The sequence below is a fragment of the Tachysurus fulvidraco genome, chromosome 1 (genome assembly GCF_022655615.1).
Source record: "Tachysurus fulvidraco isolate hzauxx_2018 chromosome 1, HZAU_PFXX_2.0, whole genome shotgun sequence".
NCBI lineage: Eukaryota > Metazoa > Chordata > Actinopteri > Siluriformes > Bagridae > Tachysurus > Tachysurus fulvidraco.
This window is the reverse complement of record NC_062518.1, coordinates 23620055-23692143: the sequence shown is the minus strand read 5'-3', so window position 1 is coordinate 23692143 and position 72089 is coordinate 23620055. Positions and strand designations below refer to the sequence as shown.

Here is a 72089-nt window from a genome sequence, read left to right as displayed (position 1 = left end):
TTCTTTGGTATTCTGTGGAAAGTAGTGAATTACAAGCTGAATGTAAATCTTGGCCTTGCAAAGTCTGCACCACAGATTCAATATCACATTGTGAGAGGGGCGTTTTTGACTTGAGTATTTCCCTGATCATCTTCTGTGTGTACTGATGACAGATTTAATTTAATCCACTGAATTCCTCCACAATCATCTGAATGGTTGACGATGGCACCAGGTATTTGGCTTGTAGCTGCATATAAAACAGGCAGAGATTTTTCATGTACAATAACTTTGTGTTACATTTCGTCAGTGAGTCTGTGAATTCACTTTCATCAACCTCATCCTCAGTAACATCAAAAAATGCTGAAGAAGGTTGCTCAGATAAAGTATCCATAATCTGTAACTGTGCAAATGTAGAAGTCCTGTGCTTTCGTGAAACATGGGCAGTGAAACTTGATCTTAAACTGAATTTTTTGTCACATGACACGACAAAACACCACCTCTCCCTTGGATAAATGTGACCTGAAATGTGAAAGGACATTGTTCATGTCTGTAAATTGTTAGTCTGTATTGTTGCAAACAAACGTGCCTGTCGAATCATTAAAATGAGTAGGTGGTCTTTTGTGATGGCGATAAACATGAGCTTTGAGAGCATTGTATTTTGAGAATTTACATTTGCATTCTGGGAAGCAACATGGAAATTGAGCATTTGCTTCATGTCTGTGTAAGATTTGATGATTAACATATCCCTTAACTGTCTTCAGAGAGCAACCACAAAATTTGCATGAATACATCATCATCCATGTGGTTAAAGGTAACACACCTCATAAGATGAAATCCGTTGTCCATGCATATGAGTGTTCTTAAATGATTTAGAAGGTTGCTTACCTTTCACAAACAACAACAACACAATTCTGAAACCTAGTACTTTTTAATGCAACTTGCATCAAAAGCCCTATTCGGACGGGACTAGTTTTACAGGGGGTCGTTAGAGAAATTTCAGTTTCACAGATGTACTTTGATTTTAATCCTGTCCGAATGTGCCATGTCTGTCTTTTTCTCACACGACCTGTGTAAAAAAATTCCAGAGCAAATTACCTACTGTTTTTCAGCAAAATCGGCGCTCCTCTGAGAAATCTAATCCCGTCTGAATGCGAATGTCTGTGATTGCAGAGAATGTTTTTTCCAAAACGCGTTTTCTTGTCTTTGGTCAACGTGAACTACCGTTTTAACCCTAGCGCACCGGCATTCAAGTTTCTGCTTTCTGCACACCAATAATGGATGTAAATGTGTTTGTTACCCTGCGAAGAAATAAAAAAATTAAATCAAGAAGAAGAGCCAAATCACATAAATTGTTAAGACTGGCTACTGTAATATCAGTTTTAGGTATCAGTTTTTCATTTCTATAGTCAATTACATAACCTGACAATTATATAAAAACGTATTTATTCCAGTGGGTTTATAAGAAGTTCTATATAAAACCATATGATGTTAAACATTTTTTATTGATCGGTCATATGACCATACGCAATCCACGCATCCTGTACATGTGGTCTTGTGCAACGCCCACATGTAAAACACGGACACTCCTACCTCCGTAATAAACACAGAGATGTTAGTCCCGTCCGAATCCATACATGAAATGACAGACGTCGGCTGAAATAAATTCTAACTCAAACGTCGTTTGGAAAACTAGTCCCGTCCGAATAGTGCTAAACATTAAGAATAAGATTTAAAAACGTATGTGATTAGCCATTGTAATTGTATTCACCTGTTGCCAATTAACTTTTAAATTATGTTGGATGACACGTTAACAGATTTTTTAAAACACTTACCATTCACCACTCGACATCGAGGTCCATGATTGTTTTGTTGTCATTCTGTTATATATTGCATTCATACAGCAGAATACTAAACGGTCACGTTTACACACAAAGCTACTTAACAAAGTCACTTACGATTTTTGAAAACAAACTGACGCCTGTAATTAATCCAGCGAACCAAACTCCGCTCCGTGTTTTAGCTTATTTGCCATGTCAATGAGCACGTTTCCCGACCAAAACAAAAACACACGGATTTTTTCCTTGAGGCATTTTTACTGTTTTGGAGCCATGATGTGCCACCTGAAGTTAACAGACTGCTGCTTTGTCTCTTGGCTGATGCCGTTGGGCCGAGGGCAATGATTGAGAAGCAGTTTGACCAATGGCGTGCGTGAAGGCAGGACTTAACAAGAAAGGTCAAAACAGTGCAGAAACGCACACCAAAAAATGTCTACCATAGAAAGCAAAAGGGGAAATTTTCTGAGACATTGTGAGGTAATCATACTGGGTAAATATGCTGGCATGTAATATAAAATATAAAATTGTAATCAACAAGTGTTACTGTATTTACGTTGTTTCTGCTGTTGCAGTGCACCCTTGGCCTTGTCAGTGGGTGAGGTCACTTTACTAAACTGTCTGAAGGAGTAAGGTGTCGTGGACCATCATAAAATTTGTAAGTGTATTACATATTTAATGAACAAATATTTTTAGTAAAAAACTATAATATTTTTTATGTAAGAAACGCAAGAACATCTAAAAAGAGTAACATGATCAGACATGATAATGAATATAGATATGTGATGTATGATATATAACCATTTTCTCTCTTATTTTTTAAAGGCATCAGCATGGAGATTGAATTGGAGACCATTGTTCTGTTCGAAGTGTAGTTTGTGGAAGATGCAATGATGAAATTAATTTGAATTGTCAATGTTGTATTTTAAGCATATAAGCAATGTTTAGATGATGGTACTGTAGCACTGTTTAAAGTTTTCAATATTATTGTTATTTACAATGGAAACTACTGTAACAGAAGAAAATAAAGAGGGACAAATACAAATGATTTTCTCTAATGACTTTGTAGCGTCTGGTACAGGTCATTTAGATTTCATGTCCAAGGCACCCTAAACTTTGGCATCTAATCTTCAATCAACCAATGAGCAACCCAGTTTTACACACACACAACTGGCTCCAGAATGACTGGAGCCTACACAAAGACCAGATAACCCCATGCCGCTTCTCTGATTGAACTCATAGGGGCCCTCAACCAGAACACACACAACACAATGAGACATTCCTTTTACTAATAAAACAAGTAGATAAGATACTCTAAGATTCTTATTCTTATAACCCTGTTATAATGTGTTTCTTCTGTTAAGGCTTGCCTGACTTAAAATTATTTGCTCCTTACTTTCCTGACAGGGGTGTATCAGTTACACTTTGATTACTGATCTGTGTATGTAATGTACCGCTGCCTTTATACTGTCATTCCCTTTCATGTTTAGTATCCAAATGACCACAAAATTATTGGTTACTCATTTTTCAAACAATGGTGTAATTTATTTGAGCACAAAGGCGCCATACCGTCTTAATATACCTTGGATAAAACTTTAAAGTCATCTAAAAGTTTGATAGCTAAACCATGCCCACAGACACCTGAAACAAAGAGAGTTTTTCCCTCCGAAATCTCAGGCCATAGTATTGGCCATCTCCCCAAAGATGGGTGGAGTTTGTGACTTTTAAAATGTCACAAAAACCACTAATCCGTGGTCAGACTTTCGGAACAGCTTGGAGACGACTCCATTTTCCGTCAAAGAAGTTCCAGCAAGCTTCACTTCCAAGAACGACAACTATTCTGATCTTCAGGAGAACTTGGAAGAACGTCTGACCCCACCCTAACTGGCTCTTCAGAGATTTCTCTGTTGCATCCGGACTCTTGTGCAGTAAGCCAATGCAAGTAACCGTTTCCTTTACCAACCAATTTAGATGTGTATTTTAAGTATGAACCTTGTATTGTGTCTTGAGGTGAATTTAAGCTTCCGGTGACGATTTCCCAGTTAGGGTGTGATTAATTTTGAAGTTTAAGCTTGCCATTCCTTTTCTTCCTTTCTCTAGTTTCTTCTTTCCAGTCTCTTCCTCCCTTTCCCCAATTTTAATTTCTTTTGTGTTATTTTATTTTCATCTTCGTTTTCTATTTCTTTTGTTTGTTTGTGTAGTTAGTTTTATGTTGTGTTTGTCTCATTCATTAAATGCCATATTTTTGAGCCACAAGTGATTGTCTCTGAGTATCGCTCACAAATTTAAGGCACCTGCAACATCTGGTCTGAACTACATGCTCTATTAAGTTAATCTTAATAAAAGTGAATCTTTCTTGGCCGGGAAGATACCGCCTTCATAGAATTAATAAAGGTTACACGGCCTGTTTGGCGGACGAACAGACCAAATAAGTGTAACGTTAATTCCATTACCGTTAATTTCAACTTAGGTTAAAATATTTAGGAGTCACTATAACACGTTATAATTACTTATAAATATTTACCTTGCTTCGCGAGCCAAAATCGCTACAACTTTTTGTGTGACATATAACACATTTCATGAACTACATATAAAATTATCTGTAAGCCATAATCAAAATGCTATACATGCCTTTCAAAATTATGGTCCATAACAGTTAATTTTTTCAAATAATGGTCAACACATGTTATTTTAAATAACGGTCAACACGTTATTTCAATTTACAGTCAAACTCTGTTAAATAATGATTAAAACATGATTTCGGTTTACAGTCAAAACATGCTTTATGAAGTAATGGTATCAACATGTCATTTATATCTACATTCAAATCATGTTTAGTTAAACAAGTGTTACACCATGTTTTTACATTTACAGTTAAAACATGCTTTATTAAATAAGGGTTTAAACATGTTACGTGAACTTACAGTCAAATTATGCCATTACATTTAATGTTATTTCAGATTACGTTTTAAACATTTTATAGTACTGTATGGTCAATGTTCTTTTTCATGTTGCTGTGTAAACATGTTACTTCAGTTCATGGGTTTTTTTTGCATCTTTTTGCATTTTAAGATGGCTTTATTACTGTTATTGTGACACAGCTGGTTTAAAAGTTGAATTGTGAGACAGGTAGTTGAATTGCAGGTTTTCACCATTTTTCTGCATTTTAAGATGGCTTTTATGACTAGAAAGTTGAATTTCTTGAACTCTTGAAGTTCTTGGCATCTGCTGTACATTGAAAAAATATTTATTTGATAATAAATATGCCATTGGGCTAACGTTGTCTTTACCTCAGAGTTGTTTGTTGGGGGGAGGGGGTTAATTGTACAATGATTGTAAATTCACAGTAAATGGAAGCTTCATCTGCATTTCTTTTACAGTAAGTTATTGGACAATTTTAGCATGACTTCCACAGTATACATTGTAAATTCACAGTAAATTATTGTCAACTTGCACATTACTTTCACAGTACACACTGTAAAAGTACAGGGCCTTGTTGTAATGATGTACAGCAAAAGATTGTAATTCCCCAGTAATTACAATGCATTATTGCAAACGCACAACTGTACTGTAACTTCACAGCTTCAATGACAAAGCAATATCACAGATATAAAATTACAGTTAAATTGCTGTGAGTATATTTCACAGGATATTGCTGTAATCCTTACTGTGAAAGTCATGCAAAATTTATCAAATTATTTATTGTAAATTTACAGCAAAAAATTTTGTCATTTTGCCATTTTGTTTGGCACTAAACCTTGTTGCATGTGCTCATTGTTTTGCAAGTGAGAATGAACTCAAAAGATTTAAGGTAAATATGAACAAACTTTGTACTGTACTGTTTCACATGGACTGTTTGTCCATTTGTTTTAGCATTTCGTCTGTTTAATTGTTTTTCAGGAGTTTAATAAAAGTACTAAAGGAAATTAAAGAACTAAAGGAAAATGTCTGTCAGTGTTTTTTTTATTGAAAACATCAGTTGTAATACATTACAAATTATGTTAGGTAAAGTTTAAAGAATACGGGAATTTTAGGAAAATTTACTGGGAATTTCGAATTAAACCTACTAATAATTATGTTTAGGCTTTTACTTGGCAAATGTTTGTAAATTTAATAGCCTTTTCTGAGTGAAAAAACTTTACAAGCTTTTTTCAAGTAAATCCCACTCCAAATTTTTTATAGTGTATTATTTAGGAGTAAATAATTTACATTAATTAAATAGCACATCTAATGCAGTGGGATATGAAGTAACACTGGTTTTACTGGTGACTCAGTTGTCTGTACAAAGTTACACTACAACAGTGTCACTTCCTGGGTGTGACCTTCTAGAACGTGTAAAGTTCAGCACATACAGCACTATTATACAGAATCATTACAGAGCTGTGTTCAGAAATGGCTCAATTATACAACTTACTGTACATAGTGAGATACACACCACTGATTCTCACTCTAGCTACAGGTCATTCATTGTATTATTTAATATTTATGTTTGTTTTTAAAAGCATATAGTAATTTCCTAATTTACCAGGTTGATATTTGCTTTTGAAAAATTCAGTGTAGATTTATTTCGTTATATTCTTTTTCACTACAGGCAGTTTTGCAGATAAAATTGGACCAAAGGATGAAGATGCCAACATGCAAACCCACTGACACTCCATTAGATACAAGAACAAGCAGAGACTCTACTGAACTTACTATCAGAGGTCTAAAGCTCACAGATTCTGCTCTCTATTATTGTTCAAGTTCAAGTTCTCTTAATTGTCAACTCTTTCACATGTACAGTACATACATAAAAAAATAATTGAAAATGTATTTCTCTCAGTCCCAAGGTGCAAAATATTAGCAATGAAATTTAAATAAAGCAGTGCAAGGCATATGCAGATAAAGTGAAGAATGAGCAGACCAATGCTGCACAAAGTGACTGGTGCATGTTTTCGTATGTTAGTGGGAGGGGGGAGACTGTGCTCTAAGACTTGATGCACAGTGATACAGAGTCAATGAAAGGCTTTACAAAAACTTATAAAACCACAACAAAGATCTTCCATTTACCAACCTGTTATAGGTTAACCACAGACACAATACTTGTGGTAATTTTGTGGTATAAATGAATAAAGAAACAAACAAGCAAACACTCCACAGTGAGTTACAGGTGCACATGACATGAGATTAAGCTTATTGAACTTTTCTTGCCAGTTTTCTCCATGATACACTGTAAACAATAGTCATTTAAAATTTTCTGATTAATTACTTGCTGCATGTTACTATGTAGGACATGAACTAGAGCAATGTCCTTTTATAAACCTCTCAGAACAGATGTGAGTTTGATTATACAGAGACAATTGTACACACTGATAGAAATGAGGCTACACATCTAATATGTTTAAGATAAAGTAACTTACTTTGGGAAAAATACTTTTATGTCTTTTGACAATTTTTCAGTAGCACTAATTCAGCTCTTATATCCAGCAATGAATAAACTGTTAGGGTTTAACAGAAATTAGACAATAGTATGATGTTAAAGGTGACTTTATGATCCAGCTGAAAAGACAGAGCTCTAAACTGAGACATTTTGGCTTGGTCTAGTGGAATGCCTACACTGATTTGTATTTATCAAGAAAACACTTGCCCTTACCTGCAAGAGAATTAATAGAAAATAAGTATATGGACACACTGTTAAACACCTAGAATGAAGCGCTACTGCAGGACTTTATTATTATTATTATTATTATTATTATTATTATTATTATTATTATTATTATTATTATTATTATAATAAATTAAATAAAAAATTTTTCACAAGACAAAGACCAAATCAATAAATGTTATTTTTATTTAGTATTGAATGGATTGTTTGCATTAATATTTTGTTTGTGCTAACTCTGTTAATAAGAATAGTGAATTTAACGTTATTGTCAGGACTCAGCCCGGACTTTGGCCACGTGCATATGTTTACGTTCCTCGTCACGTGTCTGCCCCTCCCTGTCTACACACCTGTTTCCTATTGCTATTACCCTGTGTATTTAACTGTGCCGCGTTACCTTGTGCAGCATGGAATCTACTGTTGTCCTGTCCTGTCTTTAGTCCGTGTCGTGTTTCATGTTTCCTTTGTTATTAAACCCTGTTTATTTTGCTATCCTGCGTTTGGGTCCGCTTCCTTCCCGCGTTCATGACAGAAGATTCCTCTGCACCAGGACCCAGCAGGATAGCTGCAGCTTGGACCGGCCGATTGGGAGTATTTTTTTTTTGTTATTTGAATTTTTTATTTTTTTTTTCCATGGACTTCGCGGGTTTGGTGACATTGGTCTGCATTTTTTCGGTGAGGGACGCCGCTCCACATCCGGTTTCTCCGCAGGGGGCGCCACCTCACTTCCTGGTTGCGGGCCATGTCGCCAGCCCGAGTTTTGTTTTGTTTTTTTCTGTGTCCTGTGACATCGCCCCGCATTTGTCTGGTGGGGGGCGTCGCTTCACATTTGGTTTGCGTGGAGGACGTCACCCCACTTCCTGTCCGTGGGGGGTGTTGCAGGCCCGTATTTCGCCCTTATGGATTTTCTGGTCTGTGGAGGATTGTTTTTTCTTCCCTGCCCTCCCTCCCCGTTCCTGGATCGTGAAAGGTGGGACTGGCTGCGGTGCGTCGGGGGTAGCGCTCGGCCCTCCAGCTCAGCTGTGGACGTCGCTTGGCCCTCTCTGGCTGCGCCGCCGTGTGCCTTGCTCCCCCCACCTGCCTTCGCTGTGGTTTTTGCTCCCCCCACCTGCCTTTGCCGTGGATTTTGCTCCCCCCACCTGCCTTCGCCGTGTGCCTCGCCCCCCTCCTGGACCTTGTCAGGATTCGGCGCTTCGGGAGCCACGCCTCGGGGGGGTACTGTCAGGACTCAGCCCGGACTTTGGCCACGTGCATCTGTTTACGTTCCTCGTCACATGTCTGCCCCACCTTTGTCTGCTCCTCCCTGTCTACACACCTGTTTCCTATTGTTATTACCCTGTGTATTGTGCTGCATTGCCTTGTGCAGCGCAGAATCTACTGTTGTCCTGTCCTGTCCTGTCTTTAGTCCGTGTCGTGTTTCCTTTGTTATTAAACCCTGTTTATTTTGCTATCGTGCGTTTGGGTCCGCTTCCTTCCCGCATTCATGACAGTAGATAAATGCCTCCAGCTCTGACTGACACTGTGCTTCTCCGTTCAAATAAAGCAGACAGCTGATGACGCACTTTGAAAGACTACAACACACAGTAAAAGCAAAGTAAAAAAATTCGCTTTTGGATCAAACTAAATAAGAATTTTTTTTCCATCGACGACATGTCCTGCATTTTAACGTAATTTTTATTTTTTACTTTTAAAAGTAAAAATTACAATACCTATATTTTTATAGGTTTTATACCGCCCCTGGTTCTAGATGTACATAATGCTGGTGTAGTGCATTTTTGTATTTTCTCCTGGTGTGAAAAAGGCATCTTGTCCACCATTTTAATCCTTTCAACAACGCAGAATTCATTTTTAATTGAGGTTTTGTTAAACTATGCATCTAGTGTTATGTATTAATCACAGTTGATATAAAAATCTCTGATGGAGTGGTGACTGAGCCCCTTGGTCACATTTAAGACACTAATTATCTTATAGTTTAATTATCATTATCATAATTATTCATTAGTGTTTAATTGTTCAGTAGTATTTAATAAAATAAAAAAACAAACAAACTGACATTGTCAGTTATCTTTTTTATGTACATTTGAATGAACTAATTGTTTTGGCCATCATTACCAGTGGTGTGAAACATGGTAAATATGTGTTGGAGAGAAAGCTGGCAAAGCAGCTACTGTCAACAAGTAGCTATTATACAGCTTGTTAATACAGTCAGCATCTTTAACATATAGAGCAGAAATCACCTATACTTCCTTTCATTTAATTATATCAGTAGTCACTAAAATATTACTTGAGCTAGACTTTTTCACTGATATCAGAGGTCTTGGAGCACCACACAGCTTTCAATGACCTCTGGCATGAAAGTGTTAACTGTTGGACCCCCAGTTAATCGTGATTATCACAGAGTCATTAATCACTAACATGAAATGGAATTTCTTCCTGTTTTGTTGTGTCCATGTTCAGCATTTAATGTCTGCCACGGTAAACTCGACAGTGAGGGTTAATGCCTCAAATGAAAATAGAAACTCTGATGTTTGTAGTATTCTTTTTTTTAGTATCTTTTTTATAGTGTTTTATAAGTATTTCTGTTTTTTCCTACTCTATAAGAGGAAACATATTCATAGTTTAACAGTCACTGTCAGACACTGTTATAGTCACTGTTATAGTTTGTTTTTTTATAACAAAGAGTTAGTGGCAGAAGAATCCATTTATAGATGTTTATTGAAGAGAAACAACCAGCAAAAACAGTATCCTAATACATTAAATACTTAGCATAGTTAAATGCACGTAAGGAGGGCTCCCTCTGGCGGCTGGTAAGGGAATCGCTGGTGAACTCGTTACTGCTTTACACCTTTTCCTTTTGCTAAATTATCAGTTAACCACAGATACATATAATAATTGTGATAACATGCAGCTGAAAAGAAAACGAAGTATGAAGAGCAAACAACGACTACACGTTAAATACTGTAGTCAATTCATGTACATTTCTACCATCCAAACTATATTTTATCTGATGTTAACAGAACATTTAGTGGCAGTTGTTACTGATTGCATTTGATACAGAATTTGATTATTGATTATTTTGCCGATTTTGGCCACTTCCTTTGTGCTTATATCGTTTATAAGGTAGATGGGGGTTTATATATTTTGTAGTCTGTGATAATTGTAGGAATAATTAAAGATAATGAAAAAATTAATTATTTTAATATAATCATAAGAAAAGAGCAAATAAAACATGTGAATTCATGGCCCTTTAAGAACAGTGCAATTACTTACTGTTGATATAATATACATAGAAAAATAGAATAAAATTAAAAAGTAATCTCTAGTACAGCAGTAGTGGAGCTACACGTGGAGACATAAGAAACACAGCACTGGCATTTATTTCTAAAGTTAGAGGCCTGAACAAAACACTCAGCAGTGGCGGAGCCAGGGATATTTCATAGGGGTGGCCAGGCAGGGGCCAGCACTTACTCTGGGGTGGCACAGAAAATATCATTATGCAAACAAACAACACTCATCTAGCCTTAAAATACTTTTTTAAAAGTATAGGTGCCAAAATTTAATTATTTAAATTCACATTAAATGTATAGTCATAATTCAACCACATGTTTTTTAAAACTATTTGAACAAATAAAACTTATGAAATTCACTTTGAAACCAGAATTCATATCTCCTCAAATCTTTAAACAAATCAAATAACCATCTTTTTGATTTTATAACTCACCTGATAGGATGTGTTGTGCTCACCAGAGGTGGCAAAAGTACACACATCCTTTACTCAAGTAGAAGTACAGATACTCATTTTTTAAAAGACTCCAGTAAAAGTAGAAGTAGTGACTACACTCTTTTACTCAAGTTAAAGTAAAAAGTCGCGGAAAATTACTACCTGTTTAGTGTCAGCGTTCACATTCATCCCAAAGGTGTTCAGTAGGGATGAGATCAGAAAACAACCACATATAGCAGGAAAGGTCAGGTGACCCAATACTTTTGGAAATATAATGTATACCAAGTGTATCACCAAGGCCATATCCCAAACTGTAGGGAGATTCCAGCTCTGTCCTTGAAACTCAAAATTATTGTGATATATAACTACTTCAAATTAATGTTAATTAAATTAAGCACTTCGTGTTTTTTGGGTTGACACCAGGGGCCGTTCTAGGATTTCATCTTTAGGGGGTTTTAGCCCTCAGTGAGAATTTAAAACAAGAAGACTTTTATATTATATATTATATGACAACTCTGGTAATAAGTATAGTGAAATTTCACTGCTTTTGGTTGCCGTCTTTGACAGGACACAGTGACAGGAAATCCAGCTGCACTGTACAAAAACTAACACAGTTTTGTTATATTGAAGTCAATTCTGCTGATTTTTACATGTGCTTTTTATGAAAGTCTCATTTCCTCTCTCAAAATGTTAAAGAAGTTTCTATTCCTTGTAAATGTTGTGTTAAGAGTCATATCATTCCTTGATCCAGTCTTTCACAGTTCATCATGCACACACTCCTTCACTCCTTGGAGCAATTTGTAATTAAATTAGAAGTGCACTAAAGACAAGCTATGACTCCACATATAAAACACTGAACTATATAAAGTATCTAAGACCATTCACTCAGACTAGCAATGAGGTGTTACGACTGTCTAGGGGTCGGTCACAACAGAGTGGGCAAATGAAAGTCTCCATACAGAGATATTATAATTCACAATCTTTTATTCACTAGTTGACAAGGGTTTTAGGCTTCAGACGGTCTCCAAGTCGACACATTGCAGGGTGATCTCCACACTTAGACTTTTTGGTTACTAAAGACTGTTTTAGTTAAACTTAACTGTTAACTCTATAATTACTACAAAAATACTGAGAAAACTCCTCAGACCTAAATGAGAATGACTTCTTTATTGTGGTCAATCAGCCAAACAATTATAATAGAAACTGCCAAATTAAAAGTAACAAAGTTTCCAAATTAAAAGTAACAAATGAAAACCCCCAAAAAGAGCATGTCATGCAAAATCAATCAAGAAAAACAAGAACTCTCGTGACGTCCTTGCAAAAATAAAAACACCTTGACCCGTCGACATGCGCCCGCACGCGCACCTCCACGCACCCATGCGCACACACACCTTCGCCCCCCCAAAGAGAGACCCGAGCCTCAGATATCTTCTCAATATATACCCTGGCACTCCTAGGAGCCCAGGTGCCATATCACCTTATTTACCGGCATTACCCCCTATGTTTTCTAAATACACTGACCCAATTTCCCCTTATTTCCCATTACCTTTCACCCATATGCCCATTTATGGATTTTCCTCCCCTTATTTTTCATGACCTCAGACTAAACACCTGGGCCTTCTTCAGTCTGCACAACAAGTTTATGAGCACCACATGCCCATTTATGGATTTGCCTCCCCTTATTTTTCAGGGCCTAGGTCTGTGGACCACTGTTTTCTTCATTCTACATAACATGTTATTGCTATGGACCAAGGTCTGAGAACCATGGTCTTCTTCATTTTCCATAACAATTTATGAGCTAAGGTCTTGGAACCATGGTCTTTTCCATTCTACATAACAAGTTTGCAGTTGTTATTACAAATGTGCTCAGACTGACTAGGCCTGACAGCCCCGAATCTGGTTACAATAAACATCTTTGGCCTACAACATCGCCTACATATGTCTTATGACAGCAATTGTAATATTTTGCAAGGCCTAATACTTTACTTTGGTTATAGTATTGTAAGGAATAATATTTTAATTATTTCTACTAAGATTTTTTACAACAGGAGCACAAGGCCAAATTAACAAACAGAACAATCTTCCTCAAAACACCACTCTTACTAAAGCAAAATGAAAGAAAAGAAAATACAATTATCACTTCCCTAACTCCCTCTCAAAAAAACAAAATAATACATTTCAAAATAACTGGCATCAATCCCCCTACATACCCTGTCACCATAAGTTGGTATGTTTTGAATAAAAGTGTTTTATGAAATTGGCTGGCTAACAAGTCAAAAACAGAGTCCGTAATCATAGTCAGTATCAGGCATTGGTCAAGCACAAACAAATCTCAGTTGAAAGAATAAACAGAACAAAACAAAACTCACAAGTTCAACACACTCTGAACACAAACTTACAAATGTTCTCTGCTGAAATGAATTTTCTTTATGGTAATTAAGTTTTGTGCTTATTTCATTTTCTTTCTACATTTCACTTTCTCTGTTGAAAGGAATGCCCCCCCACCCCCCCCACCCCCCACTCTGGTCATGCTGACCTGTAATAAGTGTGTTCTTGATTTCTTGTTTTTGTACCCTGTGTTTCTGCAAACATATTGATTTCACTCGTGTGGTTTGTTCTCTCAGTGCTCCGGAGCGCTCCTATTGTTTTGCAGAGGTAAAGAGACGCGGACAAGTGCGAGGAGGAATCTTTCTTACAGTTTGGTGACCCCGACGTGATACTCTCGATCAGGTAAGACATGTCTGACTGACTACCTGGTCGGCAGTATTACTAGGAAGAAGTTATCCTTATTTTTAGCAGGAAAAACTAAGAAGAGTGCACTATATATATACACACTTTCCCAGTTTAAATGTAGATTAAAAACTCACCTCTTTAGTCAGGCGTACACATAATACATCCTATAGTATCATGCACTACTGTAGTACATCAGACCTGCACATTTTTATGAACAGCAGATATGTTAATCCCTTTCCACTGCTTCTCTCTTTGTGCTCATCCCGAGGCATCCAGACATTGTACCAGCTCCCAACGTCCTCTGTGGGACAAAGCCTTTGGACTTCCACTGAGCCGAGGCCGACTCTACGAATCCTGAGACATCTCCAGTTAGACTCTGTGATACTAAGAGATCCGAAGTCCATGATCCTTACACCAATACAACATTTAAATGACTGTATATTACAATCACACCCCCAGTGTCACCCATATGTGGATGGGTTCCTTCTTGAGTCCGGTTCCTCTCAAGGTTTCTTCCTTTACCAATTTAAGGTTGTTTTTCCTTGCCACTGCGGCCTGAGTCACCTCAGACTTGCTCATAGGGGAATAAATACATACACATTGTGAACTATATACATCTAATAATAACCTAGAATTTTTATTCTGTTAATTCTTATTTCTTTTATTATTCGTTATTCCCTTTATCATTATGTTTACCTTCTGCTCTATGTTTATGTTCTGTAAAGCTGCTTTGAGACAATGTCTATTGTAAAAAGCACTATACAAATAAACTTGAATTGAATTGAATTGAAACCTTCCCATGTAGTAAGGAAAATGCTAGAGTAGTGGTACAGAAGCTAACTACTGAAATAATTCCTAAATATGGCATCCCTGTAGGAATTGATTCTGACAAGGGAACTCCATTTACATCTAAAGTCACTCAGCTTCTGTGTAAAGAGTTAAAGATCAATTGGCATTTCCACATTCCTTACCATCCACAGTCATCAGGTATGGTGAAGCGAGCCAATTGCACAATAAAAGACAAAATTCGTAAAGCAATGCACACGTCCGGTTCCAAAAATTGGCTACACGCACTGCCACTCGTCTTAGCAGATATGAGGATGACCGCACAAGTGGCTTTGGATCACCTGTCTCCCTATGAGCTCGTGATGGGGAGACCATTTCCCCAACCTTGGCAAAGAGGCAAACAGGCATTGGGAACGGGGGACCTTGATGTACACCTCAACGAGTACTCTGCAGGGTTAATTCAGAAGCTTAACGAGTATTGGGTGCGGGTAAATTCAAAACAACCCCAAATTCCAATTGGCAATACTCACCCTTTTAAGGTGGGAGATCGTGTCTTGGTCAGAAATTTGGAAAAATTAGGCATACCTTTAGGTGAGACCCCATATAGTGGACCTGCAGAAATAGTCGCTGTGACTCGCACTGCTGTGTTAACTGATCTTTTTCCACAGTGGATCCACGCCTCCCGTTTAAAACCAGGTATGGGTTGGAAAGAGGAATCATAAGTAAAAAGTCTGTCTAAACAGTGTTTGTGTTTCAGAAATTTGAGGCAACAGCTGACGACCTTTTCAGGGGTCCCCTCTTCCCAGCATCCAAATAGAAGGATCGGCTGATCTACAAAGAGGGGGATGTTGGTGAGCTCCAGGTAACGACACATCTCTCAGCAAAAGGCTGACATCATTGAGCGAAACAGCGTGGTGACCCCGCAGACTCTCCTGTGCCGCCTGTTCAGACATCTGCCACGGTGCAAACGGTGCACAAGGAAGCTGTTGGGGACAGAAAGACAACCTCTACTGGAATCAGGAAACATAGCCAGTGACCAGTATGGCTGTTCTACTTCTACTACTGCTCGTCGCGCTTGGGACAGGGATTCCCGTCCAAGCTCATCTGCACGATAATACCTTCTGGCAGTTCGCGAATTGGACGACAAGAAATAGTGTTTGCATTTGTAATTATACTTCATTATTATTCAGTATAAAAGAGGGGATTGCTGAAATGAATTTTCTTTATGGTAATTAATTTTTGTGCTTATTTCATTTTCTTTCTACATTTCACTTTCTCTGTCGAAAGGAATCCCCCCCCCCTCTGGTCATGCTGACCTGTGATAAGTGTGTTCTTGATTTCTTGTTTTTGTACCCTGTGTTTCTGCAAACATAAGCAGGATGGTAAGGCTTGCTGATAACGTTACCTTAATCTTAAGGGAATAGAAAACGAGGAAATCTCTGTCATGTAAAAATGTATTTCTGTGTTATATGTTATGTCATCTTCACCTCTTCTGATTTAATGTTCTTGATTTGAGTCTATCCTGTTCTTTTAGCGCTCTTGACAGGATGAAGAAGACAAGATAGGTTGACCTGCTTGTGAGATTACTCGCAGGACATTCAGTTTCTCTTTGCTCATGTACAGGCTTTCTGACCTTCAATGCTTGGATAAGAGTTGTGAGGAAGCAGCATTCTGGCATATCCCTATCTATGTTGATAGAACTTAGCCCCCGCCTTATCTAATACACCATAGCTTACTGTATTTCATTGCGTATATATTCTGTTCTGTCGCTCAGTTCTTAGAGCAGCTGTTTGGAATAAACCAGATTTGATTTCACTCGTGTGGTTTGTTCTCTCAGTGCTCCAGAGCGCTCCTATTGTTTTGCAGAGGTAAAGAGATGCGGACAAGTGCGAGGAGGAATCTTTCTTACATTCTCTCTCTGATGTGACAATCAACAATAAATGAAATGGATTAACATTTAGAGGATATAGCATACGAATGAGCAATGTTAAAGCACAACTCAAATAAAGTAGTCACAATGGCACGAAAAGGCAAAAAGGGATCCAGGCAGTCCTTTTATCTGGAACAGGTGGAGATGATAACCAATTGGAGCCTTCATCATATTAACTCCTGGAACCACCTTCCTGAAAACTCATAGACTATAAGACTATATTTAAAATAGAATATTAGGGACACAGAGGAAAAAAAAAGAAAAATCACAGACTTCGAGAATGAACTCATAATATTGTAACCTGTTGTTTGAGAGGAGGACAGTTGTTAAAATGACAGCTGTGGGGCATTTTGTGGAATTGTTCTTCAGTATGGTTTCACAAACAAGGACATACTTAATCTTTTGGCACATCAGCATCACATTGTCATAAGTATCTTATGTCATCTTTTCCGCAGAAAGGACCAGCCTTAAATTTATGACTTTCCTTCTTCCTCTATGTGGCCCTAATACTCTGTCATATAAAATGCACATTCCATATAAATATAAAAACACAAAGTGTAACATTGTTCCTTTATTGAATATGGATAAAACAAAGCAGGTAAACCATCAGCTCCTTTTGAATCTGAAGTCACTCAGTGACTCTACAAGATGGAAAGCACAGAATCCAAGCATAGTATACAACAAAAATGATAAATACACATTCAAAAGGTCTGTATATAAAACACACACCGCATGTCTGCACACTGAAATAAATGCAGGACAAATCCATACACATCAACTGAACAGACAAATGAATGGATGCAGTAGCCTCCATGTAAGCTTGCATTACACACAGTATGCAGCACAAACATTATAAGAGGCCAAATCAATTAAAAAAGAAAAATATTGAACACAAAAAAACCCAAATTCCTCTGCCATATTTAACCAAAATATTTAACCAAAATTGAAAGCACACATACTAACTAAAATAATTCAACACATTTCGGTCCCTCATCAGCCGACCACTGTCGTCATCAGGGAAGATTGCCGGATTGTCCCAGTCCATGGCTGGTGGCACTCTGGGGGCCCTCTCCTTCCTCAGGCAGGCCACATTGTGGATGACAGCACAAGCCACAGTAATGTCACATGCCCTCATGAAGTCAGTGAAAGCGTGCCTTCAGGAGGCCATTTCAACAGGTCATTCAAAAGGTCATTTCAACTCTGTGCCTGGTCCTGGCATGGGCATGGTTGTAGGCCTGCTGCGCTTCCTGGGGGTCTGTGAAAGGTGTCAGGAGAAAAGGCTGGCAGCCATACCCACTGTCTCCCAGCAACACACCAGAGAATTCACCTGTCAACACAAAATCTCATCATTACTACTTCATAAACACAGTGATGTTCTTGACACAGCCATGATGTAAAAAGTGGACTGTTTTGGCCCGGTCATGTTTAATCTACATCACACACACACACACACCACACCACACACAAAAAGACACTTTCTTTGTCACACAAGAACATTCAATGGAGTCAGTGAGCAAGCGACCTTGGTTCCTTTGAAAGGTGCTATATAAATTAAAGTGATTATTATTAGCTCATCTATTTATTCAATTCAATTTTATTTTATTTATATAGCGCTTTTCACAATTGTTTCATTGTTTCAAAGCAGCTTTACATTAATAATAGCACAAAGTACTTGTGCTGATTGAATATACATATACCAGTAAATTGTTTCTGAAGCAAACATTGTGTGTAACTAATGTCCATAACTGAATTGAATAAATCCAAGGAGTTATTTTTCAGTACAAAAGACACTATCCATGGCTAACAGTAATCTGCTGCAGCAACTGTAACGTTGCGGGTGTCTGTCAGGCAAACTTGTGGCCACCAGCATGCCTCTTTATAGGGTCAGGGTATATTCTGGCAAATGGTTTCCCTATTGCATTTCGCAATTGGCATAGCAAACTGTAGCATACACCATTTACCAACACGCGATGGGAAACTCGCAAAGCACAATGTTCCTTCTGTTTACCCAGCGAGATACCATAGAAAGGAATTAAAAGTACGAGGCTCCAGATGTAAGAGGGGGGGCAACAGTTACAACATTAACATTCTTGTTGACGACACAAATGATGCTTTAGGACTCACATTTTTGGGCTTAAACAAAGCATCACTAGAGCAACTCTTCGTCGTAATCATACACTAGATTTAATAATATCTCACAGAATAGATGTCACTGATATAGATATCATTCCTCAAAGTGATGACATCACAGACCTTTACCTCATACTGTACACACTACCTGTAGAACAGATTAACTGTGTCTCACCACGTTATCGACTTGGTAGAACTATTATTCCGACCACCAAAGACAGATTCACAAATAACCTGCCTGATCTGTTTCAACTTCTTACTGTACCCTCAAACACAAACGATCTAGATGTAATGACTAACAGCATAGGTGCTATATTCACTAGCACATTAGACACTGTTGCCCCAATCTGATTACAGAAGGTTAGAGATAAAACGCTTGCACCGTGGTATGTCATACTCACACCCTCAAGAGAGAGACCCGTAACCTCAAGCGGAAGTGGAGAAAAACTAAATTAGAGGTTTTTAGAACTGTGTATAAGGACAGTTTGTCCAGCTATAGACAGGCTCTAAAAGCTGCTAGGGCTGAGCACCTGAGCAAACTCATAGAAAATAACCAGAACAATCTTAGGTTTTTATTTAGTGGCTAGATTAACAGAAATCTGAACACACTATTCCATCACAGTTCAGTAGTGAGGATTTTAAGAGATTCTTCACTGATAAAATCGAAAGTATCAGGAATAAAATAGGTGACGCTCAACATATGAGAGCAACTATAGACCCAGTCTCACTTAAGGCTCTAGACACACAACTACAGTGCATTACAAGTACAGGACAGGAAGAGCTAGATAAACTTATTACTACAGCTAAATCAACAACTAGACCCCATTCCAACTAAATTACTGAAAGAAGTGTTACATAAAGCTGGTGAGCCTCTTCTTAATATTATTAACTCCTCGTTATCTTTAGGTTACGTCCCTAAATCTCACAAGTTGGCAGTTATTAGGCCACTCATCAAAAAACCAACTTAGATCCAAATGAACTATCAAATTACAGACCTATTTCACACCTTCTGTTTGTCTAAAATACTTGAAAAGTTTGTCTGTTCAACTGAACTCCTTCTTACAGGAGAACAATAACTTCGAAGAGTTTCAGTCAGGTTTCAAGCCCCATCATTCATCTAACCGAAACTGCAATTGTGAAAGTCACAAATGACTTGCTCTTAGCTTCAGACCAAGACTGTATGTCCCTATTAGTTCTACTTGACCTTAGTGCTGCATTCGACACTATAAATCACAACATTCTTCTAGATCGCTTACAAAATTACACAGGTATTCATGGACAGGCTTTAAGTTGGTTTAGATCCTACCTATCTGACCGATACCATTTTGTAGAATTAAATGGTGAATCCTCCAATTTCCTATCAGTTAATTATGGGGTCCCTCAAGGATCACTTCTAGGACCCCTGCTTTTCTCGATATACATGCTTCCATTAGAGAACATCATTAGAAGACATGGGATTAATTTCCACTGTTATGCTGACGACACAGTTATATATCTCATCAAAACCAGATGAAATATGCAAAGTGTCCAAATTAACTCAATGCCTTAGAGAGATAAAAGACTGGGTGAGCTGTAATTTTCTGTTGTTAAACTCCGATAAGACAGAAATACTACTCATAGGTCCAAAAACCAGTAAACAGAAACTCTCATAACTTAACTTTCATTTAGAGGGATGTACTGTTACTAGTAGCTCGACAGTGAAAGACCTGGGTGTTATATTAGACAGCAACTTGTCTTTTGAAAATCATATCGCCCATACTACAAAAAACATTCTTTCACCTTAGAAATATTGCCAAGCTGAGAAACATCCTGTCTGTATCAGATTCTGAGAAGCTATTTCATGCATTCATGACCTCTAGACTGGCCTACTGTAATGTATTACTGGGTGGTTGTCCTGCATCTTTAATAAATAGGCTTCAGTTAGTCCAAAATGCAGCTGCCAGAGTTCTCACTAGGACAAGAAAGTATGACCATAAAACCCCAATTTTATCATCTCTACACTGGCTACCTGTTAAGTTTAGAATTGATTACAAACTGCTGCTACTTACATACAATAATATGGTACGTAATTAATGGTTTAGCTCCCATGTACACCAATATAACACCAATATAACGGAGTTAAAATATTCTGATGTCTTTATAATTGTATAAATAAAATATTAAATAAATAATGACATTAAATTAAATGTATATATTATGTTAATATTTATATTTAATCTTATAGAAAGGAATGTGCAGGTTTCAGGAAGTGTCAGGCTTAAGTAGTTATATATAAACTCAGAAAAGGAATAAATGAGCTGAAAAATCAAAAATAGTAGGAAATTAGGAGGAGCTATGTAAAATAGATAGGAGGAGACAAAATCTTAAACTTAAAAATAATGGGAAATCGGCTACAGTATGCAAATTATGAGAAGGATAAATAGAGACAGCCTGACTGAGAATTTGCGCACTCGACTGCACCACACCTGTATGATTGGATTGATTGCTGACTTAAATTTTCTTTAATTCTTTTTGGTTTTGCTGTTTGACTAAAAGACTATTGGTTATTGGTTGAAAGTTCGATCCACCCATTGATGTGTCACCTCAGAAAGGGACTCTGAGTTCCGACAGAAGTAATGAGTGAATGGACGGGTTCGAGAGTGAAAGATGATCAGTGGCCCTGCCATTACTGTTTTAATGTGTCTGCAGAATCTCCTGAGCATTAAGTGCACCAGCTGCGGTCATGATTGCTATGGCTTCATCAGGAACAGGCAGTGCATCAAACCATATGCAACCTGAGCAGGATATCGTTCAAGAAATCTCAGCCTACTGTGATTAAAAAAGACCCTATTCAAAAATAATAAGTAAAAATGTAGCGATCACAGCTGTATATATAGGTCCCGGGTGGTGAGCTGTGATTGGTCTGCCCTGCGGACAGACATGGTGTAATTGGTGCTTCCACAGTCTATCATGTCTGAGGCATTTCCTATAGTAAGGTACCTTACTCTGATTTCGGAGAACCGTGGTTACGCAAATAACTTTACATTCATGAGCCTGTTTTTTATGAAGTTCACTGTTGAGCAGCTTCTCTCACAGGCCACTTGTGTGATGGACAATGTTTATAGCAACTTGTGTCCAATCATATGGTAGGCATCATTTAGAAGATTGTACTAAAAGAGGGTGAGATACATATATGACAGTTTTTTACAGGAGGAACAAGTTTTGCTCTCTAGTTCAACATCCATCTGTTTCACTTTCTCTTCCTGTTAAGGTAAAGATTCTACATGCTCAAATTCTAGTGTTTCAGCTCTCTCTTTTGTACCAGTGAGGGAAGTATGGTTCTTTTCCGTGAACCGGTTCTTTCGGAAAGTTCGTTTTAATAAATCAGTTCAAAAATCCAGTTCTCCAGTTCTTTTACGTCCCGGCGTAATGACGTAAATTCCTTCATCCCGCCGCTGCTGGCAGATATTAATACAATCAATAACACATTTGAAAAGTCATTTGTAATCATAACTTTAGTTGAATACGTTTCTTACATTTAAGTTTTGCAACTAAAACACCCAGTACAGGCATTGATGGGCAAATGTGGATGTTTTACGTGTATTAAAGATATAAAGCTAATAAACAAATCCGGCATATAAAAACACAGACTAACCTGCACAATAGTCAATAGTAAAATTAACTGATATATATTGAGTGAACAGTTTAGTTTTTTTTTATAAAAATGTGTAATAGCCTATGACTAGTTACTATGCATATCCCAATAAGTTTCGTTTGTTATTAAATAAACTTATATGTTTGCCAAAATCGCCCCTGAAGTCCTCGCATTACTCGCGCTCATTATCATCAGTTGTCACGTCCAAGGTTCAGTGCTGTGACTCATGTTGTGTAGGCTGCTCTGTAGTTTCACGCATGTGCAGTATCAACAGCTCATCGGTTCTCAGTATGTCGGACGCAACCGAAAGAAACAGTTCTCAGTTCAGTGATTTAAGCATTCGCAGTATCAACAGCTCATCAGTTCGACACGTCCAAAAGAAACTGTTCTCAGTGCAGTATACTAATGATTCAGTGCTTTGATGATTAGCCTATACTTTTCTATTGTGTTATATCAACTTATTTAAAAATGAAATAAGCTGTTCCTGAAAATGTCATGCATTATTGATCAAACAAATAGCCTAAATGTTTAGTTTGACTGTTTTACAAAACACATTGTGTTTCCAAACTTAAAATGTTTTCCTGTAAATTATATTACTGTAATGCTTTCTAAACAATATTATTAAGGCAACAATGTATTTTTACAAATATTTCTGAATGTTAATTCAATCTTTGTTCAATTTATATTCAAATTGAATATGTAGCTTCTTGTATGAGCAGTATAGGCCTATATTTTGTTTGCATTTTTTGTATGCTATTATGCTATTTCTATTTGCACATTTTGTGAATTTTTCTTTACAGTATTACCGTAAATGCTGAAAAATACTTGCAAGTATACATGTTAAGAGGAATATAGAGCAAGCTAGTATCTCTTGGTTAGGCTTTTTAATCTAATAAAGACTCTCCCTGTTGCCAAGGGAGAATGGGTGTAACCTCAGAATTAGATGTATACTGTAGAGATCTTAGGGTACCTTCAGCCCCACCTCTTTTTGACACCTCTCACTCTAAAGTCACAAACAACCAGGTATAAAGAGAAGCCACTTTTGAAGATGACCTCCAAAAATAGGAGCAATAGTTTCAGCAATAGGCTTCATTTTGATAAGGCTGGACCACAGAAAGCAAAGGACAAGACAAAGTCAAATAAGCTTTGTGAGAACACCAATTTGGCCTGTCAGACAAAGCAAAGCGGATGAGAGGTTAGTTAAAATGATCGCATCGATTTACAACCCTTTTCTATTGTGGATGACACTGGATTTAGAAGATACTTGAAGGCACTTGATCCATCATACATTTTACCAAACAGAAAAAACATAAAACACTGATGCACAGCTCTACAGCAAAATTAAGGAAGAGGAAGGTGAAGGTCAACAACGCATCTGCTGTTTGTCTAACCACTGATACCTGGACATCACAGATAACTACCAGCTTTATGGCAGTCACTTGTCATTTTATTGATGAAAATTTTACACTTTCGGACTGCTTCTCTTTTACAGAAAGACATACTGCTGACAACCTGGCAGCTGAACTTAAAAAGATCTGTGAAGAGTGGGAAATCACAGACAATGCCAGCAACATAAAAGCAGCAATTCAGAAAGTACTGGAATGGAAGCACTTGCCATGCTTTGCCCACACTTTGAATCTGATTGTGAGGGAAAGCCTAAAACACATTCAAGAGACCGTGACAAAAATGTTGTTGAATTTGTCTACAGAAGCACTGTTGCAACAGAAAGGTTAAACGCAACACAAAAACAAATGTGACTTGAAGAGCTGAGGCTCAAGCAGGATGTTATGACTAGATGGAACTCCATTATTACATGTTAAAAAGATTTTGGCTGCAGAAAATAGCAATCGTTGCTACAATTGCACTTGTCAACCCTAACCTTCCAACCTTGGCACTTGATGAATGGGACATAATTAAAGATGTGTGTGAGATTTTAAAGCCCTTTGAAGAAGTCACTGTTGAAATTAGTGCTGAAAGGTATGTAAAATTTAATTTAACATAGAACTCCACTGGTGAAATATTGGAAATAAATATGTTTGTGTTACATTTCAACTGACTTTTTTCCTTCTCATAAACAATGATAATGTCACGAACACGTGAAACAGGTTAGATCCAAATGCTGGTTTATTAGGCGATATCCAAAACAGGCAAGGTTCAAGCATCAGGCAAACAACAACATCAAATGAAATCCAAAAACAGTAGTCAATAATCCAGGCGTAGGTCAGGGCAGGTAGCAAACATTCATAAACAGGCAGGGTCAAAACAAGGCAATAGACAGAACAGAACAGAACTAATACACTCAGAATGCAGACAGGGCTAGCAGTACTTCGCACCATCAGAGAGTTCTGAGTGAGCTTAAATAGACCAGGTGATTACAAACAGGAAACAGGTGTGCTGAGTAGGTGGTGCAATAAATTGTGGGAAATGGAGTCCTGATGATAAAGTGCAGCAAATCCTCTGCAGGCAAGCAGAGGGAGCCTTCATGGCTCTCATAACAGATAACTCATTTGATCTCACTGTTCTTTTGTCTTTTTATTAAAACAGATGTGAGACTGCATCCAAGGTTATTTTAGCAAAAAATTGTTCAGAAATTGAGGGGAGCTGTGTCTAAGCATGGACCAGTTATTGCAATGATGGACTCACTGGCTGCGGACATGCAAAAGCTTTTCCACAAGAGAGAGCATTTTCGTCTGCTTTCTGAGGCTACCCTGCTTGACCCCAGATTTAAGGATTTGAACACTGCTGTCTGTAATTTTATATGGAATAATAAAAAACCTAGGATTAAACTCGCTTCCCTTCTCCAGCCAAGGGAGTGTGGGGGTGGCTCATTGCCAACATGCAGCTCTATTATTGGGCTGCTCAGATTAAACAAATGCTTAGATGGTTTCTGAACAATACCAACTCCTTGTGGGTCAGCATGGAATCCTTTGCCTGTGCTCCAAGAATGCTAGCATCTCTCCCATTTATTGATAACTTTAGAGAGGTCCCCCTAGTAGTTGAAAACATTGTCATTTAACACCCTTTTGGATTGGGAAAATGCCAGAAAGTATCTCTGTGTCCCCAAAAGTCTGACTATGCAATCCCCAATCACTTTGAACCCTGATTTCCCTGCCTCGTTAGCCAATGTCGGCCTTCAAACCTGGGCAGAAAAAGGTATTTCTAATTTAGGCAGCTTATTTTCAGGCAGGATACTGAAATCTTTTGATTTACCAAATTCCTAAAACTAATTTTTTCAAATTTCTCCAATCATGTCATTTTATTCAGTCTGAAATAAGAGAGGGGAAAATTCACTGGGAACTCTGATATTGAGAATAGTCTTCTTCTGCCAGGGGTGTTAAAAAAGAAGGTCAGATTTCTTATCTGTACTCTCAGTTATCAGAAACCTCCTCGCCCTTAAATTCTTTGAGAAAGGTCTGGGAAAGTGATATGGGCCAACCATTTACTGATGACGAATGGCTTTCTATACATGAGGAGGTTTTTCATAAATCAACCTCAAGCTCTGTGCATGAGCAAAACTTTAAATTCATATACAGGACATATCTTACCCCAGTGCACCTCCATAAAATGTACCCAAATGTATCTAAGCTGTGTTTTAAATGTAAATCTGAAATAGGAACATCGGTGCATTTATTCTGGGACTGCAAGAACTTTCAACATTTTTGGCATGAGGTACATGATATGGTTCAGAAGATACTGGCCAGAAAGTTCACTATTAACTACATATTTACTTAACTGCAAAACATCACTTGATTTCTCTACTGCTTCACATGCTTTGTTAAATTTCATTTCTTATTTGGAAAAAAAAATGTATACCTATTCTATGGTCATCTCCACAGGTACCAAATCTAGAGATGTGTTTTCCCTTTGGAAAAACTTACGCATGACTTGCAGAACAAATCTGAATCCCTTTGTGGGATTTACTTGAACAAGCGAGACCCCAAACCTGACCTGTTTTGATTTGCCCTTTGCCTTTCCACAGTCACGCTCATATTAAAATGCATTGTTGTTATATTGTTACTAACATGTTTGAATGTATACTGTGTGTGCTGACTGATTGGCTCTGTTGTTGTTGTTTTGTTTGAATTCTAATAAGAAATCAATAAAATTATAATTAGAAAAAAGACTTGACATTCATGACTTGAGACTCGACTCGGACTTGAGATAAATGACCTCGAAATAACGTTTTTTAAAATAAATCTGTTTTTGAACGCACGCAAGAGCGTAATCTAACCAAGTGACTTACAGTACAGTCGTGACGAAACATGGAAGGTGCTACACCAAAAATAATTAAAGTTCGGGTACTGGGATTTTGAGAGAACAGCAGCAGTATGCAAGGCCTGCAAGATGAAGATATCCGATATCAGAGATTCAAGTTCCAGTCCCCTTATTCAGTTTAACCACTATTTTTACATTTGTGATGGACAGGACTCCCTGCAGTTTTGGGCTGTGAACAGGCATACTATCGCCTCTTTGTTCAAGGTAGCAGTAAGAGTTATGGCCATCCCTGCATCAAGTGCACCTTGAACATGTTTTCAGCCATGGTGGTGAGAATGTGACCACAACACTCACAATTGAGTGACAATTCTATCAAATTTAATATTTTGCAAGTGCAATGTAGTGTAAATGGTTGGTCACTGTATATGGAAATGTCAGCTTTTTTGCAATAGCACTTTGGGTGAAAGGCGTATGGATTGTTCAATATATACACGTGTATATATTATATATATATATATATATATATATATACATACATATATATACGTATATATATGTATATATATACGTATATATATATATAAAAACCTCGGAGTTGCAAGCACAGCCACATTCATGGGCGTGCACAAACATTCAATTTAAAGGGATAGTTCACCCAAAAATGAAAATTCTCTCTCTCTCCAATAGTTAATTCACTTCAAGGTTTGTGTGATTCAATAATTTACGTTTTTTGATTGACCTGATTGTTGTTAAAAAAAGAAGGATCTAATTTAAGGATGTGTTCATGTCCCATTAAATGCTTGTTCAAAAAATGCCATTTGGTTGCACAGAAACCATTGTACTTTTTTATATATACACTTTTCTATTGTCTTCTGCCATGTTTGAGGCATATTGAAACTTTTCATGCTTTTATGTTGGCCGTATTTCAGTTACATTTAAATCTTAGGCTTTGTAGTTTTGATTTTTCTTCATTTTTAGATTTTTATTGTATTTACAACTCACCTGTATGTGGACACATTTTAAAAATAAATGCACAATCTTTTTTGTTGCAAATAAAACTCAGTCCATAAATACTGTAGATTTAACTTTGATGATTTAACTAAATGTATATAATAAACAAACATCTGTATGACTTGCCAGGGACTTGCTTGACTGAAGCTACAACTTGCTTGACATAAAGCAGTGACTTGACCCTCACTTGCTTGAGACTTGAAGGATAAGACTTGAGACTTACTTGTGACTTGCACATACTGCGGTAAAGTTGGTTTTATATTCACACATTCGGACTTCCAGGTTCAATAATGTAATGTGTCTGTGTTTTCCCCTTGTTTCTGTCTGCCGTCTCTCCCTGATGTTAATTGTTGACCCCGCCCACCTATCTGTTACCATGGACACTAATTACATTCATTCTCTTCCCCAGGTGTTTTGTCTTAGTCCTTGTCTGTCTCTGTTTTGTGATTGGTTCTCGTTCACCATATATACTCTGTCTGTTCACTTCAATGTTGTTGGTCGTTGTTGGTGTGTGCATGTCCGTGCTCCCGTTTCCTGTTTGTTCCGCGTTGCCTGCCTGTTTGTGTTTTGTGTATTAAAAACCTTAAACTGCGTTTGGATCCTCACCCGCTTTGTCTCACCGTGTCACTTCGTGACAAATAACTTTCTAATTAAATAAAGTGCAATAAAGTAATTTTTGGCTAATTCTATTCAGCGACATGATTCTCAACCTACTACTTTTTTCACAAATCGATCAAAATGGCCAAGTATTTGTTTAAATGGCATACTTACTGGTGAACGTTCACTGAATATCCAATGTAGTGTGGCAAAAAATAAGGACTGTAACTTTAATGGGGTATTTATAATTCAAATCTAAAATGATTCTTAATAAAATAGTTTTTTTTTTAAAGCTACTTGGAAAAAAAATACAAATCATCATTTCATGATTGTGTTTCTTTAAAGTAGCAGGAAAGATATTTAAGAAAGAAAAATGTATTTCATTTAAAGCTATGAACAACTTCATATTTTTTATCTATACATAAAGGAAAAAATATAGCTGCTAATAATAGCAGCTTCCAAAATAACTTTAGGCCCATTAAAAAATATGAACTATGCATAAATCAACCAACTTTGGCTTACTAACCCATTGTTTCACTTTAAACTTGATAAGAATACTCAAAACATTTGAGGAAACTTTGAAAAACACACTAATTTTTTTTCTTAAGTTTGTAGAGCTTTAAAAAAATATTCGATAAGTGGGGTGGGGCTAAGAGCCATGGGAGCCGCCAAGGCTCACTTCAGTGGACCTCAGTTGCACCCCACTCATCAGAATGATAGTACAGCTTTCTTGTATACACATCACATTCAATCAGATCTTTATAGTTAAGTCCTAGTTAGCAGCAGCACACTAGCATGTGCTAAATGTAGTTCACTCTCACTGTACACTTGCATGTAAATAGTCAAACATTCAGTACATGTCTCAAAGTTTCCATCCTCAACCTAACCACATGCTCTACTCTTCACCACAACACTACAAAACCAATATAATAGAAAGCTCTGTAAATCGTAACATAAAATCCTAAATAATGTCTCCCTGTGTTAATCTTGTGCAAAACACACCCAATATATCATTTAATTACAGCATTTATTTTCCTTGTAGTCTGATGCAAATCAAAAAAGACCCCAAAACATGCTTAACTCAATAATCAAATAAAATCAACATTTATTTTATAAATGTTTCAAACCAAATAATCAACATAACTGCCCAAGGCAAATAATAAACAAGAAAAAATACCCTCTTAGGAACATAATGGTACAAACCAATTTCCTGTGACACAGCATAAAGATCACACTGGGACACCAAGTCTCCCTTTGTTTGCTGATACATTAAGTGCAGCCACTAACCCCATGGATCAGAGCACCTTAAACCTCAGGTAGAGCAAGGCACCGAACTCCCCCCAACTGCTCCCTGGGACCTGCAGCATAAATGGCTGCCCACTGCTCCGGGTGTGTGTGCACTTTGGATGGGTTAAATGCAGAGAACAAATTCTGAGTATGGGTCACCATACTTAGCTGTATGTCACGTCACTTTTTTTTTCTCCAAGCACCATGGAGAATAACAGTTCTGCAAAGCTGTAAAGCTACTCAGTGTACATAGAGAATGATAGTGTGAGTGCAATATAAAATGAATGCTACTGTAAATACATCAGGAAAACATGAGAGAATATTAAGTTGGTTCATTCAACAGCATTAAGTATGTTCATTAGGCTGTGTCATCTTATAATGAAAACTAAAGAATCTAAAAAAGGGTATGTTTTAAATGGAATGAGCTTTGACACCGAACCCGAAAAGCGAATACTGTATTACAGTGAAGTTATTGATTTATATTTATGAAAAATCATAAAAAATAAACAAAGATATTTCCCCAAAATAAGTGTTGTAGTATATCAGGACATCAGTGATGAGTGACCTAAGTTTGGTGACTTTTGTATTCGTTTTTCGGGTTTTGCACTTTGCAGACGGTCCCTTGGAATCCCTTGGGTCCCTTGGAATCTGGCTCAGGTGTTCGCACATAGAGACTTGTGTATTTTGTCCACCGCGGAGGAAAGCAGATATTGAGGAAAATTAGGTTGTACATTACTACAGTAGAACAGGTGTTATTTGTGTAATAAAAGCATTTAGCTCAGGAGTTGTTGACTCGGGAAACTCTAATCTGTGAATATGTGGCCAACTTTACTTAAGTACTAGTCTCAACCTCGCCATTTATTAGTTTGTGTCAGGTTGAAAAGGGATAAAATATATGATCAACAAACCCGGCGCATGTGGCAGGGCATACAGGCGATCACAAACTACAAGACAGCTTCACCTGCTTGTGATAGCGACGCCTCCCTCCCAGACGCGTTGAACGAGTTCTACGCTCGGTTCGAAGTACAGAACAACGTTACGCCAAGGAAGACCATGCCTCGTCCCGACGACCAGGTACTCTGTCTATCCACGGCCGACGTGAGGAGATCTCTATGCAGAGTTAACCCACGGAAGGCTGCTGGACCAGACAACATTCCTGGCAGGGTGCTCAGAGAATGTGCGGAACAGCTAGCGGATGTCTTTACGGACATCTTCAACATTTCCCTGAGCAGCGCCGTTGTTCCTACGTGCCTCAAAACTACCACCATCGTTCCTGTCCCAAAGAAGTCTACAGTGTCTTGCCTCAATGACTATCGTCCCGTTGCACTCACACCCATAGTTATGAAGTGCTTCGAGAAGCTCGTCATGAGGCACATCAAGACCCAGCTACCACCCTCACTTGACCCCCTACAGTTCGCGTATCTTCCAAACCGCTCCACAGACGATGCCATTACCACAGCCCTCCACTTAGCCCTCACCCATCTGGACAATAAGGACACTTATGTACGAATGCTGTTCATAGACTTTAGTTCAGCATTCAATACAATCATCCCTCAGCACCTGATTGGGAAGCTGAGCCTGCTGGGACTAAACACCTCAGTCAGTCCGGATCGGGAACAGCATCTCCAGCACCACCACACTGAACACTGGAGCTCCTCAAGGCTGCGTGCTCAGTCCACTGCTGTTCACTCTGCTGACTCACGACTGTGCAGCAATGCACAGATCGAATCATATTATTAAGTTCGCCGATGACACGACCGTGGTGGGTCTCATCAACAAGAACGACGAGTCAGCATACAGGGAGGAGGTGCAACAACTAACTGCCTGGTGTAGAGCCAACAACCTTTCTCTGAATGTGGACAAAACTAAAGAGATGGTTGTGGACTTCAGGAGAGCACAGAGCGACCACTCTCCGCTGAACATCGACGGATCATCTGTAGAGATCGTCAAGAGCACCAAATTTCTGGGTGTTCATCTAGCGGAGAACCTCACCTGGTCACTCAACACCAGCGCCATCACCAAGAAAGCCCAGCAGCGTCTCTACTTCCTCCGAAGGCTGAGAAAGGCACATCTCCCTCCCCCAACCCTGACCATGTTCTACAGAAGGACCATCGAGAGCATCCTGAGCAGCTGCATCACTGTCTGGTTTGGGAACTGTACGATCTCGGATCGCAAAACCCTGCAGCGGATAGTGAGGACAGCGGAGAAGATCATTGGGGTCTCTCTTCCCTCTATCATGGACACTTACACCACACGCTGCGTCCACAAAGGCAACAGCATTGTCGATGACCCCACACACCCCTCACACACACTCTTCACTCTCCTGCCGTCTGGAAAAAGGTACCGAAGCATTCGGGCCCTCACGACCAGACTGCGTAACAGTTTCTTCCCACAAGCCATCAGACTTCTCAATAACTGAACTGTACTATACTGAGCACAACATACACACACATCATCTGTATGGACTGCATAGACCCTCACAAAACACACACACTGAGATATTGTCCAATATGTGCAAAAACAGCAGAAAAGTGTGCAAAACAGTCATCTGCTGTTTTTTTGCACAACTCTATATATAATCCAAAGGACCTGCTGCTAAGAACCTGCTGCTGTTCATTCTTTTACTGCACAAAATATTGTTTGAACATTCAGTATTTACACCGGTCGGTCGGCGCTGTTTCTGTTACTGTTTATTGTCTTTTGTGTATTGCATTTTTTGTATTGTCTTGTAACTTAATGTCTGCACTGTTTTTTGTCCTGCACTGTCTTTTGTCCTGCACTGTCTTGCTTGTCTTGTCCTGCACTGTTTGCACCAGGTTGCACAGTTGCACTTTATGTGGCTAAGACTACTTACATGTCCTTAGCCCTGTCTTTGTTTTATGTAGCACCTTGATCCTGGAGAAACGTTGTCTCATTTCACTGTGTACTGCAACAGCTATATATGGTTGAAATGACAATAAAAAGCTTCTTGACTCTTGACTCTTGAACTCATGGTTTTGAATTAGTTACCTAGCAAATCAGTTATTTTCAGTAAATTAATTCATAAGCTTCTTGGTCCCCATTGCTTTTGCTCTATACTTCTCACCAAAATGAAGACATAGAATGACATCATGTCGTTCTTCCTTAGAAAAGATAAGGTACACAGTGAGAGAGCCAGATGGTTCAGGTAATAGTAATACCAACAAAATATTTTGGTATATAATTGTAGTAATAACAACAAAAAGACATGACAGAGTAAAAATGAGGATGGTAAAATATATAAATACATTCTCATCAGCAAATAAATGAAAACTGAAAAATGCTAAGATAGACAGATGAAGTAATAAGTGCACTTAAAACCATTTGTTTAAATGAAAAGGATATATATATATGTATGTATATATAAAAAAGATGAATTTGCTGATTTCTTTGCAAAAAACCCCACAAAAATTGTAGAAGACAGTAACTGTATGTAATGCAAATATAAAAAATAAAATTGAAATGCAAATACATTGTTGAATGATTATAAACATGGTATTTTGCCTGTTTGCAGTGCAGAAAATGATATGACAACAATAAGGTCTAAATATAACTGGCCCCTCTAACAATACAACTGTCCCCAGCTTGCCCCCCCTTGACCAGTCATTTACACCTTCCTTTATTATTTTGTAGTCTTTTGTAGAAAAGAGCTTACAGTAAAAACAATACACAGCATTGTTTTTGATTGAGTATGAAAGCCAGCTCCTGGGAATTTTTTTGCCATTTGACAGATGTCTCTGTTATAAGAATGAATGGAACCCTCTTCTAGACTTGTCTTTAGGGTAGGAAAAATCCATTCAAACCAGGAATGACCCTCTGTGCACTAACTCAGTCCACATTAAGTCTGTTAAGACTGAGGGACAATCTGCTGGATCATTTGGTGGTGCAGCAACCGTTCTAATAGGGTCTGAGCTGTTTGTATCTGATGCTGGCTGTACATCTCTTCTAGTACTGACTGAAGCTGCCTGTACTTCACCAGGGTCTGTGTTAGTACTTGCTAAAGAAGTGTGTCCTGGGTCTGTGTTTTTTTTTGAGCACAGCACCTAAACACCCACTTAAACTGCCTCCCTCAGATTCCTCTTTATCCATTTTCAAAAATAAAATAATATTTATAATATGACTTGGCTCTTGCAATATTCAACTAGTGAATATGCAATAGCAGATATCAGAAATTACATTTTTGCTAGTGTGAAATGTAATTCCTGATATCAAAAATATGAAATCACACTCTTAATATTTACATTTTAAATATTGAAAACTGAATTCTTGATATCAAAAATCCATTTCATGTGAATGTATAAAATCTAAAATGGCTTGCATAACGTATCAGTGTTTTATAGTATGCATGAGAGCAATACTTGATCCCTGATGGTTATTATTTACTGAGGGATGTGCATTATGCCCATTCCAATGTAAATGCATTGGTTTCCATATTGCATTAACGTTGTTGTAACCATGAGTAAGAGACTATAAACATTGTCATTTAGGAGTGCAATCATGCTACTTTTTGTACTGGTCCCCACACAGATGTTGCTGCTGGAAAGCCTGCGTGTCATTTCATGCACGATTGCACGCGCATATAAACGCATGTTCACGCGCAGCACGGTTATCGAGCTGCCGTTTATAAACACCGTTGTCTTTGGGCGTTTATTCACGCGAATGTTCACGCAATAAATAGTTGTGTGACAGACAGACAGGCCAAAAGATGCACTGGCAGCACTGCACAGCTAATTTAGCTTGTCAAATAGAGACTAGAGACAGAATCACATCAACTTAACTTTACAGTTATTTGCTCTTGCTGACATCAAACTCCAAGAGAACACAAGTTTACCTGAATGCTGTTCTCGCATTTCACCCTCATTTTGTTTCTTTTTTCATGGCTAGATGGATACACAGTTAACATTAACACGCGCTGTAAAATTAGTCAGGGGGAGGCGGGGCCTTGCATCATTTGCAGGGCCCTACGCAAGTGAGCGTATAGGGCCGATCGGCTCTGGTTGATACCACACCAGACTTATCTCCATTTACCATGTGTATCAGCATTTATTTAATCTTATTGTTCAGATTTAATTAAAACAAGTGCTGATTGTAAATATCTAATTTTCATGTCTAAATGTCCATGAATATACACTTACTTTTCAATCTGAGCTACCATAGACATGGTAATGAGTTGGAAAGAGGACACTGAGGCAGATATTGTCCGTAATAACATGGATTCACAAGAGGACAAAGCAGACCTGGGAAGAGAGTGCAACTGATTCTAGTGGTCTAAACACTGCCCCAGAGAAAGAAAAAATCCCAAAGAAAATCCCTGTTGCACGCTCTCTTTTAAATATTATGCCAGGCAAAATACAAATTTCAAGCCTGAAAGAATGTGCAAAATGGTAGAGATACTGGTCAGTCAACATGGACAAATAAAACACAGAGTGGGTGAGAAAAAGGTTTAGGCCGGCAACAAACCTCAAGAGGAGCACTTGCAAGAGCAATTACACGTGGACCTACTGTAGTCATTATTTCTACTCAACACTTAAAACCACACTCAAAAAGAACTTGTGTGGAAATATGTCCAGCTGCCTCAGCAGGAATGTGCTGAATGTAACCTGCTCAGAAATTAGGAAGAACAAGCTACTCCACACTGATGTGTTAATGGAAATACATCTCATGCAAGGAATACTAATAGGATGTGACCGGATTTTTTAAATTACCAGGATACATACAGCATTTTAGCATGGACCCCTTTGGTGTTCATATGTACACCATATGTACACCATATGCAAGCCTGAAAATTCTTGAAAGTGTAATTGTTAAACCCCAAGAAGGCAAGCTTGATGAAACAATGCTACTACAAGTGTGGGTAGCTCACCCTTCATATCGTATTTCAGACGGATCTTTGAAGAAGCCAAGGAACACAATGCAAGTGAGAACTCTTTCTCCAAGGACAACAATCCATACTTTTGTCCAGGTATCAACAACATGCTCTTTGACCACTGTCTTACCATTTTTGTAGAGTGGATTGCTATTAGGACATCTACAGATGTTTCGATTTAAAAAGCCCGCCTCGGAGAGAAGAATGCCGCGAGAACCTCCGGCATTCTGCGAGACCCTATCGAGGGGGGTTGAAATGTTCGGCGCGAGAAATTCAAAAACCTGTAGAGGGCAGTTGTGTTTCATGTAGGCTGACGGGTCGACAATGTGTTATATTCTTTTGCGAGTTACATAAACAGTCACATCTGCCGCAGAGGTGGGCAGTAAAGAGTTACATTTACTCTGTTACATTTACTTGAGTAAGTTTTTGAAAAAATTATACTTCTAGGAGTAGTTTTAAATCACTATACTTTTTACTTTTACTTGAGTAGATTTGTGAAGAAGAAACGGTACTCTTACTCTGCTACATTAGGCTACAATGAGCTTGTTACTTTTCTTTTTACCTCTTTGGTATTCTATGCATCAATTTTAATGTTTTATTTTGACAGAGAGAAATTTCTGTTAAGGCTCAACCACATAACTGTGTTTCACCAATCAAACGTAGTCTCGTCACGTTACCATTGTAGCGTTTGGTACCGGTCATTTTAGATTTCATGTCCCCGGCACCCTAAATTTCAACATCTACTCCTCAATCAACCTATGAGCAACCCAGTTTTACACACACACAACTGGCTACAGAATGACTGGAGCCTACACAAAGACCAGATAACCCCATGCGGCTTCTCTGATTGAACTCATACCAGAACACACACACCACAATGAGACATTCCTTTTACTAATAAAACCCGAAGATAAGGTACTCTAAGGTTCTCATTCTTATAACCCTTTTTGTAATGTGTTCTTCTTTTAAGGCTTGCCTGACTTAAACTTATTTGCTCCTTAATTCCCTGACAAGGGTGTATTTTATTCATGCGTCAGAAAACGACATTGTATTTTAAAATCCGTTACACTCTAATTACTGATCATGGCATGTTAATGTATACCTGTTCTAATGCTGTATGCCCCTTTAAGGTCTGATGTCAGAATGTATACGAAGCTATCGTTTTCTTTTTACTTCCCTAATGAAAGTGCATCTTGTTTTATGTTTCATTTTTGTTTCTTTGCCTTTATAAGAACACAATATCGTATTAACATCAGTTACCCTTCGATTACTGATCTGTGTATGTAATGTACCGCTGCCTTTATACCGTCATTACCCTTCATGTTTAGTATCCAAATGACCACAAAATTATCAGTTACTCGTTTTTTAAACAATGGTGTAATTTATTTGAGCACAAAAGGTGCCATACCGTCTTAATACACCCTGGATCAAACTTTAAAGTCATCTAAAAGTTTGATAGCTAAACCACGCCCACAGACTCCTGAAACAAAGGGAGATTTTCCCTCCAAAAATCCTGACCGAAGTATGGGTCATCTCCCCAAAGATGGGTGCAATATCTGGTCTGAACTACATGCTCTATTAAGTTAATTTAATTCAAATTACGGTATAAAGTAAAAGGGAAGTGAATCTTTCTTGGCCGGGAGGATACCGCCTTCATAGAATTAATAAAGGTTACACGGCCTGTTCGCCGGACGAACCGATCAAATAAGTGTAACGTTAATTCCATTACCGTTAATTTCAACTTAGGTTAAAATATTTAGGAGTCACTAAAACACGTTATAGTTACTTATAAATATTTACCTTGCTTCGCGAGCCAAATTCACTACACCATACTCAATCTCAGCGGTGGGACGGGTTATTTACTGTAGCAACACAAACCGTCGGCAATGCAGACAGTGAAGTTTCATCACTGAATGATTTTTTTGGTGAAATAGTTCGTTTTGGCATGTTTTCACAGACGCACACGTTTTACATTGACCGGTGTGCAGTTTTCTGTTCAGCATGCCTGGTATGAAATGTGAGTGTTTCCTTCTGTTGTTCTGTCAATGGAGACACACAGATTATGAGAATTTATGGGCTGCCTCGTTCTAGTTCTGCCTGGTAAAAAAGTATAAAGGTTTGGAAATTTGTGTTACTTGTGCATATTTATTTTTTATTTATTATTATTTATTTTATTTATTAAGTACTTGAATTTACCTCAATTATTTTAATTTAAGCTATTTTTTAATTAATTCATTTGAATTAATTTTATTGATTGGCTGAGCCATAATTTGCCTAAAGATTTTGTATTTTTGTCTGTCTGATTGTTGTCTTGTGTTAAAAAATAAATCAGACGTTTCTCAACAGTTACTCAGTAATTGATTAGTTTTTCACCAGGTACTTTTTACTCTTATTCAAGTAATTATTTGGATATCTACTTTTTACATTTACTTGAGTCATATTATTCTGAAGTAACAGTACTTTTACTTGAGTACAATTTTTGGCTACTCTTCCCATGTCTGCATCTGCGACCATCTCCGCTGTCACGGCTGGCTTTTCGGACATGACAGCTTACAGTATGTCCCGATGACCGGTCTTTGCAATACAATAAGAAAGCAGTATCAATAAAGTAAAAAATGTGATGTGCAGTCAGTGTATGCGCTGTTTAAATGAGTGTTCTCACTGATACGTTTGTGATTTGCGGAGTTTTGAGAAGTTCTATAGCCTTGATATTGTGTCTTATTCAAAAGTGGTTACAGAAAAAACTCAGCACCCCAACCTGAAACCTCCTCCCCTGTCACAATCACATCATAATCAAAATTAATAGTTATTATAAATATAGTATATATTTATAATATATACTATATTTATAATATATAGTATATAAATTATAAATATTATTTTAGTTGGGGCACGGTGGCTTAGTGGGTAGCACGTTTGCCTCACACCTCCAGGGTCGGGGTTCGATTCCCGCCTCCGCCTTGTGTGTGCGGAGTTTGCATGTTCTCCCCGTGCCTCGGGGGTTTCCTCCGGGTACTCCGGTTTCCTCCCCCCGGTCCAAAGACATGCATGGTAGTTTGATTGGCATCTCTGGAAAATTGTCCGTAGTGTGTGATTGCGTGAGTGAATGAGAGTGTGTGTGCCCTGCGATGGGTTGGCACTCCATCCAGGGTGTATCCTGCCTTGATGCCTGATGACGCCTGAGATAGGCACAGGCTCCCCGTGACCCGAGGTAGTTCGGATAAAGCGGTAGAAAATGAATGAATGAATGAATGAATTATTTTAGTTTTCTAAGTCATTATTTATATATTATAAAAATACAATGTTATCTAAATACAATACGTGATGCTCATAATCCCATCAATGATTGCGATAGGTCCTGGTCCAAGTCTGGATATTGCTCCCCAAACATGAACTTTCACAGGATGCTTTGGCTTTGGTTTAAGTACACATCTTCCTGCCTTATGGAATGACATGGTGGCAAAGCGATCCAAGACCACAGTTGTTTCATCCATAAAAATGACATTGTTAAATGTCTCATTCTCTGAAATCCATTTTTGTGCTTGCTCAAGTCGCTTCTCTTTATTTTTATTTCATATCTTACCTCTTTTCAGCATCTTTGCCTCTTTGCATTTCAGAAAATATCTTCACCTAACACTAATAAACACTTGTTTGTAATGTCAAAAACTCAAAATCAAATATTTTGTTTAGTTTATAGAAAGTTAAGCTTACCTCTTTCCACCGTCTTCACATGTGCATCACCAGATGGATCCAGTTTTTTCTTTATTTGCATATCACATGGCTCAGTCATATACTTAAAATATTATGTTATAATTACTTAGTTTTGATGCAATTTTAATAGTAGTTGACGTGACTTACGTTTTTTTCATTATATATAGGCATACACTCATGTAACTTATGTATTTGTTACAGACACTATATATGCTAAGTAGAGGTTGGAAAGTTAAATTTGTTTGTGTTTAGTTTATTTATTTATATAATATGTAATGGTTGTTCAGCCAACGAATCGTTTTTTTACAGTGTACTCTCTTCAAATGTCTTGTAGGCCTGTTGGCTTTTTTATTTATATATTCAAAGGCACATTTTGACCGGGGGTTTCCTCCGGGTACTCCGGTTTCCTCCCCCGGTCCAAAGACATGCATGGTAGGTTGATTGGCATCTCTGGAAAATTGTCCGTAATGTGTGAGTGTGTGTGTGAATGAGAGTGTGTGTGCCCTGTGATGGGTTGGCACTCCGTCCAGGGTGTATCCTGCCTCGATGCCCGATGACGCCTGAGATAGGCACAGGCTCCCCGTGACCCGAGAAGTTCGGATTAACGGTAGAAAATGAATGAAAAAAAAAAACATTTTGACTTGAAGTGCTTTTCAATTAATATTTACCCGATTACATTAATTTGAATTCACTCAATATTCTCTCCATTTGGGATTAGATAAATATAATGCTTAAGATTTATTTAACTGCAATGGGTAGATTTTATTCCAAACATTTTTTTTTAAATTTAATTAAATATTTGCCTCAAAATCAAAAACACAATTATATTGAATACATTTTAATGAAAAAACATTAATTCAAATCTACATGACCACAGAATCATTTTCTACAGTGCAGTCTTTATTTTAGCTGCTTCAGAACATTTAGCCTTAATAGACCACTGACAACCCCCAATATAGTTTTTTCACAGGTGCATGGAATAAGTGAGAATGGACAAATTCGTTTGACGGCCCATTAACAACTCATCAAGCTAGTAGTATAATATAGTATTCAGGTCATAACCAAGTTATGCTCTTTTTAATGTTATGTTTTCTAAATGAAGTACATTCACACTATTTTGTTGGGGGAGTGGTCCTAAACTATAAAATAAGAGAAACCGCTCACTGTAGTTATTCGCCGTTGTTTCAACGAACATGGAGGCAAAGATATTTTACCCCAAGGCTGCTGCAATGAAAGCTACCAATAAACGAAAGGTAAGAAGTTTTTGTATTTGTGTGTCCTAATATTAACCAATTTGGACTTGCTGTATTGTACTTTCGGTTTGTGTTGTACTTGTGTCTTAACCATACCATACATTTCTCCACAGAATTCTGGAAAGGAGAACGAACCTTGCCAATCTTCATCAAAAAAACCCCGACTTGTAAAAAAGAAATCGGTATGCATTTTTTTTTATTGTTACTGTAACGAGTAATGGTATAGCCCACATCTCCATTCGATTAAGTTATTATTTTTTGTTGGTTTACAGGCTGCACTGATCCAACGCCGAAGCCCTGCTGTCAACATCTCTGAACAACAGCTTTCAGCCTTGGCACGAAGGCTTGCGGATTTGGCGGCAAAAGTAGGTTTTTTTTATTTGTGTGTCTTTTAATATTAACCAATTTGGAAGGGTTGTGGATTTGGAGGCAAAAGTTGGTTTGTTGGAGGCAGGTTCGAATGAGAGGTCTCATCCGCCGACCACAGATAAATCTACGGCTACAGACAGTCCAACTGCTGATAAATCTATGGCTACAGACAGTCCAGTTGATGATCTTCCAACTCCGGTGGTACCTCGGACCGAATGTCAACAGGCGACCCAAATCCATCCGTCTGGTCATGGGGAACTTAGTTTCACCAATGAACATTTGGACATCGACAGTTTCGGTTTCCCATCGGCCGTTTCCACACCGTGTATTGACCGCACTCGTCCAGCAGACATACAGTAACGGAGGACTCCGCTTACATAAACCACCAACTGCCGATGCTCTATTCACCTGTTCAAGAATCGTCCAACACATCACAGCAATGTCCCTCAATGTCATCATTTTGTTTGAGGCTGCCTGAAACACCGCTTCAAACAAACGATTCAAATTTTCACTCGCATAATTCTGTTCAATGGTCTCTCACGGGAGTAGTTCTTCAAGATGTGCCTTTCACATCATGTGTCCCTGGAGGTTGAGAAAAAACTATGTGGATGCAGCAGGATCAGACGGTACACCCAGAGCAGATTGTTTTGCTGCTGGTTTATTTAAAAGGTTAATTCCCCTTAACATTTATCATGACTGGGTAGATTCTGTGAACTATGATGGTTCAAAGGGAAAAAACGTTCTGGCCTTGAATGTACGCCAAGCCATTTCCGATGCTGTTGCTAGGAAATTCCACCCCTCCTTGTGTGACTGGAAGCTTGTAAGAGACAGAATTAACGAGCTTCTCCGAAAGAAGCGATTAAGTTTTCCACTTGTTTAAAATGCTGTGAATATCTTTTTGAATGGTGAATGGTAAACGGTTGGGTCAATAAAAAAATGTTTTATAACATTGTAGTTTGTGAATCATTCAGAAAAACTAATTTTATGAAAATACTTGTATTTAAAAATTTTAAAAATGTAATTGATAGAGTTAAATAGACATATACAAATAAATCATCTTTGTACCAATAAATCATTCAATAACAAATTGAATAACATCGTTTAGGCTTGTTAAGTACAAATTTACAGAACATCAATCAATACAGAACACAGCAGTGTCTTGACACTAGATTTACTGCCTTTTTTTATTTTCTTGTGCGTGTCCCGAGGTGTGATTCCACCCTGTTGTGATTTTCACAGTTCTTCAACCCTGCTTTTGGCCACCCCAATCATCTGTGAGACCTGTAAATCTAGTGTAAAAAAAAAAAAGAAGGTGTCATAACTTCCACATACTGCATTTGCCTGAAATTTACCAGAATTTTGAAATTTGCAAATTAATTTTGTCCATTTTCGTTGACCTATGTGTTCGTAAAATAAATACTTTCCTCCTCAAGTCCTCCCAAGTAAATTTGACTCGGCCACACACACAAAACACACACACAATATTGTAATTGTTTTCTAGTAAAAAAATTTTTTTTAATTATTTTCACTCTAGAGGCACAAAAGTTAATGCACAATTACAGGCTGGTATATTTCAAAGCCAGGAGAAACCATTTTGACCATTTTTAATGTATTATAAATTATTTATTATAATTTATAATAATTTATTATAATTTATTATTATAATAAATTATAAATAATAGTAATAACAATAACAATAATAATAATAATAATAATAATAATAATAATAACAATAACTTTCCCGCTTTTAACACAGCAGTGTGTTAATGAAATTAAAATTAGCCAGTATGGAGGCGTTCTATGGCTGCAATGTCAAGTCGCATTTGGCAGGGCTCCTGACATGTTTACCTAATGTAGTGTTTTTCTTAAAGTATTATTTCGAAACTCTACACCAGAAGTTTTAGTACTGGACCCTCTTGCTAAGTCAATTCTCAAAACTATGAAAATGGCGACAAATCTTAGAAAATATAAGTACACGGGACCTGCCGGCGATAGGCAGAACGCCTCCTCGGACCGGCCAGGAGTGAATCGGCTCAACCCTCACCAAATTCCAGCGAAATGGATACGTCTGGTTTGAAGTCTGAAATACTTCTCGCACTGAAGTCTGACATTTTAGAGGTGATTAAATCAGAACTGAAGGATGCCCTTGCAGAAGACTGACTTTTTGAAGAGCGAATTACGAGCGGTGAAATCTGAAATAATAAACAGCACCGCGGCGCTTCGCCTTCTTCTCAAGTAAATTTCTTTACTTGTTCCAATCCCTGCCAATGTTTCTTTCTAAATCATTATTTTCCAACCTGAATAGCCAGCTATCATCATTTATTTGGAATAAAAAGCATCCAAGGATCAACAAAAAGATATTACAACTGCCCTGAAATTTGGGGGGCATGGCACTTCCTAATTTCATGAATTATTAGTGGGCAGCTAATATTAGAGCGTGGTTGCATTAGTTGAGAAGGGACACTTCTCCACTAAGCTGGGTGACTTTAGAGAGGGCCTCAGTTACATCCAGCTCTCCTACAGCATTGCTCTGCTCTCGGTTACCCTTTAAACAATCAATTTTAACACACTCTTCTAACCCAGTAGTCCACACAGTTAAGATTTGGAATCAATTTAGACAGTCTTTTGGTTCCATCGGGTTATTATTTGCTGCCCCCGTGGCGAATAACCACATTTATCCCTTCGGTAACTGATGAAGCTTTTGATAGTTGGGCTTTGAATTGACTACGTTCACTGTATAATCTGTACATTGATAAGTTTGCCTCATTTGAACAACTGGTAGAGAAATTTAATATTAAAAAATCATTTTTTTTTAGATATTTGCAATTGAGAAACTTTATGGCCAATTCTGATTGTTTTCCTCAGTGTCCAGCTCAGTCCCTTATGGATAAGATATTTGATTGTAGGATAGACACTAAACAGGTCCTGAGCAGGATTTACACACTGCTCAGTTCATTCCATGCGACCAATTTGGACATTCTGAAACACAGGTGGGAATCTGACTTGGATGAAGACATATCGGACGTGGTCTGGCAAAAGGTCATACAGAACATTCACTCATCTCCGGTGTGTCTGAGACATGCTGTCACTCAGTTTAAAGTGGTACACCATCTACATTGGTCCAAAGATAAACTGTCCAAGATAAAGTTGGACTTGGATCCTGCATGTGATCGTTGCAAGCAAACACCCGCTACACTTCTTCACATGTTTTGGACTTGTTCAAAACTTCATGGATATTGGCTATCTATTTTTGATGCATTTTCCAAAATATGTGGAAAAACTGTGCACCCATGCCCTTTGACTGCATTAATTGGGGTGATCAAGGTGGATGCCTCTTTTAGCAGGTGCCAGGTGAACATGATCGCCTTTTGCCCTCTGCTAGCTAGCTGAAATTAAATCAAAAAGACTTTGTTTAAAAAAAAAAAATCAAAAATAGCCAGTATTTGTGCACCTGTGAATGTACAAAATGAATGCAATACAGAACGCAATGCAAATAGTGATATTTATAGATATTGTTATGTTATGCCTAACTTGAACTGTGATTTCCTTTATATTTTACATTGCTATTATTTGAGTAAATGTAGGCAACATATAATAATAATAATAATAATAATAATAAGAAGAAGAACGCACTTAAAGAAGAAGAGCAATTAAATGATAAAACAGAGCGTTTAAACTGTTATTAATTAGCCAATAAGCGAAAACAATACAGAAAACGTGTTTTAAGGTGGCGATGCACGAGTGTTGACATGAGATAACCGTGTTGAAATGGTGTTTGTAAACGTTATATATTACGTTATTAGCCTATCTTTACGTTACATACGTTACCATCATGAGATAACAGTGTTGAAATGGTCTTTGTAAACGTTATATATTACATACATGAGCATAACTTTATTAGCATGTTGTACGTGCCTGTGGCCTGGTATGAAATAAGAACCTTGCTGAAATGGTGTTTGTAAACGTTATATATTAAAGTTTTGTGACATGAGATACTATTTAGGTTGGTCAAGCTGGACTTAGCTGTTCAGGCTGGAAAACCAGCTGACCCACCAGCTTGACCAGCTTTGATAGAAAGGCAAAAGTAAAAAGCTGCAATCACAGAAGTGTGAGAAAAGTAGGAACTTTAAGGCAAACGCTTGCATGATGACCTTGTGTAATGGCCGCCTTGCGGTCTCTTCAGGGGTTATTGCACCCACAATTCAATGCATTATTAAAAATACGGATAAAACGCCTGTAAAACAGAAATCACGGAAAATTATTTTATATTTATACGATACCCGTTTTTTTAGTGATTTTTTTTTACTTTTTTTTTTTAGTGAAGTACAAGAACTTCTTTGGTAAGTTTGTTTTATTACTTACATGCTCTATGTCTATGTTGAACAATCCAAAATTAGGTTTTGGGCCAAGCTGTTTAGAGAGACGGCCCATCCACAAATCTGTCTAGTGCAAGTTTCTCTCTGTTTATGTTTTAGGTGTTTGAAGATGGCCCAGAGAGTCTTACAATTCCTAATCTAGAAGCATTAGGTGAGTGTGTCTGAGAACGATGGTTACGATCTGCAAAATCCACACTTACCTTCAACAGTGTCTACAATAACTACCTAGCCTTTTCTTTCTTTGTTATTCAACAAGAGAGAACATACATTAATGAGGAGCAAAGGGAAAACCCTGAAATCCTTTTTTAAGGAAGGAATGACACGTGTTGGCTCACCCATAATAAAAAGAGCAGCTTCAGCTACTGGATTGGACACCAGTGTCATAGAAGTAAGGTTTACTTTAGTGCCACACTAACAAACATGTCAAATAAATATATCATTCTGCTGTACCGTTGGTATAAATTGTATAAAAGTGTTTCGTTAAAATTCAGTTTAAGTGGTGTATTACTCTTTCGTTATTTTTTTATTTTTTTCTCTTTCAGAACTGGATCAGTAATTACAAAAGGTCATTAAATGCTTCATCTGAGCCCTGACCATTGTTACGTCTCGCTATGGGTCTAGAGCAGGGGTCGGCAACCCGCGGCTCCGGAGCCGCAAGTGGCTCTTTCATCCCTCTGCTGCGGCTCCCTATAGATTAGGAAAATAAATATTTAATTTCAATTTTTTATTTGTTAGTTAGTTTTTTAAAAAATGTAATTCTAAATTCTAAGATCATGATGCTCTTGTAGCATTAAAATAAACCGTGTTTAATTTATTTTTTTGGTCGCTCAAAATATACGTCATACGTCATACGCATTTTTGGTTTGCTGCAGCCGGCAAGTTACATTTTTTATTTCATGACAGTCACGCATTTGCAGTCTTTTCTCACGCTCTCCCGCCGCACATCGTATTCTCACGCAGAAAAACTTTTTGACTATCATATATTTAATAAGCCGCAGCGCCCAAAATGTATCAGTCCGCACTGCTGTCTCTGTGGAACCGGACTGGAATCAAGCGCGTCTCAGTTCTTAGTCGAGCCTGACACTTATCAGCCAATCAAAAAAGAGGCTACACAATAGCCAATCAGGAAAGATTTAACACAACATCCAATGAAAAAAAAGCGAGGGGTTGGAGAGGTCATGCTTGCCTGTCTTCAAAACTTGAGAGCCATGGTCATGAATACGAAGGACTCAATTATATATATTAAACATTTTATTTGAAAGTAACCTTCAACCCAGCATCTTTTTTCTTAAGGTTAGTTCAAACTGTTCAAAATATTTTTGTTTGCCTGCAGAAATAAAATTGCGTTTACTCGGTAGCAGTTAATTGATTTCATAAATGCAACACTACAGTTTTTTCTATACTTTCCATGAAGGTAAAAAACGATATATGCAGTGTTATCTTCATTTTAGATGTCAAAAGGGTTTTGTGGCTCCCTGTGGTATTTTTTCTGTGGGAAACGGGTCCAAATGGCTCTGAGTGTTTAAGGTTGCAGACCCCTGGTCTAGAGGATGTGGACGTAACACGTGAAAATTTAGTTATTAAAAAAAAATGCGGGTTAAAGAAAACCTCCATTCTATCAGTGAATTGTGGTGCGTGTTCAAGTAAACAGGCAGAGACAGAAGTCAAGTCTGGTTTTTCTTTTTAGTAAAAATGAGTCGAACAAAAAAAATAAACATTCAATAATTCCATAATCAGTGAACCAAAATTAAGCTCAAAAGTGTGTATTTACAAACTATATACAAACACAAAAGATAATGATAAAGTGAGGGACAAGAGCGGTGCTAAAGCACTCAATAAAACAAACATCAACTAAATCTCAGATACAAATACTTAGCTAACAAAAGAAAACAGGAAAGAAACATCTTCAGCGTAGAACGCCACTAACTACGCTGCCTAATAACAAAAGTACAAGGATTGGCATCCGCTCGTAACCTGGTGTGTCTAAACTGTTTCACTCTGCGTGATGAAATGTAAGTCACGTGACAAACTAACCTGGTCCCAATCACTATGTATCGGAGAAGGACTGGAATAGGCACCGTTAAATTGAGAGTCGAGTCACAGCATAGACATCGATAACTGTATGGAAGAGTTCACAAAGCGAAAACCTTAACACAATAACTAAACACAGAATTAGAAATAAACAAAGGCAAAACAAGAACAGGTGAGCAAACATCCAGGTAAGTCAATGGCACTCTCCCGCGCTTCTGTCACATCCGGGTTTTTATACCTGGCCAGTAACACCGGATTGGCTTCTGGAGTGGTTCGTGAAATGATGACTGGCAGCTGAATTATCCAATCACAGGACCTGCAAGGCGGAACAGTGAATAAAGGAGGAAAGAGAGAGAAAACAATACGGGACGTAACACCCATCAAAGGCCAAAGCTCACATCTGTGAGCTGTCCCCATACAACCTTTTTTGTAGGGACATTCTTAAAAACAAAGGTGAAGGACAACATTAACATATACTTTTAATTGTTATACTAAATGATTTGTTGCTGTACATCAGATTTTCAAGATTGTTGTGTGTATTGAATGAATCATCAGGTCATCTACTTCACACCTTATCTTGTTTTAACAGAGTTGTTACAGAGAAAAGGGTTTCATAACACAAGTGAACCAGTATGTGTACTCACATTATGTGAACCCTACCCACATACGTTTGACTCCAAAGTACGGTTCATTTTGCTAGTGTGATCGCTTCGTACTGTACCAGGGTGCGGTACCCTTAAGCTTTCCTTGGTATGCTTTGCAGAGGTGGTGTTGGGTATGGTTCCTGTCCCTGTAAAAAACTCTGCTATGCGCGGCACAAATACATACAACCATGTGACACTGCATCCGCACAGCATAACAGAGGTGTGTGACATTATGCGTGCTGCCTGGACCGATTTGCTTATGACATTAAAGCAGCTTGTGAGTGATTCACATGTTTACACATACAATAAATCAAAAAGTAATTTGTATATATTCATTTTATGCATATTTGCATGCTATCCGGCGAGGTCTCTGAGCTTGGAATTTGGCCCGAACCCAGAGTATCCCCCTATTTTTTCTTGTGAAAACAAAAAGCCAAGAATGAGGTAATGGGGTGGTGTAGGGATGTTGTGAAAGTTGTCGCAGGATAGAGGTGAGAGACGGCTATACAGTATATACCTGCTTCCTCTTGCACTTATTGGTTGATTCTCTGAATGTGTGCCTCCCAAATTTTGTTAAATAAAACCTCATTTGGGAAGCAGACTGCTCCTAATATGCTTTTAAATCTCTCTCATGGTTATTTAAAGTCATACGCCAAACAATCTGCAAAGCGCGCATGATTTCAAACACACCTAATAAGCCATAAACTCATTATTACGATGAACTCCGTTGTGCATATCTTACAGTTTTCTTCAAAACAATTGCATCTTACTCGGGTATGGATCATAAAGTGTGGATCTTAAAGCTGGGGAGGGGGGAAATTGTACTTTGGCACGGTTCGGTCTGGTTAAGTATAATGTGAGAATGCCCTGAATTTTCTCTAAAACAGAGAAGCTGACTCAATTTTTTCTGTGCATCTTTTTTTTTTTTCAGGCACAATGAAAGATATGGGGAGGTGGTCCACATTAGGGAAAGAGGACAAAGACAAACACTGTCAAGAAGCAGCAGCACTGAGAGCACATGGCAAGGCACAGGACCTTAGCCCTGAGATGAGGGATCACCAAATTAAAATGCTCCTGAAGAAGCTGAAGTTAGAGGTTTGAAAATAAGTGTCATTTGCTAGGAATTAGTGGTATTATAGTATTAGATACAAGGGTGATCAACAGCAATTGTGATGTGAGCAGAACATGTGATAGACAACTAGATTATTTATCTGTAGATTTTTATCATTTCAAATTAATTCATCCCCAAAAAATATTCCATCTGATTTTTGTTTACAAGGCTATCAGCATCAAATATTCTCACATTGAAGAGATTGTCAAAGGCACATACAAACTTCTCAAACTAATTCCTACTGGTTGGGCTAGTCTATTTAGATCAAGGTGGTCAATTGAAACATTAGTAGTCAAATATGGCCATGAGTCAAATATTAGTTGGATATTGGACTCTATGTAAGCACAGCTAATGTATAGATTGTTTCAGCGGCAACAACAAACAGATTGCTTTTGTGGCCCAAACTTCCGGTAAACTTCCACAAAGGATCAATAACAGAGCCCATCTAGAGCAGAGCCACTGTCCTGCAGAGTTTAGCTCCAACCCCAATCAAAAAGACCTGAACAAGCTAATCAAGAGCTTCAGGATCACTTGTAAATTATAAGCAGGTGTGTTGACGCTGGGTTGGAACTAAACTTTGCAGGACAGTGGGCCCTGCAGGAGCAGGGTTGAAGACAAGTAAATTACCTTAGTACAAATCATAGCTAAAGCATATATACTACACTGAGCTAATGTTACTGTGAAAAATGAATGTATACAATTATTTACTATTTTTGTGGTTGTCTTTATGTAAATATTGTAAAGGTGTCCAAGCTTGAGGATTTGGGTATGGAAACAGCTGTTATCTTTTGATCGACATAAGTCCAGCTTAGAGGTGTATGAGCTGAGCAGCAAAGGAGCTGCAGATTTCCTGGACTCAACACAGTGAACAACTTTGCACTGCATTTCAAAGGTAATATTGGTTATATGAAATATCCATATATTCACAGAAATGGACTCAGGTTTGTAATAGTGCAAATATACATAACAGTTTTATAAAATTAATTGTTGTCTGTTACATCTGTAGCCAGCTCCTCAGCCGCAACATCGAGTGCCAGAGTTGAGGTCAATGTGCTGCTGAGAAAAGTGTAAGATCTGTTTAACCAAAAATATAGTAAGCATATGTTCAAACACTTTTTAAGTCTTGACAACCTAATATACATTCATGAATCCATGGCATTATTATCAAATCAATAACTTATGTGTCCATCAACCATACGATTATGACACCTTACCAAAATGACTTTACAGCCTGTACACTGGCTATCAACAGGATGGGAGAGTCACAATTGTCCAACTGTGTTACAATGTGGAACATGTACATGCATGTGTTTGCCCGTGTCTTTCAGAGGAGGCCGGAGGTACTGGAATGCTCCCCTACCAATCCCTGGTGAATCAGGGAATGACAATGAAAGTTGCTCGACTTCCCAACAGCCTTACTTTCAAAAAGCCATCCTATTATGGAAGGAATCAGTTGGAGGCCATTTTGCAAGCTGCTGAGGAGATTTCATTTGAAATCAGTAAGTGAGATTAACAGTGGTTGTGTTTCTCACTTGTGTTTCGGCAGATCATTTGGCTCTATGTAAAGTGGGGAAAATATGTTAACTAAAGAATAATACAGGCCTACATGTGAGTCTGTGTATAGTGCTGCACTCTAAAAATGGCCGGGTTCTTTTTGACCCATAATGGGTAAATATTGTACAGAGCACATGCTGGGTTGAAAAATGACCCAATGTTGGGTTGTTGTTATGCAACCATGGGGTATAATAACCCAGTATTTGGGTCAATATTAACCCACCGGTGTGTTCTGTCCAATATTTACCCAACATGCATTAAAAAAATAACCCAGCCATTTTTAGAGTGTGGGCCAGCCATTGCATTTCTCTCTGTCCCTTCACCCCAACCAGTAGAGGTAAATGGCTGCCCATTCTGAACCATGGTTCTACTTGAGGTTGCCGCCTATTAAAAGGAAGTTGCCACTGCACTTTAAAAAAAAAAAGGTACAAAAGTTGTACCTTTTTCTCACTGGTACACTGCCTTTTAAAAAGGTCCAAAATGTACCATTTAGGTACAGATATGTACCTATGAGGTACCAGTATGTAACTCTGAGGTACCAGCATGTAGCTTGGAGGTACCAGTGTATACCTTTTAGGTACAAAAGTATACTCTTGAAAAGGTACTGCCCCAATGACAACTTTTTCTGTGAAGTATTTTGTTATGAATTGGTGCTATAAAAAAATAAATGTAATTCAACAGACACATACAGAATCTATAACCTGAATCTATGACAGGTTGTAAGGGATGTGGGTCATGTGACAATATTTCTCAGTTGGAGTTTCCTCATTATAGTGCAACACATTTTCTAAAAAGGCACCTCTCCAGAATATCCTATAGCTGTTTAGTTGAATTTGACTAGTGATTGTGAAGGCCCTTGGCAATGGTTGAATTCTATGTATAAAATTCCTGTGAATTATATTCCTTCATTAATACTGCTGTGTGATTTTTTTTTTCCTCCTGTAATGCAGGAAGACCATTTATTTGTTATGCTTATGCTCCTAAGTGTTTTTTTCCCCCTAAACATATCAATCAGATGCAGCACAATGCAATACCACTGACACAGCAGAAGGAATGTCAGAGGCCATGGGCGCAGAAGGTACGCCGAGTTATATATTTATTTAAAGATAAAATAAAAACATTAAACTTAAGGAGCATCGTTTACTAGATATGTAATTTTGGTCATTACACTGCACATTTGACCATTGTACACATTATTGAAATAATGAAATGAAGTCAAAAGATGAAATCTGTGTGTGATATTAAACTATCTTCAAATCAACAGACAAAGCAGATGTTGTCCAGAAGCAGTCAGCAGAAGAAATTTTAGAGGCCATGTGGGAAATGGTATTTCTTTTAAGTCTGCCATTGACATTGGACACAAAGAAAAGCTCATTTGTTTAAAAATTACAATTTATAGATACAATATTTATTCAGGTGACATTTAACATCTTTTATATGGTTAGTATTCTGATAATTTTACACTTTGAATTGGCTGTTGAGATTTAGATGCAAACACTGAATGATACTGTATCTATTTCTAATCTACAATTTACTAATTAACTATTGACAGTATAAATGCTGACAAATTGCATTATGAATTTGTAATTTAGATTTAGAATTTATATTAAGAAAGTTAGTGTTGTGTTTTATGTTCTTTAGGTACAGAGCTGGAAAAACAGTCCTCAGAAACAGCCACTACAGTAGCCATCGTGATGACCTTTACATCCCATTGAGAATAAGCAGCTCTTCCCCAAAGTAGCCCAGGCCAAGTAGACCTGGTTTAGAGGCAGCAATGTAGATCAAAACAGGTAGTTTCAACAGATTACACTACTTTAACAATACCAGATTTTGGAACAGAACCATAGACCACAACAATTTAAAATGGAAACAATCCAGTAGACAGTGACGCATTGTGACAAATCAGTCAAGGAGGCCGGACAACCAGTTACGTATAGCCAAGTGGAGGCATTTCCACCCTAGACTTCTTGTCACCTTCCTCTTACACCTCTCGTAACATCCTCCAAGCCAATCAGAATCAACCTTTTACAAAAGAAGTTATATAACAATTAGCTTCTCTGTCTCTCTCGTAGACAGCTGCAGAATTTAGAAAACACCTGGACGAACAGATGTGGGAGAGAAGGAAACTCAACCAAATGCAAATAAATTTGCAGGAGTTGAGAAATGAAGTCCATTCTCTTAAAAATGAAAATGCACGTCTGAAAGACATCATCAATCGTAAGTATTCCTAATATTTATTAGCAGGGTTATTTCTGGAGATGGATATTGCGGTGGCAGAGAAGTATAAATGTAGAAATTGTGAGGCTGAAACATGTGTTTGGCAAAATAAATGCTATGTTGTTAGCTGGTGTGGTAGGGTGCTCATCTAGCCATTGATGAGATTCAAATTATAATTATATTTGTCTCTTTCTGGAGAAATTCGTAGATGGTTAACAAAAGCCATGGCCTAGAGAACATACAGTTCATGAGAATAAATGACGCTTCTTTGCCTTCAAATGGCTCAAGAAGGCAATTGGATCCAGAAAAAAAACCCTGGGGAATATCTTTCGAAGAGTAAGGGCACGGAGTTGCTGGGTGCCATTTTGATCTAGTGATTGTAATTGTTTTTCTTTAGAAAACCTCTTTCTAGAAATCCCTCAAATGAAGTGACCTCGTCATTATTGCTCAAAAGGTAAGTTCCTCTGATTTTCATTGCTTTTTAAAATTGTTTCTCAAGCAGAGCTGTAAAGACTTGTGATGTTTGGGATGATTGATAGTGTTAATTATTTGATGTATTTGCACTTCAATAAATTAAAGAGAATAACTATTTGTCCTCTATGAACAAGACTGGAAGGACTCCTGTGGAGGATCTTGATTCCTCCTTCTCGACTTTTGGAGAAGTGCAACCGGTGAGTAACCCCCTTACATTTTTATTTATTTATTTAGTTTACTTGTTACTCAAACAGATCTATATGGATTTTTATGATGTTTGGTTGATTACTTTTGCATGTAACTTTAATTTATTGACATGTTTAATGTTTTCCAAGCTCCCCCTGTAAATAAGAATCTATAGTGGCTTGCTGGGATGAATAAAAATTGTTGAAGAGTTTTACTATGTTTCTTTCTTCTCTAAGACTCCAGAGAGGAGACCGAGCCCCGGGGAGACTGAGCCCTTTAAAGAGAGTCCCATGGTGACTGAGTGCTTTCGAGAGACCCCACAGGTGTGTGTGTAACCCTTTTATGCCTCAGATTTTTCTGTACTTATTTTACTTAAGGCTCCAACTGAGCTATAGGGATTTTTATGTTCAGATAGTAGTGGTAATATGTAATTTACTTGCCCCATATGGATAAATTGGTAGAGAGTTGTATTGTTATAGACAATGTTTTTCTTCTCCAACAAGACTGCAGCTGAGGCCTCAGCGAAAACACAGGTGAATAACATATGTAGTAAGGATGGATATAAACCATGTGCTTTGTATTAGCCAATTAGTGTTATAAGTGACAATCATCCTTTCCTCCTGCCCCTCTTCTCTCCTCTGCACCCACTGTCTTTTCTCCTTCCCTACTCTCAATCCAATCTCCTCCTTTCCCCAAACCCTGTACTCCTCTTCTCCTTTAATAACGTTTAGGGCAATGATTAATTTGTTTCATATCTTTATCATTAATCTGCATTTATACATAAAAACATTAACTATTGGGAAGCTAAGCATAAGAATCAATATGAAACATGAAAGTTTCTAAAAAGTCGCCAATAAATTAATATTGTGATGTGAAATTTATTTTTCAGATTGAAGTTATAAAGGGCTCTGGGGTGTTTTGCCAGGCAGAAGTGTGGAAAGCAGCCCGCCTTGCCAACTCTGCTACTGCCATGGCGCCAAATCTGCTGCTGGGCATCTTTGATTTGGAGACTTTGCTGAAAAGCAACCTGAATGGTACAAAACATGTTTATAAACTCTTCTGTCCTTAGAAAAAAAACAAGTCAGTCATATTCTGTGGAATAAATTATGTTTGTGTGCGGGCATACCATCGCTATTTTACTCTGCATTTTTGTATTTCCTTGCACCACAAGAAAACATGATGTGTATATAAAAAATCCCTTGCTTTCTCCACCTTCATTTTACCCCCTTTCCTAATAATTTTGAAATACTTTAATACTTTAAGGTGGGAAGCCAACCAGAGGGGATGGGGAGAAGCTGGTCGCCCTTGACAAAATTAAAAAGGCAGCCATTATTGGTGAGTAAATGTATAATGCGTTGAGAAGCGAAAACACATCTTTTAAGACATTATAAGTTCACCACTTTAACCACAGCCTACTTCAGACATTATAAGTTCACCTATCAATGTTTATTAGGCATCAATAGTAGGGCACCCATTATTGTTACTGTATCTGCTTGGGGCCTATAATACTAATTCATCATTTGCTGACTTCTTGATAGTGCCTTTCCTCTTCTAAAGCCACATTTCTTGTGTATTGCACTGTGAGGTGTTTAGTCCTCTATTTTGTAGAACATATAGGGGTGGTTTCCCAGACAGGGTTATCTTAAACCAGGACTAGGTTTAATTAGGAAATATAAATAGTTTTAACAAGCATGCCTTTCTAAAAACATTACTTGTGTACATTGAGGCAAAACAAAGGGGACTGATGTATTTTAAGATATGTCAGTGCAAGCTGTTTTCAGTTTGGACAGCTCTTACATTTATTTTAGTCTACCCCTACGTGTTGCAAATACCTCATAGCACTAGTTGTTGTCGTCTGAAGTGTTATATAATCATATTCACCCCTCCTTCACCCTTAATCCCCTCTGTTCGGTGTTTGTGCCTTATGTCTATACCGGTAATTGATTTGCTTGATTTTAATGCATATCTTATTGCTCTTTGGGTAAACCTTGCATGGCAGCTCGCCGGTGGAATGTGTGTGAGAATGGGTCAATGGGAGGCCATTGTAAAGTATTTTAGGTACTGTTGAGTGCAGAAAAATGCTATAAAAGTGCAGCCCATTGACAAGTAGATATGTTTACATGTGCAAAGTTTATTACATCAGATTAAATATTTGAGGGTTTGGAAAATCTGAATCAGTTTACATGGAAACAAAGTGTCAAATCATGACGTACATAAACATGCACCAAGCTTTATTCAGAATAGCAGCATTTTGACATCCGCAGAGCGGTCTTAATTTCCCTAAAACAAATGTAGATGTTGTTGTACTTGTGTTTTAAGCAAACCAAAAAAACGCATTAGTGGTTTACTATACTTTTTATTATGATCAGACCTTTATCCAAAATGTGTCCAATCGCAGATGTACTGTAAGCACTTTGGGTTCCTGATGAAGCACTATAGTATAATAATTATAATAATAATAATATTTTTGTCTTCTCTAGATGCTACATTGAAGTGGCTGGCAACCAGCCGAGGGCAGATAGGCACATCTATTAATCCGAAGCTCACAGAGCTGTCAAGAGTAACAAGATAATTTTTTTTTTCCTGTTCACTTTTGGGTCTTATTTTTATTCTTGTACCATTTGATTGTTCTTGAGTAAATACATAATGTACATTTCTACATTTTGGACTTTTATTTATGTTGCCTAGCAGCTATGGATTTTAATTTTACTATTATATAGGTGAACATATAGGTGCATATATGTACCTATATATATATGTACGCACATATATACTGTATGTGTACATATGTACACGTGTAAATATGTGTGTGCATATATGTACATATAATATAGGAAAACGGGCAATTTTTTATATGTCTATATTGAAACATAGGTTATTTCCATGTGGGCTTTTTAAGGAACGGAAAATCTCTGAATAATCCTCCTAACACCGAACCATACATGGTGGGGGCTCCTTGAAATCCCGGGAGTCCATTTCCGGCTTGAGTGACGTAATAATCTATGTAGGATTGTGGGTTAACGTGTCCTCTATCATTTTTACAAATGGAAGGAATGTTTAGCTGGTCTGAAGTGTAGTTTAGCTATAAACTTCCAGTAAGTAAAAGGTGTTTGTTCTGATCCGACTTGACTTTGATCACAATATCTGTAATGTGGTTCTTGATGAGCGGCACATAATGTGGCTTATTGTAAGAAATACTGATGACTCGTTTTCACCCGGTATATGTATGCATCTGAGTTGCGGGGCAAAGCTATCACCGACTCTTTGGTACTCTATAATGTCCCTGTATACATTGTGTAAAATCCGACGTGAATATCAGCAGGGTGCGGTGCTTGAGTCGAGTTGCGTTAGAGCTTTATCCGGGGTCAAGCCGAGAGTATATGCTAATTTTCCGTTGGTTTTGAGGTGTCCATACGTATTTTATTTTTCACAGGGTTATAAACTATAGTCATGCTGAGTTTGGCAGAGATTGACAACCAGTTCTTCAATACTTTTATAATATCCGTAATTTATCTTAAATACCTATTGTGTACTTTAATTCCTTCCCTCCAAGAAACGCAACATGTAGAGTCATCTTCGGACAATGTATCCCAACTGCGAACATATTGAACCTCTGCAAGCGATACTTCCCAGTCTCCTTTCAAATCAATGAGTTTGGCAAATTTAGTCGTGTAGTGAGATTGAGATTTTGTTATTAGGGTAAATGTCCTTCGACGCGTTGCTCAGAAGAGTCACATAGAATCCACACTCGTCCATGGTTATCAATTATATTTAACAGGTATGATAAACCTTTTGAAAAACACTAAGTGCAATGTTTACTACATCTTCAGCAGGAACCCAGGAATTAAATTTATCAGGCCATCCCACCCACTTCACCAGACAGACCTTTTTCCAGTTTTGAATCTTTTCAGACAGGATTTTCTCTATTTTGAACGACTTTTCCTTACCTAATGATTTTTTGTAACTCAGGCTCAAAAAAAGTTCCCTCAATTTTTTCACCATCATAGTCTCATAATTTATATACAGGGGGGGTCTCTAGGGATCTGCTCGGAAATTGAAAAAATATTCATCTGTAAAATTTTGTTCATGTTCATGAGTTTTTCTAGTGGATAAACACATTCTTTATAATAAGGAAGAGGATTAGTGAAGAGTAGAGGCGGACTCAGACTTCAGATCTTTCTCGGAGACAGAATAGACACGGCACGCTTTGAAGTTTCCCATGTGTGACAGTTCGGGCAGCTCCAGAGCTGAGTGAAAGGTCCAGTAATCCACAACATTTTCATACACTTGGTCGCTGCAAATTACTTTGGTTTTGTCTTTAGCTTCACTTACAACAGTTTTGATGTTAGACTCATCCCGCCAGTCGCATATGATAGCTTCAGCGATGCCTAGAATTTTTTCCAGGGATGGGGTGTTTTTTAGTCCACACAATTTCAGAGCCTTTACCAGAGTGTATTTCAGCCAAGGTTTAAACAATTTTTTCAGCAATCTGAAGGCATTCATGTGCAGATAGTAGGCTTCAAGCTCAAACAAACGAGAGTGTTTGAGTTGACTCGGGTGATCTATTGCACATCCGTGACAGTTCTCTCAGATCTTCATCAATAATCCGGTCCAAAAGCTCAGCCATGACACCTCGGGTGACCACTAAATCGGCGGTGGAAAGACAGCCGTCGGTTTCATCATCATTTAAATGCTGAAAAGTCAGATCTATTTCCGAGTGATTCACCGGTATTTTCTTTGTTTTTAGAACTGGAACACGTGTCGTCATCTTTATCCAAAAATAAAAAAGTAACGCAAGAATTCGAGACATTTTCACTCGTCGTTGCTCAAACAGCCGATACATTTTACACAAATGCAACTGTTTTTAAAAACACTTAGTGGTACGTGATGTGGGTGGTACAGATACCAGAAAAAGGCGGAGGGTGGGGTGTCACTCCTCATCAAAGTTTAGTCGTACTCTTACTCAGACATTGAATTCAGCTATTTTTCAGAATAAATATTCGATTTGATTAAAAGTAGCGTTGTAGATTGTGCCAGCTGATTGGATCAAACCTCACTTCGTATTTCTCTTCTTCAGACATGAAGTCACCGAAAATCGCTGTTGAAACATAGTGATCGCTCATCCTTTGAAAGATTTCTTGCTTCAATGCAGTATATTTGGTGAGGAGTTGAACAGTCGCTCCACCATTTATGCTTGTAGACCTCTGGTGGAAAATCCTCTCGAACAATGTAGTCAAAATCCTTACACCATTTATGAAATTTGCTCCATTCACATCGATCAAAAGTTACAACCTCAGTAGCTTTGCTCCAGTGTTTGTGATCAGGTACAGATAGCTTGAAAAGCATTACGTTGTTTATTCAGCATTGAAGTGAAAGCCAGCTGTACATCCGTTTGACATCACCCAATACTGACTGACTTTCACGTTCTAAAATCTCTGCAAAACTTGACTTAGTATATTTTCACATTTTCTTTTGTGCATCAGGACAAACAGCCATAGCTATGCTCAATGAATCACATGTGATGCGCAGAGGGGCGATATGGTATTTGAAGACTAAATTCAAGGGGGGGCGTGTGCTCCTTTTTCTCACGCGCGTTTGCTCAGGGGGCGCGTGCGTCTGTGTGACGTTATAGATAGCACCCATTGACTAACGATCAGTCAGTGACGCTCCTAACACAGCGGAGGTGTCAATCTTGATTTGATAACCATCCGGTCTGACGGGAGGGGGTAACCCTATCGCAAACCAACCCTGGATCAAACACGAGTACCTGTCTCCTATTTAGTCAAACAAACATATGTCATTGTTTTACAGCACTGCTTCATCTGAGGAGTCAAAAAAAACATATGGCCTTGTTTTAATTACTGGTCATCTATCTACAGGAACCAGACACAATGGTGTTAAAACAATATGAAAGACAGGGTGGTGGGAGGGAAAGGGGGCTCTTTAACTACATGGAGTCAAGACATACATCTGCCAGATCAAAAGGTATGACCTTTGACCTTTATTATTTTCATATCAATAATGACTGTCAAATACTGTCATAACAGCTGTCAGGGTAATAAAACTGTCAGCTGATGGAATATGACCATTATATCTCTTACATCGATTATAATTTTGAATGTCATACAGGTCAACTTTGAGCAATATGTCATAATTGCTGCTGTGAATGTCAATGTACACTGGAGGTTTGTGGTAAGTAGAAAATAAATATCATGTTAAATACATATTACACATGAAGACATTCCAATATTGTTTCTGCACATTTTAATTAATTGTATTCTTTGTCTTTTTAGTATGTCCATGCTGTTTCAAAACAAATTTGTGCTTGACCCTCAATGGGGAAATAATGAAAAGGAAGCAGCCACACAGGCCTGTAAAAAATTTGGGTACATTAGCTCTCTTCAAACAACCTGTAACTTCTCTCTGTCAAAACACTCTGTTGGTATATTTGGGAGTTTGCAGAAGAACACCAAAATCACAGTTTACTCTTTAAATTTAAATAGCCATTGTTAACCTCAGCACATTGACACAAAAAAAAAAAAAAAAAAGAAAATCACACATAGCTCACCCTACAGAAACTGTCTGTTCCCCGAGCAGTGAGATCAAAAAGTAAATACGTGAGAAGTTCTCTAAATCTTACTGTAATTAGACCAGAAAAATGCCAAAGAAACAAACAAAAACAGTTCTTAAGGTTTGGACTTCTGAACATTAGATCGCTTGCACCCAGAGCACGTATTGTAAATGAAATGATCTCAGATAATAGCCTTACTGCACTCTGCCTCACCGAAACCTGGATTAAACCAAATGAATACATCAGTCTAAACGAGTCTACAACATCAGGATATATCTATAAGCACGGGCCTCGTCTGACTGGTCGTGGAGGTGGTGTCACCACTATCCTTAATGATTACCTCACTGTTACCCAGAGAACACAGCATAGATTTAGTTCTTTTGAAGTGCTTGTCCTTAATGTTACACTATCGCACATGCACATGAAGAAATCCCTGATGTCTCTTGCTCTAGCGACCGTGTACAGACCCCCAGGGCCCTACACAGTTTTTCTTAGAGACATTCACAGACTTTCTCTCAGACCTATTAGTTAACTTTGACAAAGCATTAATTGTAGGAGACTTTAACATTCATGTTGACGACACAAACGACGCTTTAGGACTCACATATAATGGACTTACTAAACTCACTTGTGCTCAAACAAAACATCACTAGTGCAACTCATCAACGTAACCACACACTAGATTTAATACTATTCACACAGAATAGATGTCACTGATATAGATATCATACCTCAAAGTGATGACATCATAGACCATTACCTCAATGTACACACTACCTATAGAACAGATTAATTATGTCTCACTACGTTATCGACTCGGCAGAACCATTATTCCAACCACCAAAGACAGATTCACAAATAACCTGCCTGATCTGTGTGGACTTCTTACTGTACCCTTAAACTCAAACGACCTAGATGTAATGACTAACAGCATAGATGCTATATTCACTAGCACATTAGACACTGTTGCCCCAGTCAGATTACAAAAGGTTAGAGATAAAAACACTTACACCATGGTATAATAGTCATACTCACACCCTCAAGAGGGAGACCCGTAACCTCGAACGGAAATGGAGAAAAACTAAATTTGAGGTTTTTAGAATTGCATATAAGGACAATATGTCCAGCTATAGACAGGCTCTAAAAGTTGCTAGGGCTGAGCACCTGAGCAACTCATAGGAAAAACCAGAACAATCCCAGGTTTTTATTTAGCACAGTGGCTAGTTTAACAAAAAACTAGAAATCTGAACACACTATTCCATCACATTTCAGTAGTGAGGACTTTGAGATTCTTCACTGATAAAATCGAAAGTATCAGGAATAAAACAGGTGACACTCAACATATGAAAGCAACCAGTGACACAATCTCACCTAAGGCTTTAAACAGCTTTACAAGTACAGGACAGGAAGAGTTAGATAAACTCTTAATACAAGATAAACTTACTACAGCTAAATCAACATGTTCACTAGACCCCATCCCAACTAAACTACTGAAAGAGGTGTTACATAAAGCTGGTGAGCCTCTTCTTAATATCATTAACTCCTCGTTATCTTTAGGTTACGTCCCGAAGTCTTTCAACTTGGCAGTTATTAGGCCACTCATCAAAAAACCTAACTTAGACCCAAATGAACTATCAAATTACAGACCTCTCTCACACCTTCCATTTATGTCTAAAATACTTGGAAAGGTTGTGTCTGTTCAACTGAGCTCCTTACAGGAGAGCAACATCCTTGAAGAGTTTCAGTCAGGTTTCAGGCCCCATCATAGCACAGAAACTGCACTTGTTAAAGTTACAAACGACTTGTTCTTAGCTTCGAACCAAGACTGTATGTCACTATTAGTTCTACTTGACCTTAGTGCTGCATTTGACACTATAGATCACAACATTCTTCTAGATCGCTTACAAAATTACACAGGTATTCATGGTCAGGCTTCAAGTTGGTTTAGATCCTACCTGTCAGACCGATACCATTTTGTAGAATTAAATGGTGAATCCTCCAGTTTATTACTAGTTAATTATGGGGTCCCTCAAGGATCAGTTCTAGGACCTCTGCTTTTCTCTATATACATGCTTCCATTAGGGAACATTATCAGAAGACATGGGATTAGTTTCCATTGCTATGCTGACGACACACAGTTATATATCTCATCAAAACTAGATGAAATAGCCACAGTGCCCAAATTAACTCAATGCCTTAGAGAGATAAAAGACTGGATGAGCTGTAATTTTCCATTGTTAAACTCCGATAAGACAGAAATACTACTCATAGGTCCAAAAACCAGTGCACAGAAACTCACAACTTAACTTCCATTTAGAGGGATGTACTGTTACTAGTAGCTCGACAGTGAAAGACCTTGGTGTTATATTAGACAGTAACTTGTCTTTTAAAAATCATATCGCTCATACTACCAAAACAGCCTTCTTCCACCTTAGAAATATTGCCAAGCTGAGAAACATCCTGTCTGTATCTGATGCTGAGAAGCTAGTTCATGCATTCATGACCTCTAGACTGGACTATTGGAATGCATTACTAGGTGGTTGTCCTGCATCTTTAATAAATAGGTTACAGTTAGTCCAAAATGCAGCTGCCAGAGTTCTCACTAGGACAAGAAAGTATAACCCCCAATTTTATCATCTCTACACTGGCTACCTGTTAAGTTTAGAATTGATTACAAACTGCTGCTACTTACGTACAAGGCTTTTAATGGTTTAGCTCCCATGTATCTAACTAGTCTTCTAACACGTTACGATCCTTCATGCTCTGAGATCACAAAACTCAGGACTTCTGGTAGTTCCCAGAATATCTAAGTCTAAAGGTGGTAGAGCGTTTTCTTATTTAGCTCCCAAACTTTGGAATAGTCTTCCTGATAGTGTTCGGGGCTCAGACACACTTTCCCAGTTTAAATGTAGATTAAAAACTCATCTCTTTAGTCAGGCATACACATAATACATCCTATAGTATCATGCACTAGTACATCAGACCTGCACATTTTTATGAACAGCAGATATGTTAATCCCTTTCCACTGCTTCTCTCTTTGTACCCATCCCGAGGCATCCAGACACTGTACCAGCTCCCAACGTCCTCTGTGGGACGAAGCCTTTGGACGTCCACTGAGCCGAGGCCGACTCTAAGAATCCTGAGACATCTCCAGTTAGACTCTGTGATACAAAGGAGATCCGAAGTCCATGATCCTTACACCAATACAACATTTAACTGACTGTATATTACAATCACACCCCCAGTGTCACCCATATGAGGATGGGTTCCCCTTGAGTCTGGTTCCTCTCAAGGCTTCTTCCTTTACCAATTTAAGGGAGTTTTTCCTTGCCACCGCTGCCTGAGTCACCTCAGACTTACTCATAGGGGAATAAATACATACACATTGTGAACTATATATATCTAATAATAATCTAGAATTTTATTCTGTCTATTCTTTTACTTTTATTATTTGTTATTTCCTTTATCATTAATTATGTTTTACCTCCTGCTCTATGTTTATGTTCCGTAAAGCTGCTTTGAGACAATGTCTATTGTAAAAAGCGCTATACAAATAAACTTGAATTGAATTGAAACAGTGCATTGTTTTTGTGCAACAACAGGGAATTCTTCAAAATGAGGAGAAATCAGCATGGAAGAGAAGACTGGGTAGACACCAAATGGCAGCCTGGCACAATGGACCATACATTTCATGACTATAGTTACAGCTATGGTGAGTTAATAAAAAGGAGTTGTATACTTAAACTTTATTTTCAGCTTTTTCCACAGACTGTTTCTAATAATATGTAATGCTTTTTGTGTAGATGGCCACGCAGGTTGTAGAAGACTTTCCAAAAATTCTGGAAAGCATTGACATAGATCCCAGCAAGGACGGGATGTGGAACTGCGGGAGAAATATGGCACAAGACTTTCTACTAGCATCAGGTATTATAGCTTTATGTCCTGTTTATTTGTTTGACAGACCACTTATTAAAATCATATCCCTATCTTCATTTTAATTATTGCAGTCTCAAGGGAAGAAGAGTGTTCAGTCTGTGGGAAAAAACCTGAACCAAAAAAGGACGAGATTTGGGTAATCAATGTGTCATGATTTTACTAGTGACAAAATGGGAAGTGAATTTAAAAAAAGAACAAATCTAATGTGCGCTAAAACTAAAATTAGTGTAATCAAATTTAATTATCATTTGAGCTATAGTACACACATCTATCTGTAGATCTGTTTGTACATGTATATCCAATCGGCTATATATGGCTACATCGGTTAAGTTTTGATATTTGGTTTCTATATGTGATATTTCTATATTTCTATATTATTTCTATATTTGATATTTGGTTTCTATATGCTATACATACAGAAGTGATGTAACAGTATTCATGTAACACACTGAACACTAGCGAAACACAATTAGTTATATCTTTAGGATGTGGAACATGCAGATAAGCCTAGCAGGAACAAATTTTTTTACTCAGAATTTGTGACATTTTGTATATTTTCTTCAAAGACACATCAACCAGTTCAATAGGTTTTTTCTTCAATGAAGAAATATTTTGTTGAGATGCTCAATTTCTACTAGCAGTGTGCTGTGAAGATTTTTCATCATCCAGTTCAATAGCTTTTCTTTGTATGACTGAAGTGCTCTGAAACAAATTGGACTTTATGCAACAAACTACAGAAAAGGGGCCTGCACAAAAATTATTTTATAAATCCCGGTTAGAGTACGTGCATTTTCACACTGTCTCCTCCCCGAAATCACCATATGGAACTTGTTACGTGCCAAGGCACGTATTTTGCAGGTGTGTTAATTGCTTTACAACAGGCTGCATGAGCGAGATGCATTTTACCCAATACCGTTCAGTGCAGGGCGGAGACGCAGTGTACGAACACCGCCCCGGAAGAAGTCCGTGACCATAAAAGCGTGAATGTCGTATCAACTCGTTGTTGGGTTGTTGGTTGGCGAGTTGTTGGAAAGTTTTAGGAAAGTTATGTAGCGTTTTGTACCAGTCATTTTAGATTTCATGTCCCAGGCACCCTAAATTTCAACATCTACTCCTCAATTAACCGATGAGCAACCCAGTTTTACACCCACACCTGGCTCCAGAATGTCTGGAGTCTCCACAAAGACCAGATAACCCCATGCGGCTCATTGGGGCCAGCAAACAGAACACACACACACACACACACACACACACACACACACACACCACAATGAGACATTCCGTTTACTAAAACCCAAGATAAGGTTCTCATTCTTATAACCCTTTTTGTAATGTGTTTCTTCTTTTAAGGCTTGCCTGACTTAATTATTTGCTCCTTAATTTCCTGACAAGGGTGTATTTTATTCATGTGTCAGAAAACAACATTGTATTTTAAAATCAGTTATACTCTATCATCATATCTTACTGATCATGGCATGTTAATGTATACCTGTTCTAATGCCGTATGACCCTTTAAGGTCTGATGTCAGAATGTATACGAAGCTATCGTTTTCTTTTTACTTCCCTAATGACAGTGCATCTTGTTCATGTTTCATTTTTGTTTCTTTGCCTTTATCTTTGCCTTGATTAATGATCTATGTATGTAATGTACCGCTGCCTTCATACCGTCATTACCCTTCATGTTTAGTATCCAAATGACCACGAAATTATCGGTTACTCATTTTTCAAGCACTGGTGTATTTTATTTGAGCACGAAAGGCACCATACCATCTTAATACACCCTGGATCAAACTTTAAAGTCATCTAAAAGTTTGATAGCTAAACCACGCCCACAGACACCTGAAACAAAGGGAGTTTTTCCCTTCAAAATCCTGAAGGAAGCATTGGTCATCTTCCCAAAGATGGGTGGAGTTCGTGACCTTTAAATTGTCAGAAACACCACTAATCCGTGGTCAGACTTTTGGAACAGCTTAGAGACGACTCCATCTTCCTTCATAGAACCTCCGGCAAGCTCCACTCTCCAGAACCTCCAAGAAGAACGCCTGACCCCACTCTGACTGAGATTTCTCCGTTACATCCAGATTCTTGTGCCGCAAACCAATGCAAGTAGCCATTCCTCTACCAATCAATTTAGATGCGTAATTTTAAGTAGGAATCTTTAATTGAATCTTAAGGTGAATTTAAGTTTCTGTGACGATTTCCCAGTTAGGGTGTGATTAATTTTTGAGTCTAAGCTTGCCATTTCCTTTCCTTCCTTTCTCTAGTTTTTCTTTCCAGTCTCTTCCTCCCTTTCCCCAATTTTAATTTCTTTTGTTTTATTTTATTGTCATCTTCATTTTCCCTATTTCTTTTGTTTGTTTGTGTAGTTAGTTTTATGTTGTGTTTGTCTCATTCATTAAATGTCATAATTTTGAGCCACAGGTGATTTGTCTCTGAGTCTCGCTCACAAATTAAGGTACCTGCAATATCTGGTCTGAACTACATGCTCTATTAAGTTAATTTAAATTACGGTATACAGTAAAAGGAGAGCGAATCTTTCTTGGCCGGGAAGATACCGCCTTCATAGAATTAATAAAGGTTACACGGCCTGTTCGGCGGACGAACAGACCAAATAAGCGTAACGTTAATTCCAGTACCGTTAATTTCAACTTAGGTTAAAATATTTGGAAGTCACTAGAACACGTTTTAGTTGCTTATAAATATTTACCTTGCTTCGCGAGCCAAAATCGCTACAGTTATCTGCTGTGTATTTGGCCGTTGCGATTTTTGTTGTTGGTGTACTGTTCAACGTATGGGGCTGGAAGAGATAAGAAGGAGCACGCTCATACATAACTTACAACGCTTAGTTTTACTATGCATAACCTTATCTACATATTATTACTTAAGTAAAGTTGGCCCCATATTCCCAGATTCGAGTTTCCCGAGTCAATAGCTCCTGAACTAAAGGGTGTTACTACACAAATAACACCTCTATTATTACCTTTTATCTTAGTAATGTAGAGAGGCAGCTAAAACCAAATTTTTCTCAAAATCGGCTTTCCTCCGCGGTGGACAAAATAAACAAGACTATGTGCAGACAACTGAGAAACAGATTCCAAGGGACCGTCTGCAAAGTGCAAAACCCAAAAAGCAAATACTATAAAAACAGTCAATAACCTTACTGTAGTACACTGTACTGTCATCAAACTCAGAACACACATCACTGATGTCCTAATACATGTACTAAAACACTTATTTGGGAGAAATCTCTTTCTTGATTTATGATTTTTCACTCTGTCAAACTCAGATCACACCCTCTGGAAGTTCAAGTTCAGATTTGGCTTGTCATATTCCATCTACTCTCCATTGGTACACATCAAAGTCACACAGCATGCCAGAGATTCCGAAATGAACAAACAAACAAACATTTCCTATTAAATATCTCTAACAATGACAAACAACTGACAGGAATTACAAACACATGTTTCCACACCTCAAACATCTCACAGAGGCATACAAAAGACAAATTAATTGGGACTGTCAACCAAGTAAAACAATTATATTAAGTACCAAAAAAATAGTTTTAGTAATCACAATTGACAGCCAGTATTGTTGGTCACTTTAGTACTGTATTATGTCTGTATGGGTTTGAATTGTGTGTTATTTTAATGTTATTATAATCTTTGATATCATACTTAAAAATGTTGGTTTTAACCTTTAATGTCTCTATTGCTTCTGTATACAAAATACAATTGTTCTGTTTTTGTTAATTTCCACACATTGTATCAGGTCACCTTTAATGATTATGATGGAGCCATTGGATTGGTCAATATAGCAAATGTACACTGGAAGTTTGTGGTGAGTATATAGCTAATTGTGTAATATTCTATGCTAACATCTCTGAATTTTTTTATTATCATCATTATTATTACTATCAGAATTTTTGCATGGCATGCGCATTTAAAGGATATCAGTCTATATAAAAATATTCATTTTTTCTTAATCAACTCAACTGTGGCTTTACAGTTTTATAGAAAAATGTTGATTCATATTTGTTGACACTACTGAAAAGGTATAATATGTAATCTTTTCCCCCACCAGTATCTTCATGCCCTTGCGAGCCAAATTTTTGTGTTTGACCCCATGCAAGGGTCAAACGAATTGGAGGACTCAGAAAAGGCCTGTTACAAATTTGGGTAATAAAAGATAAATTATGGAAAATAGGTGAAATATATTAATGAGGCAAAATAAATGATAAATCACTATCATTTTATATTTTAGAGAGTATTTCAAGATGCGTAGAAACCGACTTGGAAAGGAGGACTGGGTGGACATCAGATGGAAGCCTGGAAAGATTGTCCACACCTTTCAAAAAGATACCACCAACTGTGGAGCCTTTGTAATGGAGGTAATTCTAAGACACATTAAAATAGAGGTGACAACATGCATTGTATTTTCACTGTATAAGAGACAGTACATGTGTTATGCTATCCGTACAGATGGCCAAGAGGACAGTGAAAGAATTCCCAAACATTCCACAAATGTTTGAAATGGACCCATCACAAGAATCACTTAATAAGCAAAGAAGAGACATGGCTGAAGTCATTCTAAAAGGATCAGGTATTATTGTATTTGAAATTTCTGTATTCTTTTTGCAAACTTAACAGGTTGTGTATGAGCATCTGTGTATATATATTGTATATACTTGATATACAGCGAAACCCAAATTTATTTGGACACCTTATAAATTGTATTCATTATTACAGTCTAGTCACCATAGTTAAAAAATAAAATAAATAAATATGACAAAATGTCAGACTAAATTATGTCAGATAACACTAAAGCAAAACATGTTCAGGTTCATGTTTTTTTGTTTGTTTGTTCGTTTTTCAAGTTCCAAACACAGATTTCTGCTCCTTTTGTGGAAACAAGGACCTACCAAAAGCTGTGGCTGCTGTTTGGGCGAGATTTATACTTCAGTTGTTTAAAAGTGTACTGTAAACATTGTAGTGGATAATCTGAAGGTTGAGGTTATCTATAGATAAATTTAAATTAAATATTTCAAAACATTTATGCATTACAGCATTTTTAAAGCAAATATTTTTATAGATATAATTTGCATGTTTTCCCCCTTAGATTCAGTGTGGAACATGCACAAAATGGTTCCACATAAACTGCCTTGGGATGACAGACGAAGAAATACCGAGCGGACATATCCCTTGGTATTGTGCTAAACCAAGTACAGAGACCCTAGCATTTAATGATATCTGTAATAGCTCTTAAATAAGCAGCAGGATTACATATGTTTAAAGTGTACATAAAAGTGAAATGTACAGTATATTGTTGTATACATGTTCATAATGCAAACAATAAAAATAATCAAAAAGCAAGGTTTCTCAAAATATTTACAGTAAAGTTATTGAGTATAATTTCCATAATAGTCAATTTATTTATTTTTATATTATGAAAATTCATAAAAAATCAAGAAAAAGATTTCTCCCAAATAAGTGTTAGTACATGTATTATGACATCAGTGATGTATGATCCGAGTTTGATGACAGTACAGTGTATTACAGTAAAGCTATTTACTTTTTTGTATTCGCTTTTCGGGTTTTGCACTTTGCAGACGGTCCCTTGGAATCTGTCTCTTCTGTGTTCGCACAGAGAATTATGTTTTTTGTCCAACGCGGAGGAAAGCTGATATTGAGGAAGATTAGGTCGTAGCTGCATTCTAGCTGCCTCTCTACATTACTAAGATAAAAAAAGAGGTGTTATTCATGTAGTAACACCCTTTAGCTCAGGAGCTATTGACTCAGGAAAATCAAATCTGGGAATATGGGCCAACTTTACTTAAGTCATATTATTTCTATGCGTATTCCCATTCACGACACCATGTTTACCTCTGTCAAAGGTACAAGACATTAAGGAAAAAGGAGATATGGCTTATACATGTAATTTGTGCCATACATTAATTTTTATTACTAACAATCATCTAATAGAGCTTTGTTGTTTCAGATGAAGTAACTAAATATCCATGAAAAGTAACAGTTTAAAATAGTTATCAGAAATATTTTAGAACAGAGTTGATATTCTTTTACACACACCAAATAGTATTTAAATTGTTTAAACATCATATTTTTGCTATTAGTGGAAACAGAAAGGCCTGTATTTATTGCAGTGTATATATACACAATTGTCTGACTAGGCAAGTCACTGACAAAGCATTGATCATTAGTGCAGCATTGATCATTAGTGTCCCTACAAAAATATTCTTGTAATGACATCTGCAGTTTAGTTTAAATATTAATTATTGTGCACCTATAGCACTAATACACACATATATACATACACATACATTTTATATACACACTTATAATTCAGCACACACACGTGTACTGAACTACTGTACAAGTTTATTGTATTGAGAAATGTTTCATATGTTGAAATCATATGTCTATCATATTTGAATAAAAAATTGTGTGCAATTGTTTTATTCCAAAATGGACTTTTGTCAGGCTGCTTGACCAGCAAAAAAGAACTGACTAGGACACTTTGCTGCAAGGAATGGAGCTTCCCCAGCAGATCAGTGTGGCAAAGCCTTCACTGCCAAAGGGCTCCCAACCACACCCATTGAACATGGACATACTGTTTTCGAGTTCCAGAATCTTGCAAATTGAGGGTGAGGCAGTAATTCACCACCACAAACATGCAAGGACTGAGGTATCACATGCAGATGTAGCTGCACCTGGCACCAGCCTGGCTCATGTGGCATGTGAATCGTGGTCTGGAGTAAAGCATGATCCTGTGTGGAACTGACCTGGATTATTAAATCAGCAGACTCAACACCCATCATCACCAGAGCCTTCATCTGAGGGATGGTCATCTGCTTCACTTGGTTCCCATCAGCCCCAACAGCACAGACTCTGGGTTCTACATCATTTTTGCCAGTCTTCAATCAGCTCCAGTCCCGCAGTCCCAGAACCAACAACACACATGGAGACTGCAAAAAGCAGAGCTTGAAGACCAAGAGCTTATGGCAAGAGGGAAGCCACCAAAAAAGTGTCTCTGTAAAGAAGGCTACCACATAATTTACTGGCCATAATCAGACTAAAGGTAAATGGTACTGTCCAGCATTTGGGAAGACCACTGAACAGTGGAAAGACTTTGTAAATTCAAGGAACATTTATTTTTTCTAGCAATTGATAACATTTTTTGTTATAACCTTTGTAATAAGTGTTCTAGTATTTATATAAATTGTAGTTATAATAATAATAATAATAATAATAATAATGAATAAATTAGTAATAGTTGAATAAAATTATATACATTTTAAAATAACTCATGCTTGTGTGTTAGTGAATAAAATGTGTTTGGAGAAATAAGCATTATGTTTTAATTTCACTTTTATGGAAGTTTACAAAGAAATTAATTTCTATGTAAAGCACTTTGAATGACCTCTGTGTATGAAATGTGCTATACAAATAAACTTGCCTTGCCTTATATTAAATAAACTTAATATTTATTAATTTTTTTAATATATTAATTTATTGATTTTTGAAAAATAAATGTGAAAGAGTGAGTATTGTAGAAAACATTCCCCTGTCCTACACGACAAAATCCCCTCCCTCTTCCTCTCTTTAGTTTATAAATTACCTCTCAGAGCGCTACACGCACTGATACGTATTACCGCGCTTACTTTGGCACAGTCTATGTCCGAGCGCCGAAACTCGACATCTTAAATAGCGGCATGCACAGGTGTCGCGAGTTGCGCTAATTGCAGCTACGTGACCGAGAGCCTATAAAAGAGGCGTGTTGGTGGCTGCGAGTTTGCCTGACAGACACTCGTGACGTTAAGTGCAGCTTATCTATAAACATGCATTTGCATTGTATATGATCAGATAAAGTTTGTTAACTAAATGAGATTTTTCATTTCAGTTAAAACTTTCACAAAGCTTCTGCAGTAGTAGGCTACAGACTGTAATACCATGAATAGGTTATAGCTTCACGATGAAATAATATATTTTTTAAAATTTTGCTTAATATTCATTATTAATAGCTTTTTTCCTTTTTATATTTTATTAATAAAAAATTTCTTAATCTACTATTAAATATTTGTATAAAATATTAAAAAAAACTCAATAGCGTTATTTTTTACATTTTGATTAATAATTCATTATTAGCTTTATTATTTTTCCTTTTTTTAATATTCTATTTATGCTTGTTGACAATAATTATGAATATTGGCCAATTGGGGTCCCTTAACATGCTCGAAAACTCCTGAAATTTGGCACACACG

At 37.6% G+C, this 72089-nt stretch overlaps 1 long non-coding RNA gene and 1 pseudogene across 1 annotated transcript; both read left to right on the top strand.

Moving 5' to 3' along the window:
- Positions 1 to 40284: 40284 nt before the first annotated feature.
- On the top strand, positions 40285 to 52144 carry LOC113633900 (annotated as a pseudogene).
- A 1663-nt stretch (positions 52145 to 53807) lies between these two features.
- LOC125145691 lies at positions 53808 to 54702 on the top strand. Its single transcript, XR_007144132.1, has 3 exons — positions 53808 to 53839; positions 54196 to 54340; positions 54570 to 54702. It is a non-coding gene; the product is annotated as an uncharacterized LOC125145691 (long non-coding RNA).
- The last annotated feature ends 17387 nt before the right edge of the window (positions 54703 to 72089 follow it).